This window comes from Dermacentor albipictus, unplaced genomic scaffold (genome assembly GCF_038994185.2).
Source record: "Dermacentor albipictus isolate Rhodes 1998 colony unplaced genomic scaffold, USDA_Dalb.pri_finalv2 scaffold_17, whole genome shotgun sequence".
Taxonomy (NCBI): Eukaryota; Metazoa; Arthropoda; class Arachnida; order Ixodida; family Ixodidae; genus Dermacentor; species Dermacentor albipictus.
This window is the reverse complement of record NW_027225571.1, coordinates 9,049,928-9,122,016: the sequence shown is the minus strand read 5'-3', so window position 1 is coordinate 9,122,016 and position 72,089 is coordinate 9,049,928. Positions and strand designations below refer to the sequence as shown.

At 47.7% G+C, this 72,089-nt stretch overlaps 1 protein-coding gene across 1 annotated transcript in view; it reads left to right on the top strand.

Annotated features, from left to right (window-relative positions):
* Positions 1-71,837: 71,837 nt before the first annotated feature.
* The window catches only part of LOC139052015 (Y+L amino acid transporter 2-like), a 2,584-nt gene continuing 2,332 nt past the window's right edge, over positions 71,838-72,089 (top strand). The window contains exon 1 of the mRNA XM_070529085.1: positions 71,838-72,072. Coding sequence (XP_070385186.1) covers positions 72,035-72,072 — 38 coding nt within the window. The 5' untranslated portion in view covers positions 71,838-72,034. The remainder of the gene's footprint in view (positions 72,073-72,089) is intronic.

Sequence of the window (72,089 nt, the reverse complement as noted above, 5' to 3'; positions counted from 1 at the left end):
AAAGTCCCTCCACCTTTTTCGGTCCAGTTTGGTGAGGTAACGTCGTATATGTATGTCTTTGTGCCCTTCGACAAGTTCTGAGGCCTTCGATATTCTTAGTACGTAGAGCCTTCCTTTCGGCACGCCTTCAAATGGCAGATAATCTTTCAAATTCCTCGTCGTTTGTTGGTACATTACAATGCTTAGTGACAGAGTGGGTACTTTGTTTGAGCCAATGAGCTATTGTCGGTATTATTTCTGTATTCGTAGTCGAGGCTGTGATTCCTTTGTCTACGGCTGCTGTGTAAGCTTCCCAGTAAGCTATGCTGTGTGTAAGCTATGTTGTGGTGGCCTACAACAAAGGACGCACAAGAATCACGCAGCACCCCTTTACATTTGGACTCGGCGCAGTGACAATCCCTGAGGCTTCTGAGGTCCGCATACTGGGTCTCGATATTCACCAATCCGGCAGTGGTGCACACTGGCTCCATACAAACAGACAGAGTTCGACAAAACACTTCACCTTATTCGTCGCATTTCAGCAAAAGCAGTTGGAGCTCGTACTGACGTAGCTCGACGGTTGTTGCGTGCAGTCTTGCAGCCACAAATTTTATATCAAGCACAATTTCAATGGCTGACTTTGGCACAGCTGGCACAGTTGGAGACGATTAATCGTGATGCTATGCGCACAATCACAGCACTGCCCCGCATCACTCCGATACCAACCTTACAGGAACATGCCCAGCTCAACACAATTGCAGAGCTAATTTTGCAACGTGAAAAAGCACATGAAATAAAAAAGCAACTTATTCCGGCTGTCGCTGCGTTGCATGCTCATTTTCACCGCGGCTCTCGGATTGACAATCAGCCCTATCCTATGCCTCCCTGGGAATTAACCAACATCACAACTAATAAGCCAACGAAGTTACGACGCAGCGATACAATAGGTATTATTGACGAACACAACATCGTCGATGCATCATGCGTTAACACCTGCAAAGTCTATACGGATGCTGCCATTCTCCCAGACGGCGGAAGGACATCATTCCTGAGTACCACGCATAATTTCATCAGCGGCCACCAGCGCTATTTATCTACGGAAGCCAGCGCTCTAGTAATGTAACTTCAAGCCATCCACAACGCTGTGCAAGATGCGACATCTAAGCTGCCTACCATCAAGCAACTAGATATCTTCACTGATTCTTTAGCGGCTATTCAGAAACTCAAGAAGGTTGATAAGGCGATGGAAATCTGCGAGAGAATACACACTATGAATAGTAAGACAGCTACTTGTGTCAAGGTACACTGGATTCAAGGCCATTCAGCGAACCCTCACAACATTGCTGCTGACCAGCAGGCACACTGCCCTCCTAATCCTGATCCTCCACCTATTCCCCTCCCACTGCAACCCCGTAACTCGCTGCGAGCCCGTAAAAATGTTCTCCGGCAGGACACACGCGCTCTTATCCCGCCGTGTGTCTGCTCCCTCCCCCTTCACCTTACTAGGGCGGAGGAAGTTGTGCTTAGGAGGCTTCGGGCCGGGGAGGCCCTTACACCGGCTGTTGTCTCAAGGTGGAACTCGTCGCATTTACCACTGGGTGCTAAGTGTCCATACTGCTCCGTTCCTGTGGTGGAATCAGATGCATATGGACATGTACGGGTTTACAATCGGAACGCTCGCGTCTCCTACTGCAAGCCGGCCTCTGCTACAGTGTGACAACCATCTATGACCTGGATACATGACAACAGATTCCACAAAACACTGCTTCAACTCATACACAACACAGGCCTCACAGCACACATATAATACACATACACGCTCCAAGAATTATGCCTTAAGGGCAAGCCTTTATCGCAATAAAAAAAAAGGACTTCAGTTTCACTTTTCTGGGCGACGTCCGAAAATGAACGGCAGAGATTAGGATCGGCTAGTGACCACTACCTCGAGTCTCGAAATCTGTACACCATCCGGACATAGGGGCCACTTGACTTGATCCGAATGTGACGCCATTGCAGCTAACAGTCGTCGGATTTTTCATGTATGTCATGCTGCCATCGTTCAAGGGCTCTATATTGTATTTTGCAAAAAGCTTCGCCAGCTTGGCACCCCGAGCACATGTATGTGAACTGCCCCAGATCTCGTTATGTGCGTTGAAATCGCCACAAATAATATGTGGAGACTGAGTGTTTGTCAACACGTTTTCCAATCTGGTCACGTCGAGAGGTGACCCTGGTTCCAAGTAGACGCCGATCAGGGTAAGCACTTTGGATGCAATCACTGTGGTTGCGCAAATATATTCGTTCTTGTCATGTGGTGTTACGTCAATCGCAGAGGCAGGTATGTCGTTGCGAAACCCAACGAGCAGTCAGCTAATTCCATTTTGTCGCCTTGAATGATGATAAATAATACCCCTTTATCCTAAAGTGCTCGTCGACGCGAGTCTCGGAAATGACTAAAAAAGGGAATCGGTACACTCGCGTAAGATGCTTAAAGTCTGCTAACTTCGAGCGCAATCCGCGAGCATTCCACTGGAATATAGTACATGTGCGGAAGTGTTTGTTGGTGGACACCACTTGTGAGACGATTGTTGGCGAAGCCATCGTTGCTACTGCGAAGAATCACGGCTTTGCGGCGTGAAAGAAGACGACACTAGCGGTTCCAAAGCCAGGACCGCCTCTACTTCAGGGATGCTCTTAAACGATGGGCTGGCACGGAGAATAGCCTTGATTGCGGCGAACATCATGGGAAACAGCATATCTCATTTGCAGTGCTACCATCTAACAACCTTTCTTGGTTCTTGCTGTTCTTCTGCTGCGACCTTGAGGACACTTGTTGCTGTCGTGGGGTTGAGGTTATATCACTTGAGGGCTTTGATGGATTCGTTGCAGTTGAAGTTCTTTGCTGGTTTTCTTTCACGACTGAGGCGTAGGAGTTTTTCAAAGCCGTGTCACTGCGCTGCACCGTGTCGTGTTGTTTTTGGTTTGTAGATGTATACATCACATCCGGATTCGGTGGTGGTTGTCATCGTCTCCGTACTTTTCCTTGGATTTGCTCCATCGTCCGTGCAAGAGTGGCTGATTTCTTTTTAGGACACCCTCCGTATGACGCAGCATGCTCAGCTCCACAGTTTGCACACCGAGGCTGGGAACGGGACGTACACTCCTTATGCGTGTGTGGACCAGCGCATATCTTGCAGCGGATGGGCACTTTACAATATTTCGCTATATGTCCATGTCTTTGACATCTGAAACATTGAGTAGCAGACCCCATGTATTCCGTCACGGGATAACTGCAGAATCCAAGCGACACTCGGTTTGGTAAAGGGGCGTCCTTGGAGAATTCCAGGATGACAGAGCGTCTTCGGGTTTCCGTTACTACGCCATCTTCGTTAGGGACGTAGAAAACTTGCCTTTTAGCAGATATGACTCCTTGTTCGCTCAAATACTCCTTCAGGTCGTCATCTGAGTACTCAACAGGAACGTCCTGTATCCTCCCGTACGTGGCAGAGTAGGAGTATGGAACTCGAGCATCTACGGGAATACCCGATAGATCTGTCACTGTGAGGAGACGATTGGCTGCTGAAAGTGTAGACACTGTCACCATGAGGCTTCCATCCTTGTTGATACGGTGGCTGGGTATCTTTTCTTGGGCTGTTGTCACGACCGCAGAAGCCAGAAGATTTGGGTTTACGTTCCATAAGCTGCTGTCAGGCTGAGTTGGCCTGAATAAAACAGGAACACCTGCGGCTCTTTTATTTTTGTAAGAGACAACAGTGAAGGCTGTCTGATCCATCTCTTCGTTGTCTCCTGCAGATTCTCTTGTGTCGATGTCATCTTCACCTAGCCTTTTCCTTGCTTGCTCATCTTCTCCGTGGTCTACACAAGCAATGTGCTGACCTGATTGCTGATTGCTTGCGACGGATGCCATCAGAGCATCACGAAGGGCGGCCGACGGCGGAGGCTCGCCTCGCTGCTTCGGTCCAGTGCGCTTCGGGAGCCGCTTGCTGTGCTTCTCTCGCAGGACGGTGACCCCCAGACCGGCGTTCGGTGAAAGAGAGGCACAAAGAGTAAAAATGAGCTCTACACTTGCTAAAAAAGACTTAAAATTACAGACGGGCGTTCCCTAGTCAACTGCGCTAATAGCGTGTTCTATATCTCGCCCTAGCTACACGTGAACCCATTTCCTTCTTCGCTTGTTTTGGAGGTAATAGTCGTGCCACTACATATTAATTAGCATATTTGCAGTAATCAACTTCTTAATTATTACTTTTTGGTACATATTGCAATTTACGAATTGTAATCGGTCAGTTCCGAGTCGACACACCTTGCAAACTCACTAACTACAATTATAAATGGCAATGGGCTGTAAAATAATAAGTAAAAATTTTATTAGTGAAATTTTTAATTCGTCGAGCACATATTTGATTCCCGTGGAAATAATATCCACCTCACTGAGTAATTCAATTCATGGGTTAGAATTGTGCTATGTGCCACAGGTGATGTTTAGAAATGTCGCTGAGCAAAAAAAAAAGAAAACACATTACCTATACATGCATAGAAGTTTAGCTTATCGTAGCCTGCAACAAATGCGTTCGATCGGCCGTTATATTTCTCCTTTCTCGAGAGACGACGACGAAGAAGAAGCGCTCGTCCCTAGTCAGAGATCGGCTCCGTGATTGCTAGCCAATTACGCAGTGCTAATTACCTCGCACGGGTTTCGAATAAACGGGGAGGCCTCCGGAGCAGGGATGCTCTGCGCCTCTCCAACGCTTTCGTGACCAGCCGGATCCTGTCCGGACCAGCCGGACCAGCTGGACCCCTACTTGCGTCTGCGTAAATGCGACGAGAATGCGCTCCAGGTGTACTCCGCAATATCTACAAACGTGCCCCTGACCTCCCCATCTCGCCATCTTACCAACGTCTCGCAGACCTAGGCATGACAAACACATACGGGAAACTTAAAGATGCTCACCTCAACAACCAGTACCTGTGACTTCGTACGTCACAGGCTGGGAGAGATCCCTTACACCGTTTTCAAATCTCCTACACCAACACGGTAGAAGAGCGGAAGACGTTCCCTGATGACTGGCGTGGTGCCCTGATCATTCCGCCTCTGCCCCAAAACATGACTAAGGGGACCCACGATGGTAGGCGCATAGCGCGGGCTAACGCCCTACAGCAACGGTATAGCTCACGCACGGGGGTCTTCTACAGGGACGCATCCGACCCGCATCACGGCGGGTGGTATACGGCCGCTGTTGTTCATCAAAACGTTCCTATTCAAGGGCTCACTTTTCGAGCACCCGACATCACACACGTGGAGGAAGTCACCATAGCACTCGACGCAGCACACCCCACATCACGGATCATCATTACGGATTCGCGGGCTGCGTGCCAAAATCTCATCCGGGATTGCATCACTGAATGCGCAGCGCAAATTCTTAAACGACGCCACTATCTAGATCGCCCAAACCCGCGTACAATCATCTAGACCCCTAGCCATATAGGGCTTGGCGGAAACGAGGCTGCCGATGCCTCAGCCCACGCTGTAAATTACCAGGATCCACCTTGCCCTCCATCGCCTGATGTTCCAGCACCCCATCCGGCTACATCCTTCAAAGAAATCATGGCCCTCTACAAATCGCACAGGCTCAGATGCCGACCCCCGGCATCGGGCCTGAACAAGAGGGACGAGCGGTGGCTCCTCCGTCTCTACCCAAACGCGTTATTGTGCCCAGCAATACTCAAACACTTTAACCCGGCATTCTCCGGGGCCTGCCCACACTGTGACCATCCGTTCGCGGACCCTTCTACATGGTGTGGGCCTGCCCCTCAAACACGGCGGTCCCGCCACACCCGTTCCCATCCCCCCTTACCCGATAAAGCTGGGAGGCTGCCCTGCTCGGCTGCTCCACCCTGGAGGATCAACGTGCCCTAGTGGCCCGATCGCGTGCTGCAGCAAAAGCCACAGGGGACCCCTCCTAGATTTTGTTAGTGGCGGGCCCTTAAGGCCGTCCCCAACACTCTCTTGCCATTACTGAATAAAGTTTTTCACCCCCACCACTACCATCCCTCCCCAACCCCACTTAGTTTTTTTCTTGTTGGTGTTGTTGAGACGCAAAAAAAAATATTCAGATCCTTTCCACTGTGGTAAGAAGGATGCCCAGCAAAGCTGTGTGTGTGGGCCCCTTATAATGACGAATGACACCTCCGCCGCGGGTAGGCCCGGTATTGCACTATCTTCGGGATGGGCCCACGCACGGGGAGTGCCTAATGCCTGCTTCACCACCGCCATCGCTCGGCCCGGCGTCGCACTACCTTCGGTATCAACCCGCGTATGGGGAGTGCTTAACGCCTGCTTCACCTCCGCCATGTCGGCCCAGTTTTGCACAATCTCCGGGATCGGCCCACCTATGGGGAGTGCTTAGCGCCCGCTTCACCTCCGCCGTGGGACGGACCGGCATTGCATTATCTTCAGGATCGGCCCATGTATGGAGAGGGCTTAACGCCTGCTTTACCGTCGCGGTCCGTCCCGGTATTGCTCTACCTTCGGGATCGCCCCATGTATAAGGAGTGCTGAATGCCTGCTTCATGTCCGCCGCGGCTCGGCCCAGTTTTGCACAACCTTCGGGGTCAGCCCACGTATGAGGAGTGATTAACGCTTGCTTCACCTCCGCCACGGGTCGGCCCGACATTGCACTACCTTCGGGATCAGCCCACGTATGGGGAGAGCTTATAGCTTGCTCCACCTCCACCACGGGTCGGCCCAGATTTGCACTACCTTCGGTATCAGCCCACGTAGGGGAGGGCTTCACGCCTGCTTCACCTCCGCCGCGGGAGGGCCCAGTTTTGCACTACCTTCTGGATCGGCGCACGCATAGGGAGTGCTTAACGCCAACGTCACCTCGTCCGCAGGTCGGCCCGGCATTCAACTACCTTTGGGATCAGCCCCCGTATGGGGAGAGCTTAACGCCTCCTTTACCTCCGCCGGGGGAGCGCCCAGTTTTGCACTTGCTTCGGGATCGGCTCACGTATAGGGAGTGTTTAACGCCTGCTCCACTTCCGCCGCGGGTCGACCCAGTTTTGCACTACCTTGGGGATCATCCCACGAATGGGGAGTGCTCAGCGCCTGCTTCACCGCCTCCGCGGGTGGGCCCGGCATTGCGCTACCGTCGGGATCATCCCACGTATGGGGAGAGCTTAACGCCTCCTTCACCTCCGCCGTGGGAGGGACAAGTTTTGCACTTGCTTCAGGATCGGCCCACGTATAGGGAATGCTTAACGCCTGCTTCACCTCCTCCGTGGGCCGGCCCGGCATTGCACAAGCTTCGGGATCGGCCCACGTATAGGGAGTGCTTAACGCCTGCTTCACCTCCTCCGCCGTTCGGCCTGGCAGAGCACTAGCTTCGCGATCAGCCAATATATGGGGAGTGCTTAACGCCGCCTCCACCTCGGCCGCGGGTTGGCCCAATTTTGCACTACCTTCGGGATCAGCCCACGTATGGGGAGGACTTCACGCCTGCTTCACTTCCGCCGTGGGAGGGCCCAGTTTGGACTACCTTCGGGATAGGTCCACGTATAAGGAGTGCTTAGCGCCTGCTTCATCTCCGCCGTGGGGCGAACCGGCATCGCATTATCTTCGTTATCGGCCCAGGTATGGAAAGGGCCTAACGCCTGCTTTACCGTCGCGGTTCGGCCCGGTATTACACAACCTTCGGAATCGGCCAACGTATGGGGAGTGCTTAACGCCTGCTTCACAGCCGCCGCGGGCCGGCCTAGTTTTGCACTACCTTGGGGATCGGGCCACGTATGAGGAATGCTTAACGCCTGCTTCACCTCCTCCGCGGATCAGCCCGGCATTGCAATAGCTTCGGTATGAGCCCACGTATGTGGAGTGCTTAACGCCGGCTTCACCTCCGCCTTGGGTCTGCCCAGTTTTGCACTAGCTTCGGGATCGGCCCACATATGGAGAGGGCTTAACGCCTGCTTGACTTCCGCCGCGGGTCGGCCCAGTTTTTCACTACCTTCGGCATCTACCCACGTATGGGCAGTGCTTAGCGCCTGCTTCACCTCCACGGTGGGTTTGCCCGGCATTAAGGCGAAAACCTTTTATGGCTCATGCCTTCGTCCACGGTGGCGTCCGTTCGCAGAACATGTCACACTCTGCTTGGGGGCGCTCGTGACGTCATCGGAGTGGCGTACGTACTGCGCATGCGCCCAGTAGATGGCGCCACGCTCGCACTCCAAAACGGCGCCAGCAGACGCTTCTCCATAGCCGAGTGAGTCGGATGTCTCGAAAGCGCGCTCCAGTTTCTCCAGCAGCCAAGCGCGCTCGTGCTGCCGAAGGAAAGAGCAAGTCGCGGCAGGCTCAGCGACCACATTCGAGTGGAAAGGAACAGCGTCTTCCAGAGTCTCCCAACACAAGAAAGTTGAAAGCCAATGAGCGGATGCGACTGAAGCGACTCAACCGGTCCCCTGGGACGAATGCTAAAGAGGCAGAACGCAAGCGACTACAACGCCTTCGGAACAAGCTCCAGCAACAGCAGCAATAAAACAACAAGGCACTGCAAGGGGGGAATGCTAGCTCCCAGATTCTCCCAACACCAGAAGATTGAAGCTCAACGAAAGAAAGCGTCTAAAGCTAATCAACAAGTCTCCCGGAACGAGTGCTAAAGAGGCAGAACGAAAGCGTGAACAATGGTCGGCATCAGAACTACAACCAAATACATCATCGGAAAGAGAGGCACCCGTTCCAATGCGCCCCTGTGAGTCAGCTGAGGTGTCTCCGAGAGTGCAGTTTGCTGCAGCAACCAACTACTTCAACAAGTATTTCGTTCAGAACGCGTTTGGCGCTACATGCTCTGTATGAACCAACGACTTTGCAAAGACCCCACAACAGAGCTACTAACTTCTGAGGGAACCTTTTTTTGACAGAGACGTTACTGCATTTAATGTATGCCGTAGGTGTCTCCAATCGTTACGGGAACCCAAGATTCCAAATTTCTCAACGAGCGACGGCTACGTCTACGCCACCAAACCACCTCATCTGCCTCAACTGAATGCAGTCAGCAAGAAACTGGTGGCACCCAGAATCCCCTTTATGCAGGTTCGGCGATTGCTTTACATACTTCGGGTCAACTATCAATCACAGGGCCGATCCTCAACGTTCCCATAAGTGTCCCAGAAACTCCATGCTACCAAACAAGCGCGCTAATGATGTCGCCCTGCACGGCAACATCAAGCACCGTATGTTTACAAGACATCGTACGTTCAGGGGATGGTCAAGAAGCAAGAATTAGTGCTGTGGCTGAACTTCCTCATGAAGACCGAGTTGTATCGTTTCTGTGGAATCAAAGTGGATATGAAGCAAATCGGTGAAATCGGCTCAACGGCCGCCTCAGTTTCCGAGGACATGGTTGAGAAGCTGACAACCGACCTAGAGGATCGTCATGACCATATGACAGTGGCTACAGCCATGACGCTTGGTCAAGAGACTGTGATATAATCGACGAGTGATGTAATCAACATCAAATCAACAATGATTTATTTAACATCACAGTGCAGTTCAATCAAACAGAGCAGTTCAGACAAGAGCAACAGAGGCAGTCATAGAAAGGCGTTCGCCTACCGCAGTTTATTTCAGCAAAGTGCCCATACATTTTTTTTCTGCACTATCTTCGGGAGCGGTCCACGTATGAAAAATTGTTGGTGTTCGCGCGGACGCCATCCGTCAGATCCTAGCGATCGACATTTTCACTGTAACGAAAAACAACCTATGAGGAATGAGAGTGCACGGAAGGACAACTTCCTTTAATTGGATCCGAATCCACATCTGCATTGCGCGTGTGATGCTTTACCGCAGAGCTAGCTACCACAGCAACCGTCATTCCGTCTGCTTTCTGGGGTATTCGTGCACATGTTTACTAGATCTAGCCGTGGGAGTGTTAGTCAGCGATGGAGCCTTTCACATCTTTTTATTACCATTCTCCCCCAACGTAGGATAGCCAACCAGATACTTTTTTCTGGTTAACATCACCACCTTCTTCCTTCTTATATGTTCCGCCTCAGCTACTTCCCTCTTCGCTCATTGCCTAGCGAGGGCCTCGAGTTGGGCAGTCTGGATGCCTTTAGGCAGCATACGAAGGTGCGTTGACCACTCACCTGCGTCTCAGTTTACGTACGCATGCGGTTGAAAGTCCACCGCCATGACCTTCAGTGGCGCCGGCTAACACTTCCAGGGCTAGATCTATACAGGGTGTTTCGACTAAGTCGCGGCGAGCTTTAAAAACTGCACGTGTTAATTACGAGAATGCAACCAACTTATTATTGTTCCCTGTCCTCTTGAGCAACACAAAGTGATCTTTTAGTATGAGCTTATGAGCTTAGGTAAATATTTGACAATTAATTTACCGACATTTAAAGCATTGATTTAAACGCAAAATCTTCAATGTAGAAGTTGCGCAGTCGATTGAAAATATCCAAACCATTTCTTTCCGTTATGATGGCTGCTGTGGTTTTAATCTTTCCCGGCTGCGAAGAAAGCAGACGAGATTTAAAAAGATATCTCGTGACTACGTGCTTACGCGCAGTGACGCTAGTACCCTCAAAACATGTCAGCAATGAAGGATTGAAGCTGCTCGCATACCGAAGGCATGAAAAAGCTGCAAGAAAAAACGAAAGGCGATGACCACACTCGTCATGTCCGATACATCGCCATCCGCCGCCAAAACTTCCTCGCTTTTTCCGACGCATCAATAATTGCCATTGTTTATTTATTGCATATCCGATTGCTTCAAACGACTAGATATCTCGGCAAAAGTGGAAGCGAAGACCATGCTATTCGATACATCTTTGTCGCTCAAGGTCCATCTATCTTTGGTCTGCGTGCAGCATCGATCATTTGTTCGCGGCATGTTCGAGGTCACTAATTTCCCTGTGCGTGAGCGCTTAGTCACGTGGTACTTTTATTACGATAGCAATTATATGGAAACTCCGAGTGCATTTTTGCCGTCGTCGTGATGTTCCGTATAAAGTCCAAGGGTGATAACACCATCGTCACGCGTCGTTGCTGTATGTGCGAGTGAAAGCACGAGAGAGAAGCCGGCGATCGGGGTTCAATATTGACACGTGTACTTGTCTTTATCGGGCGACCACGTTTAGCCGCCTAACAAATGTTATCGCACAGCGCGGGACGCGCTTGCACATATCCGAACTTTCTGGAAAGTTATCGATGCTTCTATCCGCTGTCTTCCTTATCTTCCTTGTCTATTATCTTCCGCTTATCTTCCGCTGTCTATTATCTTCCTTCACGCTTCAAGACAGTCTACTCGTGAAGAAGAACTTCTCGCCAGTCCGCGCCAATTACCTTCTTGTTGTCCCGTCAGGACTTCGTCCAGAAGTATTGCATGCCCTACATGACGATCCGACCGCTGGACACCTCGGATTTTCCCGGACACTATCGAGGATACAAGAAAAGTATTATTGGCCGCGCCTGACCGCCGACGTCGCCCGTTATGTCAGAACATGCCGAGACTGTCAGCGACGCAAGACACCGCCGACAAGGCCAGCCGGATTACTACAGCCAATCGAGCCTCCTTGCCGACCATTCCAGCAGATCGGGATGGACTTGCTGGGACCCTTTCCGACGTCAATAACCGGAAATAAGTGGATCGTCGTGGCGACGGACTACCTCACCCGCTTCGCTGAAACAAAAGCACTGCCGAAAGGTAGCGCAGCCGAAGTGGCGAAATTCTTTGTCGAAAACATTCTGCTGCGACATGGCGCCCCAGAAGTCCTCATCACCGACCGAGGAACGGCCTTTACAGCGGAGCTCACCCAAGCCATTCTGAAATACAGTCAGACACGGCACAGGAGGACAACGGCTTACCACCCGCAGACGAATGGTCTTACGGAGCGGCTGAATAAGACCCTCGCCGACATGCTAGCGATGTACGTCGACGTCGAACACAAGACCTGGGATGCCGTCCTGCCGTACGTAACCTTCGCTTATAACACGGCGGTGCAAGAAACAACACAGATCACGCCGTTCAAGTTGGTTTACGGCAGGAACCCGACGACGACGCTTGACGCCATGCTGCCGCACGTAACTGACGAAGAGAATGTTGACGTCGCTAGCTATCTCCAGCGCGCCGAAGAAGCCCGGCAACTCGCCCGCCTACGGATCAAAAACCAGCAGCGTACGGACAGCAGACACTACAACCTCCGACGACGCTTCGTCGAGTACCAGCCCGGCGACCGTGTTTGGGTATGGACCCCGATACGCCGACGAGGACTGAGTGAGAAACTATTGCGCCGCTATTTCGGACCTTACAAGGTCATTCGACGTGTTGGCACACTGGACTATGAGGTCGTGCCAGACGGTATCTCGCATTCACAGCGGCGCCGCACACGACCTGAAGTGGTCCACGTGGTGCGTCTTAAACCGTTTTACGGACGCTAACGAACTTCCCTTATTTTGTTCTTTTCATTGCTACGAGTGCTTATTTGTTACTTTCGTTTGTTTGCAGCATCGGGTCGATGCTTTTTAAGAGGGGGGTAATGACACGTGTACTTGTCTTTATCGGGCGACCACGTTTAGCCGCCTAACAAATGTTATCGCACAGCGCGGGACGCGCTTGCACGTATCCGAACTTTCTGGAAAGTTATCGATGCTTCTATCCGCTGTCTGTTGTCGCCGAACCTTGTGTTATCTGATTTCATCGCTTGACGCGAATGGTGTAGAACTTTGTAGAAGGCATGCGGGTCCCAACGTTTAGTCTGGAACATTCGATGACTGCTGTATAAAAGCCGACGCGCTTGACCCGCTGATCAGATTTTCGACGATCGCCGATTGTGTTCGCCGCTTTCGTTGTGCTATAAGTGTAGCCTGTTTTGTGGGCACAGGTTCGCCCAATAAAAGCTAGTTTTGTATTCCACCGTACTGCTTCTTTCTTCGCCGTCACTACCACGTGACAATATGGAGCGCACGAAGGAGAAAGCGGAGAACTACGGAGAACGAACGCGCCGTTTTCCGTCGCGCGAAAGGCCGTGCGGGGATGGGAGGGATGAAGGAGGGGCGGCGTAGTGCTCCGGCAGCAACGGCGCGTCTTGCTACCGGGTGCAAGAGGACTGACTATCGCAGCTCAATTTCGCGCGCCATTATGGAGGAACGTGGAGTGGCAGCGCGGGATGGAGGGGGCAGCTTCGACTCCGCCAACAAGTGTGTACTTTGCACGGCCACGCGCACCTTACCTTGAAAGGGTTCTACAGACGGTTCACACCTTTGTGTTCGCTGTGTTCTCGTCGCTCTTGCGTTGAAGTGATAGAGGATACGAAGGCCCTTTCGCTCGCTGCTGCTGCAGCGCTTCCTCACACCAGCGTTTTGACAGCGAGTGTTCGTGCTCATCGAGTGCGATGTGCTCATTTTTGCTTGTGTGCGCTTACATCATGGTTGTTAATTCAGTTAGTAAGAGAATATTTCCAAGTTTATGGGGCCAATAAAACTACTATCCTTACTTCGTATAGCTGTGTATTAATCTGCTATCGGAATCGCTGCTTCGCCTTTTTGCGCGAAACTGCGACTTTTTTCAAATCTTGCGTGCTTTCTTTACAGCCGGGAAAAATTGAAACCACGGCAGCTATATCACGGAAATAAATAATTTGGAAATTTCTGCATGAGCTCTACAACTTCCACATTGAAGATTTTGCATTTAAATGAATGCTTTAGGAATTGGTTAATTATTTGTTGTTAATTAATTACCTAAGCGTGTAGTAAAGATACCTCGAACTGCTGAAGAGGACAGTGAACACTGTAGACAAGAACGGCACCGAGAGCGGCGCTGCTGCACCGGCGTTGAGAGCGCCGCATGCGAAGCAAAATTCTATTAGCGGGTGGTACCCCTCTCCCCCCTCTCGTTCGCGCCGCCTTGATTTCCTCCTGCACTGCGCGTGTTTGGGCACGTTTCGTGCCACGCGCGGTGTGTGCCTACGTGTGTGCGCGTGGACATTTCCTTCGAAAGGCGGTGTATAGTCTGTTTCACATTTAGGGGAAAACTCGAAGCGCATTGCATCGCGATGCGGCGAGCGCTTGAGTCAGGCGGCGGCAGCAGCTCGCGCAGGTGCTCGAGGGGCGGGATCTTGAACGGCGTCGTCTGCTACGGCGGCGCGCGCTGGCCGCATTGTCGGGAAACGTTCTACTGTCGGGTGAAGGGCGCCGTTCACATCGTGACTGCGTGAAATGAGCCGGTATTCTTTGCTAAGCGTTGCGCGACGCCCACTGATACGCCTCGAATGTAAGTTCATCGCTGCAGGGCAGTCATAGACGACGTACTGATTCCACATATTCTTGACGGCCCGTTCCTGGAAGGCGACTATATATTCTAACGCGATAGGACGCCGATCCACACAGCTCGTGCTGTGCAAGAACTGCTAGAAGAGCGCGCAGTCACTCTCTTGGAGCGGCCGACTCAATCCCCGGGCGCCAACATCATTTAAAATGTTTGGGGCTCATTGAAAGTATCGCTGGCGCAACATCCCCTCTATCAGTCGCGCGAGGATAGGCTTCGATCCACCATCGTCAGCGACTGAGACGTGCTGCGAATGAACACATCCCTGATCAAGTCATTCTACACTTCACTGCCTTCCAGGATGAGCGCTGTCATCGCTGCCGCTGGGGACATGACGAGATACTAACTGAAGTTCCGAGCGTGACGTGTCCAATTCCCCACCGGCGGGCAGGGTCTGTCTGGTGTAGCGAATGATTGTCGAGAAAAATCACTTCCAGCTCATTGTCTGAACCTAAAACTTCCATTTAATCGTATCCGTTTGTTTCATCGTGTTCGACTCCCATTGTTGAGTGCCGTTTTCCTTTCGAGCCAAACAAAGACTGAGCACGTTGCGCGCACATCTTGGTGCGTTTTGTCGCTACTCATTACGGTAGCGCACACACAGTGAAGAAATATACGTGCACACGCTCAGTGCTCCGGCCTTTCGAAAGAACAAATGAACCATGCTGTCAAAAGAAGTTTGTGGAACTCCATTATCGCCAATGAAGGATCAGAGTTTGGCGACGCACAACGTTTAGTAAAGAATATCAGCTCAGTTCCCGCAGTACCGATAAAATCGGTGCACTGTCCTTGACAGTACCACGCTTCCCGAAAATGCGGCCAGCGCGCGCCGCCGTAGCAGACGACGCAGATCACGACACCGCCCCTCAAGCGTGTGCGCCTGCTCGAGCTGCTGCCGCCGCACGACTCCATTGCTTGCCGCATCGCGATGCAATACGTTCTGAGTTTTCCCCTTAGTGTGAAACAAACTGCACACGCTATATTTGCCTTTAAGAATTAAGGTCGGTACGCTTGACGATTATTTTTATGGCTGCAATGCGGCGAAAGGGCAGGGTCTGCTTAACCATGTAAGTGACGCTGAGCAGGTAATTGGAAACGACATCGTATGTGCCGCCGTAAAAATCGTCAGCACATATGATGCGGCACATACATACGGCACCTACGAGCTAAAGTCATTTTTGCAGTTTCTCACATTATGTTTGCAACAAATCCGTGTTGTCTCTGATGGCGACAACGGACTTCTATCGACACTGTGCGGAAATAAACAAGATATATCGCTGCATAGCACAAGTACGACATGCGCACACAACTTTAACTAGTACGTCTCCTACAACGTATCCAGCTTTTCTGGACACAAGGGTTTAGTTCACGTGAATGCCACCACGTGGCGTACTCACCTTAAACTTTTCGAACTTCCCGCGGTGACGCGTGATGACGTCAACCAAACAAAAATAAAAAAAGTAAAAGCTATCCCTGCGCATTGAACTTCGCCACAATGCTTGTCCCGCCGGCGTTATCAGTGTTCTTGATCAAGCGTATTCGCTCGTCGCCTGGAAATTGCTTGTCATCCAGCGTTTACTCGCGACGAGCAATTGTTGATTCTGGGCTTTTCATTCGGTTATTTTTTTTTCTTCTCTTTTCCTTTTCTTTTTCATTTTTTTTTTCATTCTACGGAGTAAAGAAGCTAGCCTAACCGTCAGAAGCACTTCGGGGCAGCCTTTCTTCAATCGGCATACATTGTTAACGTCCGAACATCGCACCGCGCCTACTAGAGACGCCGTCTTGGATGGATTTTGATTTTCCCTTATCGAATTCGTTAAGGTGCACACAATTATTTCACTAGCGACTTTGCAATGCGCACTCATGGGCTATCGCTGCAGCTGCAAATCTAGATGTGCTTAAGTATTAAGACATATACATGGATATGTCGGTTTTTCACCTTGACACAAAAGTCACGAAACAAGAGTTGAGTAAACGGTCCCTGTGTCGTCGCAGGGTGTGAGAGGGGGCTAGTTGGTATTCCATGCTAAAGTGACTAGCGCAAGACTGGACACGGGACGCTAAAGAGGCGACAAGGATAAGCGCAAACTTCCAACTGGGCGCTTGTCCTTGTAGCGTCTCTCTATTGTCCACTCTTGCGCTAGTCACTTCAGTCTGTCTCGTCATCCGTTAGCATGCTATGGCCGAAGCTGCTCGCAATATTACGTCACATTTACTGGCCACCAGGACAGGTACACCCTTGGGTACGACATATACAGTACTTGCAGTTAGTTTCCAAAGTAGTCTCCTATGGCGGCTATCCACTTGCGTGAAGCAAGAACGCCATTTAAAATTATTGTGCAGTAATATATGCGGGATTTGTATGTTCTCCACATTGTCTACCATGTTGCCGTTCCGCCTTTATTATATAGCCGCAATGTAGACTAGCAGCTATCGAACGCCATAAAGGCTATCCACATATTCAACCATTAATGACCATCGGTTACCTTCCCTCCTCATTACATGTCCTGCCCATGCCAACTTCTTTTTCTTGATTTCAACTAAGATGTCATTAACTCGCGTTTGTTCCCTCACCCAATCTGCTCTTTGCTTATCCCTTAACGTTACACCCATCATTCTTCTGTAATAAAGAAGAGCACAGGAACAAGGCCAGCCAGATCGTCTCTTCCATGCCTGCTGTGCAACCAGTGGGTACCCGGCGGCGGTGGGAATCGAACCCACAGCCTCCCGCAGCCGAGGCGGGCGCTCTGCAACTAGGCCATGGCTGCGGTAATGAAGAATTGTAATGAAGAAGAAGAGCACAGGAACAAGGCCAGCCAAATCGTCTCTTCCATGCCTGCTGTGCAACTTCCTCCCGCACGAAAGCTTGGATTTATGTGAGCAAGGAGGAACGATCAGAGAAGGCCGTCATGGAAGAGAGGGCCTCGTCAGCCACTGAGGGGCGCCTAGTCAACTCGCGCTGCCTCCTCAACTCGTCGTAGCTTTGGCACAAGTTTATGAGCTCTGCTACGGTGCGCGGGCTCTTGGCTATCAACATTTGGAAAATGTCATCGGCGATGCCCTTCAAAATGTGCTTCAATTTGTCATTTTCCGGCATAGACGCATCCACACGTTTGCATAGGCCAAGAACCTCTTCAATATAACAGGTGAACATTTCACCGGGTTGTTGCGCTCGCTCGTAACCGCTGCTCGGTGCGCAACTTGTGGTCGGCAGGGCGACCGAAAACTGCAGCGAAACTGGTCTTGAACGCGGACCAGGACTGAAAGTGGGCTTCGTGATTCTTAAACCACAGGTGAGCCACTCCCGCTAGGTAGAATATGACGGCATTTAACTTGGCGGTATCATCCCATCGATTGTGCAAGCTCACCCGTTCGTACGTAGCCAACCAGTCATTGACGTCCTGTTCGTCCGTACCGTTGAAAACCACTGGATGGCGTTGCGGGACAGCGCCAGAGCAGGCAACGGGGGGTGTCGGCGGCGTCGGCTGGGGAGAGTCAGGCATGACGGGAGGCAGAGTCCGAGACCGGAGTTCCAGGGTGTAGATGTTCTTGAGTACCCCGCACCTCCACCAATTGTAATGGGTGCATTGAACAGGCAGGTGACGCAGAGCAGGAACAGCTGGTAGCTCGAACGGCTCACACTCGTGCCAAGCACTGGTGATCCGGCTGGCCCACTGGTTGCACAGCAGGCATGGAAGAGACGATCTGGCTGGCCTTGTTCCTGTGCTCTTCTTCTTCATTACACTTCTTTCAATAGCTCGTTGCCTTGTCCATAATTTAAGTAGAATCCTTTTCGTAAGCCTCCAACTTTCTGCCCCGTAGGTGAGTACTGGTAAGACACAGCTATTATGCACAGACTGGATTCCAAGGGAAGGGAAGTGTAGCAGGGGGCGGCAGAAAGTTAGGTGGGCGGATGAGATTAAGAAGTTTGCAGGGACGACATGGCCACAATTAGTAGGTGACCGGGGTTGTTGGAGAAGTATGGGAGAGGTCTTTGCCCTGCAGTGGGCGTAACCAGGCTGATGATGATGATGATGATGATGATGATGATGACATATTCAAGGACCTCACGCGCAACTCCTGACACTTAATTGTATTCAAGAGTTGTGCGACTGCCCAGGACAACCTTAACGAATGTTACATAACGCATTATGAGGTTTTACTTGCCAAAACGACGATTTCATTATGAGGCACGCCGTAGTGGAGGATTCGGGAATAATTCAGACCACTTGGGATTTTTAACGCGCGCCTAACCCTAAGTACGCGGGTTTTCGCATTTCACACCCATTGAAATACGGCTGCCGTGGTTGGGATTCGATCCCGAGACCTCGTGATTAGCAGCCGAACCGAATACAAGCTAAGCAACTACGGAGGGAAAGGAATGTTGGCAGTAGGAGGAAGGTGACAGCCGGCCCGTGAGACAATTTGTTCCCATCCTCATTGCTGGAGAATGGGTACCATCTGTCCAAGAATGACACCGTAGAATGCACTGTATTCAATGTGCTGGAGTCCGCGTCCAATATTTCAGACCCGAATCATACTGATGATGAAAAACTTTATTTAATTACTGACGACCAGGCATCTCGCTAATACGTGCAGTCGTTTGACAGCTGCTGAGCGCTGGCGTCGGCCACAGGACCTACTTGACCTTTGTTCAACACTTGCCGACATTCTCGCCTTATTTCGCACCATTGCGTTTCAGCTGAACTGCTTCAACAGCCGATTTATTTGTGCCAGAATTTGGCCACCCTGTCAACGTTATGGTTTCCTATTTTTAAGTCATCTTTTATATTTAGGCTAAGGCTGTCGTGAAATTTCCAGCGGCTTCACCTTTCCGAAAATGCCCACATTTTTGTCGGCTTCTGTTAATATTTTGGAGGATTTTTAATAGACGTGGAAACCATTGCATGGCCCCCTGACCAAGCTGCTCAAAAAGTCATTTTATATCCCTGAGGTCATGCGCAAGCTTCCGCCTTCTTGCCGTTCATCAACCTCCTGATTTCCCTGTCACCTGTATTCCATTTTGACGACTCCATTCCCACGGAAGTTGGCGACGATATGTCCATGGGATTAAAGCCATTTAAATCAATTCTACTGTGGATACGACAGCCACTTATGCTCACTGTGGATGGAAATGTTGCGCTAATGAGCGCCATTCTGAAGCATCTAAATTGATAATCACAAAATTATGCGGATCCCACGTATGTGCGAATCGATGTAAGCAAAGCTTTCTGTGTTTGTTGTCATTGTTAAACGTAATCTCCACAGAGTAGTCAGGCACCCTCTAATGAAATGCTGTCAATGTTTGCCTGATTACGCCCACCATTGTGATGCAGATAAACGTAACTCCAACTCATTTTCTCAGAAATAAACGCTGAATGAAACGCTGACGTCATCCTGAACAAGATCAACAAGCGCCCTAGTGTTCGATCTTATGATGCCCCTATTCGTAAGCTTATATTCGTGATTTAGTTATTTGGAGGGGGGGGGGCGTGAGCGATGTATTCTTATACCGTAGAAACATCCCTCGGACGTCTCTGATGTGCTCGTTTTTATTCTCAAGTATCCAATGAAAACTGCAATCGCTGCAACTTCATGATGTCCTGGTGGCAGGCCACCATGGCATGTCGCGAAAGTATGACCGCGCTGATTCATTTGGGTTGGCATATACTATTTGGTGCGTCATACTTCGCCACATGCATTTTTCAAGCAGAGCTTGAAAAGGGCGGCCAACTCACTACGTCTCTTTCCCCTGTTTACTTCCGCAAAGTGTGTGTCTATCGCTGTTGTTACCAAATACGCCCAGCGGTATGCTACCACTCAAGCCTTTCTGTCGGCTGAGCAACTGAAGTCGTAGGCTTTCTTCAACACGGCGTCGGCGTTCAATATGGCTATCCTCAATTACTTTTCGCGGACTTCGCTCACCGCCTTCTCTCCAGTGTCATCTCTTACACTACTCGCTCCTTCTAGACACAACACAAACACGCAACGACCTTAATGAAGTATCTATAACACGCAAGTTGACATGCTGTCGCTGTATATTTCCGCTGAGCACCGGGATTGGAGCGTGGTCATGTCTATGGTGACATTATCGGTCTACAACTTCGCTCAACAACACCGCTCGTTACTCATCACTTTTTTTTTTGCCGACAAGAGTATAGCGTATCTCCTCTGAATGTACTTTCGGCTTTAAGTGGGACCTTGCACGCCCGCTTATTCTGCTACGTTGACGGCGACCGTTGTCGTCAGGCTGCCGGCTACTTCTGAGCGTCGCAGTCACCAGAGTGCACAGAAAACTGTCTTCCCAAACAAACCACCGGGATTCGAGCCCATCTCCCAAATGCAGCATCTTGCATTTGGGAGATGGGCACTCTAACCATTACGCTACCACCTGCCTCCACCAATTTCCGTTTATCTGCCTTCCCACTTCTCGTTTTTGCCGCAGACGCAGGAAGTACGGATGCAGAAACGAAAAAAAAGTAAAGATTGCTTGAGCCGCCAGTGACGCATGACTTAAACTTTGGCAGGTTACCCTCATTGGAGCGCATGTAGGCTTGCGGCTTCGTGCAGATGGTGGGTCGCCTTAGTTTTATTGTAAATTTGCTTTCACCAACTCTTTTCAGCTAGAACTGAAACGCCAGACAAAAATGAGACCTACCGTTGAATATTTTTCTTGTTTTCTAGGTTTAAAGCAAAAATTCTCATTAGCACAAATAGTGATTTTTTTAAGAAATGGCATAAGGATACAATATTTCAAGGTCATGTTTTGTCAATACGGGCCGGCACCACGTATCGACGAAAGGGCATCACAGTGCCGATGCACGCGGCAGGTTACTGAATGAAGAAAACAGGAAACGACTGTTTTTCAGTTCTCGCAACATATTGTACACAGAACACAAGGCACCCACCACCATGAGATTCTTTTTTTTTTACAACAGCGACACACAATGCCGAACTGATATACTTCCTAAAGGGGTCTCATTTGATTTTTCATCGCAGAACCGCAAGCACAGTTGCGTCGCGCGTGCTTGCAGCTACGTACTGTAGCCGTGCTCCTTTTTCCTCTAACAATATGGCCGCCGGCGGCTTCAAGCGCTCCCGTAGGTGGCGGATTGGCCTGTCACTCGAGAAGTTTAAATACATAACCTCTTTGCATCGAAACGACGGCATGATTGTTAAAATCATTGCTCTCCAGACTGATCCTGATGAGCTGACTCATTGGTGCGGTAGGGCAGATGGTAATTAACGCAGACACAACTATACATCTGAAGTTTACTTCCGCTGCTAAGACGATTCCTAATGCCCACACAGTTAATAATACTATCATGGAAACTTCAGCGTCGGTAAAATACCTCGGTGTAAATTTTAGCTCTTATTTATCCTGGAGTACTCATATTGAACTGATTACTACCAAAGACTTAAAAAAACTTGGTCTTCTTAAACGCCGACTACGCCAAGCCAACCTGGATACAAAACTACACGCATTCAACGCGCTAATCAAGCCTGTGATAGAATACGCACCCGTGATCTGAAACCCTCATTATACCTATCTTGTTAACATGTTGGAATGTATATAAAACAAGACTGCTCGATTCATCCTTTCCGTTACTCTCGGTATCAAAGTGTAACAGTACTGAAAATATCGCTCCGTCTCCCGCCTCTGGTCATGCGCAGAAAAATCAGCCGTTTATCTTTTTTCCATACTCTCTACCACAGCAACACACCATTCGCAAGTTCACATCTTCTCCCGGTGCCGCACACACCGGCTCGTGTAGATCACATGAAGAAGACGAAACCCATTTTCGCTCGGACAGAACGATAGAAATACTCACCTCTGGTCCTGGCTATTGAAGAGTGGGATTCGCTTCCTTCAAGCATTGCGGCTATCGCTGGAACATCATCATTTCAAACAGCTCTTTGGTTCCCCCCCCCCCATACTTAGAAAATTCCACTGTAGAATGATGTGCGTTTTTTCTTCCATTTTTTTTTTCAGAGTGTGCGTGTGGGCCGTAACGTTCCGTGGAATGTTAGATGACATGTTTTGTAACTTCTGAAGGTGCGATTTTTGTTTTGTTTTGTGGGATTTGCTACATGTGCATTTTTTCAGTACCTGTTCCTAGCCATTTCTTCCCCTGTCAACTTGTACCTGGCTTATTAACTTGTTTATTCCTGTCTTCAGCCGTTTATATTCTGTGTTGTATATTGTTAAGTTTTCTTTGATGAATCCCCCCGTACGTAACGCCCACATTGGGCCTTTAGGGTATTGAAATAAAATAAATATTGTTGGCTTGGATATGTTTGGCACGAGGCCCAAGTCGGTGCCCTGTATTCTAACGCGTTCTTTTGTTTTAGTCTCTGTCTTGAAGGGACGCGCACCGTAACATGCTGCAATGGTGATTGCGTTGCGCGTATGTAAGGTGAGAAACGCGGTTTTAAAATGTCTGATCACTAACTTGTACAGTAAACCCATGTTTATAGTATTCGCGCAATAGTAAGAGTCACGAGTATGGCAACCGTAACCGCAAGCGCCACCTTATAGTCGTAACTTGTCGTGACAGCATAGTTAAAATCCACTGACCCTGCCACTAAGAAATACGTGGCGAGGTATGGCTGATGAATAATTAATTGCGAAGATTGGTTTTCAGTAAACGTTTGTTACCAAGAACGGCGGGTGCTTATACTACCGCAAATGACGCATGCTTGGCAGTGACTCCAATCATTTACTCGCCACATCACAGATCTACACTAGAATTAAACTGGTTTCACCAACTCTTGCTTATATTCTCTCGCCCCTAAACTGCGACTTCGCCTGCCACCCGGCCTCCAGCTTTTCCTCTTTGTCCCCCGCTTCTTTCCCAATCTGCTGAGACGTGCTTCCACTGATGCTTGGTCTTCTTTTTTCTCAATAAATGAAGGCATTCATTCATGCTTTCCTATGTTACTGCAGAAAATAGCGTGTCTTTATCTACATAACCACCCTGTTTCTCACCTGGACTCTCCAATCGGAAAACAAAGTTGCGGTGCTGCAAATGACTAGGCGTAACATATACAATTTTCTAGGAATGGCCAGTAGCACGGCGGGCAATTTTCGGTGGGTGACGAGACAGTATATAGAACACCTTCTCTGCAATATCCACACTCAGTGCTCTGCTTCGTGAGCTACTATTAGCCGCTACTACGAAGTACGAAATGAAAGAAACCTAGCTGGGCTGGTCAGGGACAGCTCTTTTTGGATTCGTGATGCGTCGATATAAAATATATATATTTCGTATATAAGCCTAAGTGACAGCGATATAAGCGAGATGAGTTACGCTAGCTCGTTGGTTTTGACTAACGACGCTGTTCACGCAGCACTTTCGTCTTATGCGTGTTTGCGAACGGGAATGAAAGACAGGAGGGTAACACGCCTTCCTGGAATTAAACATTCGGAATAACTCTTTGTTTGACGGTTAGAAATATGTTGAGGGCCGCCGATACGAACCACCTGCAAGTCTGTATCAGCTTGCAAAGAGGAACTCAGATTAAACGTTGTCAAGAGGATAGGCTTTGAATTATCATAAAGATATCTTTATTGAAATTCCTTACCATGAGGTGAAAGCTGACTAATAAGCATGTATATTTTCTGTGTTATTAAAACGTCCTGTTATTAAAAGGTTGCTGTGCTTTACAGCCTCCTAAATTAGGTTATAAAAAATAAATTCATGCGGTAAGTGTGTAAACACAGACGCAAGAAAAGGCCTAGTCCGTTTCCAAGTATTCACTCAATGAAGATGGAGCGCCTCTATACTCTCACATTGTAGGGATGTCAAGAACAAAACACTTCCAAAGAGTGAGTCATGAATATAACTCACTATAAGGTGAGCTTGCGCTGGAAAAGAAAACGCTCAAAGCGCAACGATGGCTGCGCGCAAAGTGCTTCCTCTGATTACGATCTACGGATCAAGGCGTCAGTTCGTCAGACTGAAATGGTTGTACTACATTGCAGCGCAATCTCGGGTCCTCAAATGTGACGGCGAATGTAGGCCAGTATTCGCTTCACGCGCGCAATCTGATAAGATAACGCTCTTTCGCTATTGAATCCGTGATAACATACTGGATATTAGAAACACATGCAGGCGCATCTTGAGCTAACTGATAACTCTGGAACTGTGGTTAGACGCTAAAAAAATGCCCCCCCCCCCCTAAAAAAGGAATACAGTTGCTTTCAATATTAGCTGAAAAATAGTGCTTGTCGTTTAAAAAGGGCCTCCAACACTGCACAGCGGCGCCGACATACAGGAAATTCAAGCGCGAACTATCAAACCAGCGTATCGTGGTTCAATGTATCCCAATAGTCCAGGGGCCAGTTCCACCACGGCTACTGTGTCGGAGCTCATATTTCATGTCAGCATTATTTGTCACAAAATCACAGTATTTTTTCTTTAGATCTTATCATTAGACCGCTAAAATACATCCAGCGAAAGCCTCATCTTAATATTTCAGTACTTTTCGTTATAACGTAGACATCCGTGCTGATTCATATGTTACAAATTATTGAAAATGTACCCTATGCTTTCCTCCAGACAGCAGTTTTTATTCCATATGATGCCAGGAAACCGAGCCTGATGCCAACAACGCTCAGGAACTTAATCGGGAGCGCGCACAATGTTCTCGCACACCTTGTGGGATGTACCGTAGCGCTGAGGTGCTGCTTGTATAATATATGAGAATCGGTTGTAAAGGCAGTCGTGCAAGGTTTGGCACATGTGCTTAAGCTCGTGAAGTTGATTTGTGTCAAGATAACCTGTTCAAGCTTTCACACTTACTTTATAAGAAGTCTACAACACCATCAATATGCCGGCTGCTTTTAACTGCACGAAACAAAACTATTGAAATGACACAAACAATGTTAACATCATTTTATCATTCGAGTGTTCAGATTGGTAATCTCTAGATGCGGAGTAAGTTGAGAAGTTGTTTGCGTAATTAACAAAAGCTACGTTAATTAAATTTTCAGTAATGGTTCTTACGTGGCTAAAGAAAATGAGAAGTTTGGAGCCCGTCCTCGAGATTATGCAGCCAATCGAAAAACTTTCGACTAAACGTGCTTGTGTAAGAGCCATGCAAACAAACATTTTCCAAGTAAACACTCTTGGAAGGCGTAACTGACGCAGAAAAGAAACATCTGTAAAGCCACAGAAAGAACAGCAGTTCACGACGGGACACAAAGGAGGAACCACACACAAACTGCGCTAACAACTTCAAGCGCTGTTTATGTGATAATGAAGCAGCTAGACCTTCAGTCATTCCTTCCAAACATGTAAAGTCAACCTGACCACATCTAGCCTTTTGGGATGCTGTCATCAATAGTATGGCCCCGCGAACATATTCCCCGTGGCCTTCCAAGTCGCCTTCCATTTTTATTCATGCTGTTTTCTCGAAAGCAAGCAGTTTAAAGTTTTGGTGTCAACGCGGCAGTGTACGTGTGCCGCCGAAAGCTTGCTTGGTCGCAGAAGCGATGCATGACGGAATGATGGTGCAGATTTAGCGCGCCGCTGGCATCAAGACAATGCGCGGCCGCCGAGGGAAGGAAGATAACGAAAGTGAACAGCTTGGTAGCTGCTGATGGGGGCGAAATGCGAAAACACCCGTGTACTTAGATTTAGGTGCACGTTAAAGTACCCCAGGTGGTCAAAATTTCCGGAGTCCTCCACTACGGCGTGCCTCATAATCAGAAAGTGGTTTTGGCACGTAAAACCCCAAATATTATTATTATTATTGGTAGCTGCTCACGGAGCCGTGCCGATGGAGACGTGCCATCATGACGAAATCTGAGCCGGCGATATTGATGGATGCAGCATTTTTGTTTTCTTTTATTCTTTTTTTACAGCGAAGTCGTTAAGAGGAAGCTTTAACACGGGCCCTACTCCGACTCGGCCTATTCAAATAGATGTAAAACGCCGAAACACTTTTCTTAGATAACCCCTGGACCGATTTTAATGAAATTTGATGGATTCGGGAGAGAAAGGTAAATTCTAGTGACTATTGGAAGCGGAATTTCTATTTAGGGCCTTAATTTTGGTAAAAGATATTCAACAATTCGAAAGTGCGAAAAGTACACAAGCACGAAGTTTACAAATTAATAACTCCAGATCAAGAACTGATATCGCGGTTCTGTACACAGCATCCATTAGACAATTCCAATATGCCGATTTATATCTTACGTGAAGTCGTTACGTTGTGAACAAGGGTTGTAGAAAAGCTGTATTTCCATATTACTAAATTTTTTAAGATTCATGCGTAATATATCAATTTTATCTGCTTTAGATGTGCTGTTAGATGCAATGTACATAATTTTGATATCAGTTTTCTTTGCCGAAAGAGAGTTGTAAACTTGATGGTTTCGTTTTCTTAAAATTTGCAATTTTGGACAATTTTGAATAAACAAATGATGACCTAATTCAAGAATTCGAAACCAACAGACACTAGATTTTAAGTTCTTGTTTTAAATGCAACAAACCTTGTCAAATTAGATGCAGTGGCTGTCGAGAAAACGAATTCTCCTTTTACATTTATTTAGATAGGACCACCAGAGCTAAAGCTTCCTCTTAAGGGCTACTTTCTCCACTATCGCATCCGCATGTAGAGCCAAATCCTGAAGGTAGCGTAATACCGGCCCGACCCGCAGCGGTGGTGAAGCATGCGTTCAGCGCTCCCCATATGTGGGCTGATCCCGAATGTAACGCCATGCCGGGGAGACCCGCGGCGGAGATGAAGCAGGCGTTAAGCACTCCCCATACGTGGGCCGATCCCGAAGACAGTGCAATGCGGGGCCGACATACGGTGGAGGTGCAGTTCACCATTAAGGGACCCACATACACAGCTTTGCAAGTAATGTTTCTTCACAGAGTGGAAGGGCACTGAGATTTTTAGTTATCCGCGTTTATCCTGCATGCGTCTGCGATGAAAACAAGAAGCAGGTATGCCTGGAAAATCTAAGGTGGTGGAAGCAGGTGGTAACGGAGAGGTTAGCATACTCAGCCCCTGCACGTACTTATATCTGCATTGACATGGGTTTGTGGTAGTGATAGCGACCAAAGGTCTACTTTTTCTGCGTACTCTAGTCATTATGAAACTAAGGATGTGCTTAGCATGCCCAGTCACTGAATGCAAATTGCAGCAGTTACGAATGGTGGAATCCCGCTGGGGCTGATTGTGAAAAAAGCTTCCTTTCTCTGTCCACTCTCGCGATGGTGAAGCTAAAAATGAGGAGGAGGCCTGACGGACACAACGTTGATCGTCACCATAACAGAATGGATGGACGACCTGCGGAAGGACAAGGCACACCAAGTTTTTAGCACTTAATTTGTCCTACAGTAAAGCGCTACAATGGCTAGTATGCCCTCATGGGAATGGTAGACCGAACTGCTTCTCACTGCTAACACTGGACTGATACTAAGAAAATACACCGTCCGCAGGCACCCCGCTACACTGAAATTAGCAAAACAATGCCAGTTTATAAACTGATATTGCCAATTATCTGGTGTCCTTCTTGTGTGTGTGGAGGACATAAAGGTCCTGGCAATGAAATGGTAGTATTTTCGTTTTTGCTGCAGTTCCACACAAACAAGATTCTTTGAAGTTATGCGACAGCGATCTACCGGCGGAGAAGACCAATCCACAATATAAAAATAATTGTTGGTTTCAGATCTTCCAATTTACTTTGTGCTTAGCTACCATCTGTTATACTTTTCTTTTTGTGCTCTTATAAAGAAGACAACTCAACATTACTACAATATCAACAACCGTACACAAAATAGACTGACTTTCAAGCTGTGACCACGCACCGCACTTTTCTACATTTAGCGCATGTAGTATTGGGCAACACGTTTGAGCAAAATGATTAGGTTTTCGGTCAAAGCACTGTGACAGGCGGGAAAAACTCGTTGTCATGCCCGGTCGAAACAATACCATCTGAAATCTTATTTACTTAAATTCATTTTTGAAAAATCACTATAACCGTTTATACATTTGCTTCGTATGAGTTATATACTAGCTTGCCTCGTCAATCTCAAAAATCTATTCTCTTTTCGGGAGACGGCCTTCGTGAAAAACGACGCAACATGACAGTAAAACATCCAGCAAGGCTCTATCCAATGATTGGCGAAATAGTGCGCTGAGAGCGTGTCGACTAGCGTGCGAGTGAAAGTTGAATTATGATAGTTGTCAGCGTGTGTTGCCTCTAGCACGAGCGAGTAGTGTTAGCAATGACATTGGTGCGAAAATGGTCAGCTCAGTCTGCGATTTGTTCATGTGATCTCCGCATTGAACGTCGCAGTTGTCACGATAAGAGTACTTCTGTGACAATATATTCCGAGTGTGCTGGGAAGGCTCGAGTGGTAGCTCACCTTGAGGAGTATTAGGTAACAATTATTAATATACATACTTTGCGATGATGAAAATGATGCAGAAACACCACTGGTGTTGTCTAACTATTCGTAAACAGGCCCCCCAAATTTCAATTGTCCCACCCCCAAACATTAGATAGGCCCACCCCAAAATTTCAAGTTGGCACACCCTCAAATTAAAATTAGCCCACCCCCCAATTTTAAGTCGGCCACGCCCGATTTTTTTTCGCCCAGCCTTAAACTTGGAGTTGGCCCATCCCCAATTTCAATTGGGCCACCCCTAATTTTCAAGTTGGTCCACCCACGAATTTCCATAAATCGTCCCCCAAAATTCCAGTCGACGCACCCCAAAATTTAGGTTGGCCCACCCCCATATCGCCCCCAAGTTCAGATTGACCGACCCCGAGATTGCCCCCACATTTAGGTAGGACCAACCCCATATCACCCCCAAATACAGATCGGCCCGCCTCCACAACACCGCCAAATTTATATTGGCCCACTCCAATACCACCTGCAAATCGAGGTTGACCCACCCCCATATCAGCCCCAAACTAATGCTGGCCCACCCCTCGATCACCTCAAATTTAGGATGGCCCACCGCAAATCATACCCCAATATAGGTTAGTCCACCCATCACCTGCCCCCCCCCCCCAAATTCAGCTTGGCCCAGCCAAACATCACCCCCATGGTTAGGTTAGCGCGTCCCCATGTTACCTTCAAATTTAGGTTGGCCCACCCCCATATCATCCTCAAATCCAGTTTGGCCCACCCCCATATCAGCCCCAAACTTAGCCTGGCCCCCCCCGTCTGTCACCTCAAATTTGGGATGGCCCACCGTAAATCACTCCCAAATTTAGGTTGGCCCCCCTACCCCCCTTCCCCTTGATTCAGCTTGGCCCAGCCCCATATCACGCCCATGGTGAGGGTGGCCCACCCCCCATATCACCCCCAAATTTAGGTTCTCCCACCCCCATATCATCCCCAAATCCAGGCTGGCCCACCCCCATATTCCCCCAAACTTAGGCTTACCCCCCCCCCCCCCTTATATCACCTCAAGTTTAGGTAGGGCCACCCCCATGTCAGCCTCAAATTCAGCTTGGCTCACTACCATTTCACCCCAAATTTAGGTAGGGCCACTCCCATATCACTGCTAAATTCACCTTGGCCCAAATTTATGCTGATGCCACTTTCAATTTCAAGTTGGTCACCCCAACCCTTTTTATGAAGACCTATATATTTATATGGGAATTGCAACCAAATTGCAGGGGTACTCGACATAGAATGCTGCGCATTAAAAGCAAATGCACCGAACGAAGGACATTTATTCAAATGTTTTTTTACGGCCACACCTACGGATTGATACCACTTGGCTGTAGAGAACACATTAACAGTAGCTACTAATCCAGACGCTGCAAATCTCCTAGTTGGTGCATTTCTTATTGGGATGAATATTTAGAAATAATTAACGTTCGGGCAGCGACTCAGCCTAGTAGACCCTCTCTTCCACACGAATGTTGCATAGGAATGGCACTGGCCACCGGGTAACATTGTGGCACAGCTGGACGTCATTCGCTCGGTGTGTGTGCCATTAAGGACAGCCGAAAGTCGAAGAAAACGGACCTTCCAGAAGAACTCAATAAGAATAGCCATCTTAATTGTTCTTGCAGGTTCCACGCTACAAAGCACGAAAGTGTTTTTTATTTTCATAACACAAAGCCATGCGCAAGCTTCTAGTTATGTTGTCCAATGAATAAAAGCTTCATAAAAGTGATGACTTAACAAATGAACACGATGCTGCTACGTTTTATGAAGGCAAAACAGAAAGCATAATATTTCAAGAGCACCACTAGAAAACCAGAACCGAAAGCAATTCTTGAGTTTTGTGTTTATGCCATTTGGTAGGAGACTATAAGCCCTATGCGGCTTTCAAAAAATGCGCTGCTGAAAAACCAAAACCGAAAGCAAATCTTGGGTTTTGTGATTCTGCCATCTAGTGAAAGACTACAAAACTAGGTCCTATGCTGCTTAAAAAAAAAAAAGCTGTGAAGGGGGAATCGAACCACGGCCGCCGTCATGCGGGACGAAAGGTGCTCGGTATTCTACCACTCGGCCACGGCTACCGAGGCTTCGCCGAGGGGTACGCTCATGTTTTTATAGATACCACAGCAATTTTCACGACAGTGTTACAAAAATCGCTTTCGGGAGCAGTCTTACGCCATATGTGGAGAGTCGAGAGAGGCATCATTCGAAAGCTGAGTCTCCGGACTACATACGCTCCACTGCGTATTACGATAGACGGGATAGTTTTATTACAGTCATCGTTCTTGCCTCAAAAATCGAGCACAAATTTTCGTCGTTTCCATAGGCTTCCATTGCTAAAACTGTAACTGCTGTGGGAACAAAATTTTTACGTGCCATAGAGTGATCACTGCATTTGGCTCGTGTGGACTGTCTTCCAGAACACGTTTGTCACCTGCGTTTTTCAATAATCGGCCTGCAGCTTTTGTTATTCGCAAAAAACCCGCTCGTTCCATTGAAAACGCGCTAGCTTCGTGCCGGGCCCGCTTGGGGCGCTAGTTGGTACGTGTCCAGAAAAGCTGGATATGAAACAACACGAAGGATAAAAATTAAGCATGATTTAGATACTTAGAACGCAGGTTATGTATCTGTAAAATAAAAATGTGAGAAGCAGGGACAAAACAATGCTCATGTTGGTAGTCGCAAACTACCGAAACTGGCTGAAAGTTTTGTGTTTTTGGCCCGCAACATTGATATTCGCAGCGGCGGAAAACGTGCGGCGGCAATGCACGTGAAACGAAACCTAGCGAAAAGCTTCGCTGCGCCGCGCCGCTGTTCGTTTCATTCGCTCAATAAATTGCATGTGAAACAGACTTTACTGACGACGGGCGATAGCCTTGCCGTGGAATGTGCAGACGCGTGCGCCGTACAGACTGGGGACGGTATCTTTGTTGCCACCGTATACGGTCATTCCGCAACGTCAAAGAGGGACGTTGAAAATTTTATGATCAACACATTTGGGTGGATAATCCCGGTGGACCCCAATCATCGTCATTGAGGTTGACTTTAACGTCGATGTGTCTCGTCCCAACGGATAGTGGTTCTCGGCGTTTCTCTCGAAAAGGTGCGGCCTTCAGTGTTACATCAAGACCAATGACTCCACAAAGCACCATCGGCAGTGCATATACCGTAAGATTCGCTAAGAAAAATTTCCAGTGTCGTCACAGAGCACATGGCCGTCTGTCATAGCGTCCATAAAGCCGTAATTACTGTGGTCTACGAGATGAACGTAAATACAAATAAACATAGCAACGTTCATATTTGTGTTACCTTGTTTTTTAAATTTTCTTTATAGTTATATACAGCTCCGCTAGTCATCCACCTTCACAAAGTGGAATGGCTCTGAATTTTCTTTTGCTTTCTTCTAAATTCTTGGACGTTGCAATAGCATTATTGCTCGCACTGTATGTTTATCTACCTTCTCAGCGAGCAATTTCCCACTGCTTCTTTTTCTTGATCCAGTACATTCATTGTTTGATGATAACACAAACATAAGCTTCCTCGCGGAAGTGCTTGCTGCACACCCGAGTTGTAGCCGATGGCTGCTTGCCAGTTCTAAGTTTCGCGATCGAAGCTTCACGCAGCTTCTTGTCCCGCGGGTAAGTGCGAAGGCTGACACCGGGCTCCGTGGCGTATGTCCGGCGCTGCGGCACCGAGCACTAGCCTACCATGTCGGAATCCTTCAAAGGCAGCCACTACCTATTATAGTGCTTTCAAGTATTGTCAAGCAGACACACGAAGCCGGAAAACCTCCCTACTTAATCAGAACCGCAGCGCAGTTGGGACTTTTAAACTTCCGCTTTCAGCTTGCAGCGGCGCTTCCGAGAGCAGCCGATGCGGCCGCTGGGTCCAAGTGATCCCTCATTCCGCATCACACCGACGGCGGCTCCAGCTTTTCCAGTGGTGAAGCTCGCCCCCAATACCGGAGATGGAGGATCACGTGACGCATACGTCATCGGCCCCGTCTTATTTTTTTACGTGCAAGCGTGACTGGCCAGATAGTGAAATCGGCGGTGTCTGTTTGAAGCCGCGACGCAAGCTAACGAGGATGGCGCCTGGAGGTGAAGAGAATCGTGCGTCGGGGAAAGTACGAAGGAGCGCGCTGAACGCGCTAAAGCCCCTTAAACTTCGTTTAGAGCGCGCTAGGGTGCCTCGATGCGCGCACCCTCTCGGAGGGTTCAGTCATTCTGTGAAGGGGTCAGTGTCGACCGCCGGCCGCCATTGCGCTCCCCACATTTCGTTACGGTCGGTCGAGAGAGAGACGTGCACGGCGTTTTCTGGTCCGAAATGCCCGGGTGCTGCGTGCCCCAGTGCACAAACCACTCACGGAATGACTGGAAGATGTTCCGATTTCCTAAATAATCGAAAAGACGACTCCTCTGGTTGGTTAAGGTCAAGCGCGACAAGTGGCAACCCACGGACCCGTCGTGTGTGTGCAGCGTAAGTTATGCCATTTCTGCATTCGTAGTTATTCGTTCATTTATGTGCTTTTTCCCGTAGCGTGTTCGTCTTGTATTCTTGATATCTGGCACATATGCATGCGTGTGTAACTTGTTTATTTCTGGATAACACAAAATGCTTTGTTTTTAATCGCTTGTTGCACACCGGCTGCAAGAGCGTCAAGATGTACAGTACGCGTACTTGCGCGCTATTTGCGACCGGCGCCTCGTACAATGTGATTTTGTACTTAGCTGGAAGAGCACGCACATGGCGCAGTAGAAGGTAAGGTGAGCTTTAAGCTTGCCTTTCATGCAATGACATACGGATCGTGTGGACGTGTTTTCCCGGCGTTATTCTTGTGCCGCTGTCCAACTCGGGCAGTACTTGGTGTCCGTGCGTGTGTGTGTGTTCATGCGTGTGTTTGTGTTCACCCTGTTCACCCTGAAGTCTCCTCTAAAGGCTGTGACAGAATATTTAATCAAGAGGGCTCAGTGCAGTCTGGAGGCATGCCAGCGACACAAGGATTCTCTGGAACACATGCTAATATCAAGTCATGCAAGGGTAAGGTTACGCATTCACCTGCGCCAGCTCAAAGCTGCGAGAATAAGTGGGCATGGAAGCAAGACATGTGCTGCAGTTAATTTGCAGTGAGTTGTAGAGCTTGTTGTTTTTGAAATCCTTAAAGTTCCCGACCAAATAAAAAAGCTATCACATCGGAAATTGCTATCTATTGAATGCACTTTTTCTCAGTGTTAAGAAGCCGTATGGCCACTTTATTTTAGCGGCATCGATGACCGGTTTATAGCAATTACCAGTTGTCAATATATTCATGCAGAAAATATGCTAAAAAGGCCTTTATAGTCAATTACTACGTGAGAGTCGTGATTTAGTGCTATATAAGCCGCATGTAAGGCACCAAATAATCTGGTATGCATTCAATATTTTGTTTACCCTCTTCTGCATATTTACAGTAAGGTAAACGAATTCAAAACAAGACTAAGAATAACTATGCAAGCACTGCTAAAGCGCATGCTATATACTGAAGCTAAACATAAAAGTGCGCCAGAAATGGTTCATTTCGTAGTATTAGTGTGTAATATCCCACAGAACAAATATAAATTACGTTTCGAACTACAATGAAGCAATGAAAGCGGCCCGGATGTATAGGCTCCGTAGTTATCGCGCTGGACCGCTGATCCTGAGGACGTGGGAGCCACCCAGCCGCGGCGGCTTTCTATAGAGGTTAAACACATGGTGCTGTGTATCCGTGTGTGTTCAGTATCCGTGCATGTTAATAAAACCTCATGTGGTCGAAATTTCCGACGCCCTCTACCACGGATCCATCACACCCGATGCTAGCATATTGGTTGAAATATGCGACGTTAAAAAATTCGCAAATGTCAGCGCAAGTAACACAGACACAAACAGTAAGTCAGACAGGTAACACAGACACAAATGAAAAGCTGACACATTCACAGCAGTTTCCGTGACCCCGAAACAACCATTCAACATTGGTAGAACATCACTTACACACAGCCTCGTTTCAACCGCAGAGTGGTTATTTGACTGTTACGATCATTGCTCTCTACTCAGCGTTGCAACATTCAGCCCGTAAATGGGTTAACTTATGACTGATTCGAAAACAAGGTTTGAAAGTAGGGTGTGCGATGATAATTATTCTTTTGTCCCGTGGCGGCACCCGGTTTGTTAAACAAATTCGGATTTCAGCTGGCAGCCAAACGGTCTTTAGGCTTTGGTTAAAGGCACGAAACTCACACACAGACACAGCGAAAGAGGGCGGGACTCGTGCCTGCGTATGTTTCGTGCCTTTAACCAAGGTGAACAGTCACCAGCTAGCCCAACAAGACGTTTTTTTTAAGGTCTGCGAGGCTGTCGTGGACGGCAGTTTTCTGCTGCCAGCAAGTCCAGTTGGAAATTCCGCTTTAAAAATAAAAATGACAGAATATTATATTCATACCTTCACGCTGCTGATGCTAAAATTTCGTGTTCTGGACATATCATTAAAGCAGCACGCGCTATCAAAGCGAACTGCACATGCAGCTGCACGATGCCCGTTGACTGTCTACTGTAAGAGTTGTCGGACGATCTCGCCGCTGCCACTATTTGTAAGGGTTGAAGGTCGTAAAGAGGAACTTCGGAGGAACTAGGCGTACAGAGTTTATTACAGTATTTACATTTTAAACAAGAGATACATTCGACAGTATAGCGTGGCTCCGAAATGGAGCACGCAAGACGAGCATGCAGCACACAGCTTACGAGCACGCTCACGAGCACGATGACGAGTACATTCTAGCAGCGACAAACGGCTGCTCATCAACACTCCGTGTTCCCTAGATCTCTAGGTGAGGGAAACGGCAGTTCATCTCCGATTCGCAGCGTCCAACGTCAATGCAGTAAACCCGCCGGTTCTCCATTATCTTAAGTCTTGAAAGGCGCGTTGGTTCCCCGAGCTGACCCCCGTAGCGTGGCCGCCCCTTGTCCATTGTCTTGCGTCCTGTAATCGCCACGAGTGTCAGCAGACTGTGACGAATCCTGGGGCCCATGTACCGCAAAGCACCCTTTTGTTAGGGAAGCTCTTCTTGCTGCAGAGAGACCATGTCGGCGGTGGTGGGTTCAGTAACAATAGTTGGTTCGCCGATCGCGTTTAGTCAGAACGGCGCCGAGGAGGTGTTGAAGCGGCACCTCGAGGTCCCTACGAAATGAGTCACCGCAGCAACTTTGATAGGCTTCCATGGTTCTCTTCGGGGAAGCTCGCAACGCTCGCAGCTGCAGCTGGCTGAGAAAACTTGCATGTTGCCACCTCGGCAGGCCATTCCTAACACTACGGAGTGGGCATCATAATGGCGGACGCCGTAGCAGACGACGCGGTTGTCTTCACCCTGCACGGCGGCGGAGGGGAGCACACGTATCGAGGCAGCGTGCGTCTAAATGTCGTACAAAAATCCCTCACGTGACCTGATCCTAGGTGCCTAGGGACAGGATCGTTTAGATATTTTTCAGAAGGCGCGATTATGGCGCCAAGTGATGCCGTGGCGCCATGTTGCGCGTTGAATCTCCGGGTCTCCGGCCCACGTCGACCGCTGGTCGTATGATGTCTCCGCAGTGGGTTCAGTATTTGTTGGCGAAAAGTCGTGCAGTAGCAGTGCTGTGGCATGTCAGCGTTTGGTTTCGGTGAACTCTAGTGGTGTGAGACCCGCATTTCTGAAGAATTCATTGGTGCTGATGATCGAAATATTCAAGTGCCGTAGCGCCTCGGCAATGCAATATGCGCTCAGGAGGAATTATAACAGATCGCGAACCTGCCGCTTTCCCTCCAAAAACTACACTGGTTAGCTTTACGTGCGCTGAACAGGGAGCTGAGAAACTGGGCGTAGCGGAGAAACGGAGCGTCAGAATAGGGATGGGGAGCGGTGTGTCGAGGTACGCGAACTGTCGAGTACGCGTCCTGTTGGAAAAGCCGGCCGAACATAGATATTGGTGACATGACGGATTATGAAAGTATCGGTTATATGGTCTAGAAGGTAAAGTCGCATCGCGCTCAAAGGGCGGCCGCGTCGTTCGTCTTGTTGGAGGCGTGTGCAAACCCGGGAGGTGTGTCCCAGTATGCCACCGCAGTAGCATGTCGGGCGCGATTGGCGACAGGCACAGAAGTCAGGCGGGTTGGGCGCTCGGGTAAGTAAAGGTGCTAGCTGACCTTGAACCAGCACAGGCGACGTGTCGCAAGGCGATAGGGATGGAATTGCAACAATGTGGGCGCACGAAGGCGGTGGTAGGCAAGGAAAAGTGGCTGGAGGATTGGCGCTGTTCAGGGAGCCCAACTCATATTTAATGATGCCGCGTAGGCCGGTAGCTGCAGGATGAACGTGAGCGCTGGACGAAGGTGACAGATGGTGCGCTCGCAATTCACGAATTAGAGTCCAAATGAGAGCTCGGAGTTCATCACTGCTTCGCAGGCGGTTGTGGGACGAGTCCGGCTGCAAACGGATCGATTGTTAGGCATCGAGGCGCTGACACACATATGTGGAGTCATGTACACTAGTTGGATTTTGCGCCGCAAGGGTGCTCAAAGCGATAGATCCGAGGTCTTTGAGAAGGTGGCGCACACGGTCAGTTTGTGGCATGGCAATGTCAAGTTTGTCCATGCGACGGCAAAGCGGGAGAACATCCTCAATATACGACGTGTAGGACTCACCGTAACGCTGCAGTCTCTGATACCTACCTCTGCACTACGTCAGAGCGGACGGTAGGCGTGCGGAAAGTCTGCCGTATATGTTCTTTAATCGAAGAGCAATTACGGAAGTCCCGCTTGTGATCCTTGAACGATGTTTTGGCAACCTCAGTGAGGCAGAAGGCAATGTTACGTAATTTGGAAGCATCGTCCCAGGGGTTGAAGGAGCTTACTCAATTGCAGTTTTCCTGCCTGTCTTCGACGTCATCTCCAGGCAAGCCAGCGAACACCTCAGGAGTATGCTGACAGCTGCTTACAGTCCGGGAAGGTGGGGTGGCTGGTGCTTGAACGTGGACGCTGCTGGCTCGTCTTGTTACATGTCGGTGGGTACTTGGCGTAAGCGGTGTCCAGAACGCAGCCTGAGGAGAGCAATCTGGAAAGACAGAAGACAAAGGGAGCTTAAAGCAAGTTCCCCCACTTAAGAAGCAACGGTTGAACTGACGCTTTATACCCAAAGCCCGAGTTAGCGCGCCGATAATGAAGACGCGAAGCGATGCCTGATGCACAGATGAGAAAGATGAAGCCTAGAATATAAATGCTCACTTTATATATATATATATATATATATATATATATATATATATATATATATATATATATATATATATATATATATATATATATATATATATATATACAGTAAAAGCTCGTTAATTCAAACCGCAAGGGGAAGCCGCTTCAGTTCGAATTAACGAAAGTTCGAACTAACGAAAGTGAAGGAGAGCAACAGTACACTGCGATTTGGAAGCAGTAGGGCATGTCAGAAATTTGGCGGGTCAAAAAGTGGTGGCGTGTGCCGCGGGCACACGCCATCTTCGAGTCGAAGCTCTGGGTTCGACTGTGCCACACCACCGATGTCCAATGAAACGAACGTTAGCCAAGGCTTAGCACCATCACAATGAATCGCGACGGCCGATGCCTCCTAAGCTGAAATCAAAGGTGCACAACCGATGAAGACTGCCGAGACAAAGACGCTGAACATGTGAAGGTGGCCAAGGCCCTGATTCGTTGGTTCTTGATTGCAAGCGCAGCTGCGACGTACTTGATTCGCTGTGTTTTGGCGCTTGCCGTGCCATCTCCACACAGCATTAGCAGCTGTACAAGATTTGCGAAGCCTCCGAGATTCGCAGCGGGCAAGAAGTCTCGGAGGTTACGTAGAACGGAGAGGCGGCAGCCGCCGCTGCCTTCTGGCTGACCCCGCGTCGGTTAGATATTTTTCCGATTTTGCCTTCTCTCGCCGTTCTCTCCGTTTCGGAGGCAATACAGCCTTGTGTGTGCAGTAGGCGCGTTTCTCTGGCCGTGTGCCAGGCGAGCGTAGTTCGAATTATCCGTGAGAGAACCTTCTCGTGTTCGAATTAACGGACTTCTTTATACATAGACTTCTGTGGAGCTTGGCCGGACCAAATCGTACAGTTCGAATTATCCATAAATTCGAATTATTGAAGTTCGAATTACCGAGCTTTCACTGTATATATATATATATATATATATATATATATATATATATATATATATTGTAGCGAGGTATAAGCTATTCTTTGTCATCTGTACATGATCATCATCATGTGGGGCTCATATGGGGTTCTTCTTCATCATCGCTTGTGGGGCTGGCTCTCGAGTGTGATCCGGGCTGTGGGCGTGATCGCTTCGCCGTATCTTCGAGTCGGAATAAACGTAGTGACAAATGCTACGTCACAAGTGGTGGAGTGTGCGTTTCGGTCCTCCGTCCTCTGACTCCCCGCTCAACCTCCTGGAGCTTCGATCGGGTCGCCGATTGTGCCAGCTGTCCGCCACCATGTCGCAGGACGAGCCAACAGGCACTTCTACTTCCACCATCTCGGCCTCGGCTACCCCAGCCTCCCCGTATTGGGTTGTCAGAGGACACCAGCGTGATCCCCATCTGTTTGCTGGACTTCGCGGCGAAGACGTCGAGGATTGGCTGGACAACTACGACCGAGTGAGCTCGGCTAACCGCTGGGACGATGCGTCCAAGCTACGTCACGTCGCCTTTTATCTGACCGGAGTAGCGAAGACTTGGTTTTTCAACCATGAGGTTGATTTCACGAACTGGGGCGCTTTTAAACAGCAGCTCCGCCAAATCTTCGGCACACCGGCTGTTCGTTCCGCCCTCGCAAAAAAGACGCTCGACACTCGCAAGCAACAAACCGGTGAATCTTATACGTCGTACATCGAGGATGTGCTTGCTCTTTGTCGACGTGTGAACCCGGCTATGACCGAATCAGACAGAGTTCGCCACACCCTCAAAGGCATCGGAGCTATTGCTTTCAATGCTTTAGCCATCCAGAACCCCGCTACCGTTGCTGATATCGTCGCTACTTGCCAGCTCCTTGACGAACTCGAATCAGTACGGTTGCAGCCAGACACCACTGCGAACACTACTGCCGACGACCCTACTTTACGAGCAATGATACGCGCAATAATACGAGAAGAGCTCCAGTATCTTGGCTTAGCCGCAGGGCCTACGCCTTGTCATGCCTCCGATACCAATCTGCGAGACGTTATCAAGGAGGAATTGGCGTCCATGGCTGGTGCAGCGTACACGGACCCTCTAACCCCTAGGGCCCCATCCACGTACGCACAAGTAGCCGCAGCTACTCCAGTCATCGTTCCACCGATGCCTCCAAAACCAACACCGGCCCCCATCGCGTCCATGACTACCAGCGCACCTACTCAAACCAGCTATCCGCAGTGGCGTCCTCTTCGTCCCATCTGCTACTACTGCGGCTATCGTGGCCACATAGCACGTTTTTGCCGCAAGCGCCAGCAAGACGAGCGTCGCGGATATGACGTATACGAACGGGATGACTTTTCGCCCGGAGCTACTTTTCAACGTGTAGGGAGCTTCCATGACCAACGCCGTCCTTATGGTCCACCGCGTGGACGCTCTCCATCGCCTACTGTAGCATCCGAGACGGCTTACCGTCCTGCGAGACGCCGCTCGCCGTCCCCCCTTCGCCGCTCTACGTCCCCACTGAGACCTGCTTCTCAATTCGCCGATCGTCGTCCGGAAAACTAAAGTATGCAGCTTTTGGAGGAAAAGCTGCATCGAACGACAGGACAGAAATTCCTCCATCGCGTCCGTGCAATTTATTTATTTATTTATTTAGTACATACTGCAGACCCTTTTCAGGGTCCAAGCAGGACAGGCATATGTTCTTAAAACTCAAAAGATACAGAACACAATGAAAAGAAATATACATAAAAATAAGGAGACAAATATTGCAAACTATTAAGATGTCATAACATGGTTCCAATCGGATATTGTCCGCGGAAAAAAGGAATATTTAAAACAGTCAGTTTTCGCAAAATACGGTGTCAATGAGTGAATGTGATGATGTCGGGTATAACGTGTGGTTAGAGGGGATATGTACTGTGAAGGATCCAAAGCAAACTTATGGTTAAGTAAAGAATAAAGAAATTCAAGGCGATATTTTCCTCTTCGCGTTTCAAGTGTTTCAATATTGTTAGCCGCCATGAGGTCAGTGGGGGAGTCGGTGATTTTAAATTTGGAATAGATAAACCTAACAGCTTTTCTTTGAACCCTTTCTAATTTATCTATGTTAAGTTTAGTGAATGGGTCCCAAACAACCGAAGCATACTCGAGCTTTGGCCTGATGTAAGTGTTATACGTTAGAAGTTTTATGTGAGAAGGTGAATTTCTTAGTTTATGCCTCAGAAAACACAGCTTTTTAAATGCAGAGGAGCATATGTTATCTATATGTGAGTTCCAGGAAAGACGGCTTGTGATTGTTACACCTAGATATTTGTAGCTATTAACCTGCTTTAGTGTTGATGATCCGAGTGTATACACGTGGTTAATTGGGTTCTTTTTATGTGTTATTTGCATCGAAACTGTTTTTTCAGTGTTAAGAACCATGGAAAACTCGCTGCACCAATCAAGAACATTTCGAAGACACTGGTCAAGTTCGTTTTGATCGTTAGTACACGTAATTTGACGGAAAACGACACAATCATCAGCAAACAAGCGAATATGAGTACCTGGAGTAACCACATTAACAATATCATTTATGTAAATCTGAAAAAGCAAAGGCCCCAAGACGCTTCCTTGGGGCACCCCAGAGGTGACTGGGAGACAACTGGAGCTGCACCCATCGACTGAAACAAATTGCACTCTATTCGTGAGGTAATCTTGAATCCACGATATTAAAATGTCTGGAAGATTAATGTTTTTTAGTTTTTGAATCAGTTTTTCGTGGTGAACTTTATCAAATGCTTTGCTGAAATCCATAAATATGGTGTCTATTTGACCATTCATATCCAGTGTTTTAGCAAAGGTGTGTACTATTGTAACTAATTGTGTTATTGTAGAATAGCCCTTTCTAAACCCATGCTGAAAGTCGCTTAATATGGAGTGTTCTTCAAGAAATTTGTTAATTTGTTTAGCAATAATATGTTCGAGCATTTTACAGCATGCGGAAGTTAAAGAAATAGGACGGTAATTTTGTAGTAATGTGCAGTCACCTTTTTTAAAGATGGGAACAACTCGAGCAGTCTTCCATTCAACCGGAAGTTTTGATGCCAGCAGAGATTTTTTAAACAACACAAAAAGAAACTTCGCAATTATTTCGGCATAGCGTCGCAAAAATACATTGGGTAAATTATCAGGACCAGAAGAAGTTTTAGGTTTCAGTTCTAAAAGCAAAGCAAATACACCAGGGAGGCTAACAAAGTCAACCTCCGATACAGGATAATTTGATGCGCTTTGTACAGTTTGTACACCTTCTTCAGAGAATACGCTGTGAAAAAAATAATTAAAATGGCGTGCAATGTCAATCGGATCAGTTAAAGTATCTCCCTCCGCTGTTATTTTTGAGATATGTTTCTTGCTGTCACTCAGGAAGTTCCAAAATTTACTTGGGTCATTTTTAACAAAACTGGGTAATGTTGTGTTAAAGTAGAAGTCTTTTGACTCACGAACCGCACGTTCAAGATTATTTTTAAGCGTTGCAATCTGACTTAACTGGTGGTTTTTTTTCTTAGATCTTTTTAGTTTTCGCTTCAGTTGAATAATCTTCCGCGTCATCCAAGGTGTGCGTTTGTGAACTTTTTTGCGTTTATTCGGAACAAAGGCATTTAGACAATATTGACACATTTCGACGAATCGCTCCCACAGCTTGCAGACATCGTCATTATCATCGAAGCTCGATAAACAAGTTTCCATATGATCAATCACTGCGGCATCATCAGCCCTAGAATAATCCTTGAAACAACGTACGTGACTGGCTTTTTTGTTGTGGTAAGGGGACTTAACTAAATCTATCGATACGCTTACGAGGTGATGGTCTGAAATGCCTGTTTCGACCGATACAGTATGCATAGAATATTGACGGCTAGCAAAAACTAAGTCTAGTATAGAGGAAGATGAACCTTGTACACGAGTAGGTTGATTTACAATTTGAGCTAAATCATGAGTAAGCATGACATCAAACAGAACGTCTGCATTGCTCCCAGACTTAGCACCGCCTTGTAAGCGGTACCAGCACACATCTGGCAGATTGAAGTCACCTATTAACAGTATTTTCTTATTTTGGAAATGAGACAGGTGATGTTGTAGCTTAATAAGATAGTCGGGTGCGGCATCTGGTGGCCTGTAGCAACCATACAGGATGAAAGAATGACCCCAGCAAGAAATTTTTATGCAAAGGCATTCAAGGTCAGGAACATCATATATAAGGTCGCATTCTACAGAGTCTTTTAAGAGAATGGCTACGCCACCACCCCTTGAGGTCCTGTCCTTGCGAACAACTTTATAATGAGGAGGAAATACCAGGTCATCTGCTAAGTCCTCATGTAACCAAGTTTCCGTCAGGACTGATATGTGTGGGTCGAACTCCAGCAGTTTAAGTTCAAGCGAGTCTTTCTTGTTTGCAACGCTGCGTGCGTTAATGTTAACTATTCTCAAGCTTTTTATACTAGATTGGCCCGTGTTACTATGGCAAGACAAGCTATCTGTCTTAGTGAAGAAAGAAGCTGAGGTAAATGAACCACTCACTTTATCGGTGAGCGGTTTCGCAACTGCGTACAACTTCGCGTCACGGGCCGACTTGCGCCGATCCCGTCGTTTTTTTGAACCCTCACTTTATCATTTTTTTCGCAGTCCCAAACGTAAGGAATATTATTGATATATAACTTATCAAACACCAAGGAAACCCTTTCTTTTTTATCTCGGTTCGGCTTCGCGCTATCCCATAGTTTCTTTCTTAGTTCACGAACGTTCTTTGAAAAGTCTTCGCCAATTGAATAATCTTTTCCCTTTAGTTTCTTTCCGTTCTTGAGTATCACAGTTTTATGCCTACTGTCTAAAAGCTTTAGGATTACAAGACGTGTTTTGTTAATTGCCGGTTTACCTAACCTATGTATCCGCTCAATAGGGATAGGGTCGAGTCCTAAAATATCATGAAAAATATCTTTGTTTACGGTTTCTTCAAGCGATTCATTTGTTTCCTCTTCAGTTTCTGGGATGCCATATATGATCAGATTTGACCTCCTACTATAATTTTCAAGATGCTCAAGCCTTGCTTCAAGCCTTTCAATCGTTGTACTCATACAACTAACCTGTTCTTGGCAGGACGTTACTCGGCTCTCAAGCCTGGACAGGGCATCTAATTTGTTCTCTATGTTCAGTAATCTGTTCTCTTTCATATCTTTTATGTCGACTGCAATATCATTAAGTTGTTGTAAAATTCGGGTCATGTCAGGGCCTGGGTTCGATTCAATGTCTCCGGCTAACAATAATAATTTCCTCAGACACAATGTGAAAACCTGTAGCAAGCAACAAAGCCGAGGGCACGGCAGCACCAACAGGAATAGGTCATTAGAACGAAAACATTTTCCATACTTTTTGCTCACCTGCACAAGGAAGACAAACGGATTAGTGCTCCGCATTCTGTCGATGCTGCCATGCCCAGTGGTTGCAAAACGAGCATGAATCCCATTTATAGCTTGAGTGCACTGTGATGCCCCCTGCAGTCCAGGTTCCTGGCAATCAGAACGTGTTGCCGAAGAATGATGATACGGATGCCAAGATTCCAATGCTGGTGGGCGTATTTCTTGATCGATGTCTTGATGCGTTGAAAGATGGACATGCGCAGAGAGGTTCAGCACGCTGATGTCCGGACAGCCAACGTTGAAACACCCAAGAAGGCCACACAGCTGCACAAGGAAGACAAACGGATTAGTGCTCCGCATTCTGTCGATGCTGCCATGCCCAGTGGTTGCAAAACGAGCATGAATCCCATTTATAGCTTGAGTGCACTGTGATGCCCCCTGCAGTCCAGGTTCCTGGCAATCAGAACGTGTTGCCGAAGAATGATGATACGGATGCCAAGATTCCAATGCTGGTGGGCGTATTTCTTGATCGATGTCTTGATGCGTTGAAAGATGGACATGCGCAGAGAGGTTCAGCACGCTGATGTCCGGACAGCCAACGTTGAAACACCCAAGAAGGCCACACAGCTGCACAAGGAAGACAAACGGATTAGTGCTCCGCATTCTGTCGATGCTGCCATGCCCAGTGATATTGCAATGCAATGTGATATTGGTTGTAATAGAAGGTGTACAAGTAGAAGCTTTAATAGACACTGGTGCTAGTGTTTCAGTCATTCACTGGGAATTGTGTTCGCGACTTCGGAAAGTTACAACCCCCTATGATGGACCTACGCTACTCGCTGCTCAAGGGGCTGCCATTCGACCTATCGCCATGTGCACAGCTCGTATTTCTATCGATGGACTTCTGCATTACGTACAATTTGCAGTGCTAAGTTCGTGTGCCCGGCAGCTCATACTGGGATGGGATTTTCTTTCTACGGCCTCCGCATCCATCTGCTGTGGGCAACGCGTTCTCCACATGACCGACACGACATATTCACTTCATGCAGATGACGCACGACTTCACTTTCTTGCTGCAGAAGATACCGCGCTACCTCCTCGCCATCAAAGCATTGTGACTATCACGTCTGATGTGATTGCCTGCGGCGACGTGCTCGTATTGTCATCTGCACGCTGTCTCGCAAGAGGGATTACCTTTGCATCAGGGCTGGTTAGGTTTGATCATGGCTCTGCACTTCTCTACGCTACAAACCCGACATCCGAAAAAATTCTCATCGCTAAAGGCACTACATTGGCTTCCGCCACCGAATCGGAATCTATATCTCTTGTTTCATTTAAACCAGCTTCCCCTGAAGTTCCTTGTACCGGATGGACCGCATCTCCTTCAGCTCTTGCAGCTGCCATCAGTTCCAACCTCACACCTTCGCAGTCACGACAATTGCTTGCTTTGCTCCAGAAACATGAAGCTTCGTTTGACGTGCATTCAGCTTCGCTGGGAAAGACTTCGATTACGACGCATCGGATTGAGACAGATGGTACATCCATCGTGCGCCGTAGACCATATCGCGTATCGCTAGCCGAGAGGCAAGTCATTGACGAGAACGTCACCGACATGCTCCAACGGAATATAATACGTCCTTCTGCTAGCCCTTGGTCTTCCCCCGTTGTTTTGGTTCGGAAGAAAGACGGCTCTGTTCGATTTTGTGTCGACTACCGAGCACTTAACAAGATCACACGCAAGGATGTATACCCTATGCCGCGAATAGACGATGCCTTGGATTCCCTGCAAGGCGCCGAGTACTTCTCCAGCATCGATCTACGTTCCGGCTGCTGGCAGATACCTATGCATGAGGACGATAAAGAGAAAACAGCGTTTTCAACACCAGATGGGCTCTACGAGTTCAATGTCATGCCATTCGGCCTCTGCAATGCACCCGCAACGTTCGAGCGCATGATTGACACCGTTCTTCGTGGCCTGAAGTGGAAGACTTGCCTGTGCTATCTGGATGATATTATTGTTTTCTCGTCAACTTTCTCTCAGCACCTGCAACGTCTGGATGAAGTTCTCACATGCCTTGCCAACGCTGGACTTCAGCTAAACACCAAGAAATGCCATTTTGCGAACAAGACGATTAAGGTACTCGGTCACATTGTGAGCAAAGATGGCATTCGTCCTGATCCTGACAAGGTTTCGGCAGTTCGGCACTTCCCTCGTCCCGAAAAGACCAAAGATTTGCGCAGTTTCCTAGGCCTCGCCTCCTATTTTCGCCGATTCATACGAGGCTTCGCCTCAATAGCGTCACCTCTGCACAAATTACTGGGTTCTAATGTTCCCTTTGTGTGGTCTCCCGAATGTGAATCTGCGTTCGCCCATCTGAAGCGCGCTCTCACATCGGAACCAGTACTACGCCATTTTGATGAAGCTGCTCCTACCCTCCTGCATACGGATGCTAGTGGTCATGGCATTGGTGGCATTCTCCTACAGCGAGACGACACTTTAGGGGAGAGGGTCGTCGCATACGCAAGTCGCGTTCTGACAAACGCCGAAAGGAATTACACCATCACGGAGCAGGAATGCCTAGCTATCGTTTGGTCTGTACAGAAGTTTCGACCTTATCTTCACGGCCGCCATTTCACCATCGTTACAGACCATCATGCATTGTGCTGGCTTTCGACGCTGAAAAACTTGTCTGGACGGCTTGGTCGGTGGATCCTTCGTCTACAAGAATACGACTTTACTATTACCTACAAGTGCGGAAAAAAACACCAGGATGCAGACGCGCTTTCTCGCTGTCCGCTTCCTACGACACCATGCGATGGACCTCCAACTACCATCCGTGACAACCTTTCGCATGACCCCTCTTCACATGCTTTCTTGTTGGCCACTGTAGACGAGATGCCTAAACACGACAACGGATTCTTCCAATCTCATCAATTGGCGGACTCTTATTGTCGGCGCATCATAGACCACCTTCAAGGAGCTTCGCGCCCACCTAACGCCCGCCTTCGTCGACAGCTGACGCAATTTAAGATTGACAACCGCGTCCTGTACCGTCATGTCTATCACCCTGACGGTCAGCGCTGGGTTCCTGTCCTGCCACGCTCTCTACGTGCTCATGTCCTGCAGGCTTCTCACGACGACATGACTGCTGGTCACCTTGGTTTCCAGAAAACCTATGACCGCATCAAAGGTCGCGTCTACTGGCCTGGATTGTCCGCCAGTGTAGCGAAGTATGTCGCTTCCTGCGCCCTATGTCAGCGTCGAAAGCTCCCTACATCAGCTCCCAGCGGACAACTGCAACCGGTTCCTTGTCCGTCGCAACCATTTGAAATCGTTGGCATTGACCTGTATGGTCCTCTTCCTGTGACTCCCACCGGTAAACGATGGATTGTGACAGCCGTTGATCACTTGACACGCTACGCCGAAACAACTTGTGTGAGCTCTGCCTCAGCCTCCGAAGTTGCTGCATTCATACTTCAATCCTTAATACTACGCCACGGTGCTCCTCGCGTCCTCCTGAGCGACCGTGGAAAAGCATTCCTCTCGCAACTAGTAGACGAAGTTCTCAGAGCCTCCGGAACCACCCACAAGGCTACCTCCAGTTACCATCCGCAAACTAACGGCCTCACAGAGCGATTTCATCGCACGCTGTCAGACATGCTAGCCATGTACATCGAACCGGATCACAGAAACTGCGACGGAATTTTGCCATTCGTGACTTTTGCGTATAATACCGCCGTTCAACGCACGACCGGTTACTCGCCATTCTACCTTGTCTATGGTCGTTCGCCCAGTTCCTGTCTTGACGTCTCTTTCTTCGCGCCAACTGTCAATCAATGTCCATCCTCCTGTGAAGAATATGTGTCCCGCATTCTGCGTTGTCGCCAGCTCGCCCGCATCAACACCGAAGCACAGCAACAGGACCGCAAGCAGCATTACGACGCCTCTCATCGCGTCGTGTGCTTCCGCCCTGGCGACGAAGTGCTACTCCGGACACCAGTTCGTACTCCTGGCTTGTGTGACAAGTTTCAACTTCGGTTCATCGGCCCCTACAAAGTCTTGGAGCAGACTTCCCCGGTTAACTATCGCGTGGTACCAGTTATTGTTTCAAGTGACCGCCGCTGCCACGCTGCTGAGGTTGTCCACGTGTCCCGTATGAAGCCTTTCACGAGGCGTTCGCCGCCCCTTTGAATTGCGGCCAGGATGGCCGCTCTCGCGCGAGGGGACATTAGTGTAGCGAGGTATAAGCTATTCTTTGTCATCTGTACATGATCATCATCATGTGGGGCTCATATGGGGTTCTTTTTCATCATCGCTTGTGGGGCTGGCTCTCGAGTGTGATCCGGGCTGTGGGCATGATCGCTTCGCCGTATCTTCGAGTCGGAATAAACGTAGTGACAACTGCTACGTCACAATATATATATATATATATATATATGACTCCTTCAGTGGTCAGAGAAAGGTGGCTGCCATGTGCACGCTTGACAATCCGTTCTGCTTTCTTGCTGTACAGGTTGGTAACTGCCCTTCCTTACACGCTGAACCTACCAGCTACATTTGTACGCTGCTCTTCCCTTGCCCACTTGTGCTGGTTTCACGAATATGTGATTGCGTACATGTCAAACTTCTGATGTTAGCAAGCGACACTGAGTCAAACCCTGGCCCGGCACCAACCAAGACTGATCCAAATGCTCATGAGCTTGATGATATTGCTGCACTGTCTAAAAGATAGAATGGCCGTCACACTGAGTTGATGGATACTTTAAACAAGCTCAAGGCAAATCAACCTAAACTAGATGAGAAAGTATGCGAACTTACTAACAGGCTTGCTGCTGTAGAATTCCAGGTACAGAAGTCGGACAGTGAGCATGTTCTTGAACTCAATGATGCCATATTCGAAGCTGTCCATGCTGAGTCAGTTGCGACAAATTCCCTGCTTGAGGATCACTCCCGTCGAGATAACCTGATTTTTTACGGTATCCCGGATACTAGCTAAGAAACTTGGGCAGAGTCTGAAAAACACGTTCGCAAAGTTCTTTCAGAGAAACTGGTTCTAGCTTTCCCGGACGAAGGTATTCATCTTGCTCACAGACTGGGCTCATACGTATCAGAGAAATGAGGGACGATTATAGTTAAATTCGGCTCCTCCAAATTAAGAGACGAGATAATATTGCAGCGCACAAAGCTCAAGAATTCCAAAGTACCATTTAATGAACACCTTTCTCGCTCCACGCGCTAGTCCCGTAAAACGTTGGCTGAATTCGGTAAGGTTTCTGGAGAGAAGTATCTCTTGCGGTCGAACCGAATGTATATCAAGAAAAAGTGCGACGTCTATTGTTGCACCACCGATCATGTTTGTGAAGTAGATTTTGCCGACAGTCGTCCGAGAGTAGAGGCACGTCTACTGTTTCGGCTTCAACAAATAATATCACGAATGCTTCGTTCACCGCTAGCAGTTCTTCAGTTTAACTACCTGCTCGCCCGGTCGCTAAGCCAATTTCCTTGATTTTTTTCCAATGTGCGCAGTGTACGCAACAAACGCGATGATCTGTCTTCAGCTATTGACTCGTGTTCAGCTGAAATTATTATCTAGAATGAACTTGGCTCTCGAGGGATATTGCAGATTATGAAATCTTTGAATGTGAAAGTGTTTTCAACTTTTTTTTTCACTGTGGCCGGTGCTGATCGCCGTACATGATGGCTTGAGTTGTGTTTTAGATATTGCTACACATTTGGAAATCGTGTGTACCCATGTCACTTTCGGATATCGTGATGTTATTTTTTGTGCGTGAGCTATCGGCCGCCTAATTCACCCATGTCATTTAGTTCCGATTTACATGATTTGTTAAATGAGTTTTACGGCCGGTTCCCTTCAAGTCCACTCTTCCTTCTTGGCGATTTTAATTTTCCAGCAAATAAATCGGATAACTCTCTTCCCTTGTCTGACGGGTCATCTGAGTGCTCTCTCTTCATTAACTCCTGCCTGGATTTTAATTTTAGGCTAGTTGTCCTTCAGCCCACATGATCTACACAGTATTCTGCGAGTATTCCTTGACCTTCGTCTCACTACAACACCCCAGCTTGTTTCCTGTTTAAGATATTTACCTAGTTTAAGTGATCGTAGTCTAATTTATTTTGAACTGCACACTTCTGTTCCCGCTACCGTAATGCAAAAAGTTGTTCGCGACTATAAAAACGCCAACTTTGAGTCTAAAACCGCGGACAAATGAATTTTATCGCTCACTTCATTCCAAGTTTGCACTCGCAGTGTTGATCAAAATTGGACCTTATTCAAAGAAAAAGTCATTTAAAAATTATCAATTCATCCTTAGGGAACGCATTATATCCAACTCTCGTGCTACGTGGCTTAATGCGCACCTGCGGCGCATGCTGAACGAAAAGAAAAGTCTATTCCGGCGGGCCAAGGCAACACAAACAGCCGAACGCTAGAGCGCTTACGCCACCGACAACACGGAGTATAAACAAATTTCGTCTAAAGCAAAAAGAGATTTCTACTACCACATGCTCCCGTCCCTTCTTAGAGATAACGCAAGGAAATTTTGATCTGTGGTCAGTGAGAATGAGCCAAACAGAGTCGGTCTCTGTAATGATAAGAACACTCCAATACACCAGTGACTGCTGCGAAGTGTTGAATGAATTTTTTGCCTCGTGTTTTTCCTCTACCTTGCCGATTTCATTCCCTCATCCTTTTACATGTGACTTTCTACCCACGGATCCAATAATCATTGATTCCATTGGTGTGACGTGTTTAATCGAAAGACAGAAGATTTTATCTAGTTGAGGTATCGACGGCATAACAATGAAGTTCTCGAAAAGTATACGCCTACCTGCTCATCATTGATGCTTCGTGAAATCTTTGAACACTCATTACATAGTTGTTCCATCCCTCATGACTGGAAGGAGGGGAAGGTGGTTCCATTACATAAATCAGGTAGCACCGGTTTAATACTTCACTATCATCCCATTTCACTCAGCAACGTTCCCTGTAAACTTCTTGAGCACATAATTTATTCTGATGTTGTTACCTTCCTCGAATTCAACAACTTTGTCAAGTCATGTCAACATGGCTTCAGAAAATTTTTTGCGTGTGCAACACAACTCCCATCTTTCCCTAATGGTTTATTTCGAGCTATGGAAGCTAACGTTATGGTGGACTGCATTTTCTTAGACTTTGCTAAGGCGGTTGGCACTGCTTCGCATGATCTACTACTAATTAAACTCGGTGCTCTTAATATTGACAATTAATATTATTGGCATATTATAATATATTGCTCTTAATATTTGGCTGGATTAATTGTTTTTTCCAACCGTAGCCAATATGTCTCATTTAATCATTATGACTCACCTTTTATTTCTGTAACTTCTGGAGTACCTCAAGGTTCTGTGTTAGGTCCTCTCTTGTTTTTAATTTACATTAATGACTTCCTAACAACGTTATCTCCCACATTACACCTTTCGCAGATTACTGTGTGCTATATCGTTTAATCACTAATCCCCGTGATGAAGCCTTTTTTCAATCAGACTTGAACGCAATTTCTTCATGGCGCAGTGACTGGCTGATGACTTATCACTAAGTGCAAAGACCTGCGTATATCTAGCCGCCCTCATGATAACACCCCTCGCTATCTTCTTAATGACACTGCGTTATCACCTGTTTCATCATACAAATATCTGGGTCTTCACATAACACAGAATCTGTCCTAGAAAATATAAGGGAGCTACGTATCTAACCAGGCTAACCGCACGCCCAGATTCTTACGACGTCATTTCATAGCTGTTAGCAGCACCGTTAAGCTTCATCTGTATAAACATTAATAAGACCTAAACTTGAATACGTATGCTCCATTTGGATTCCTTATCAGATAACTTTAATTACCACTTTAGAGTCTGTCGAAAACCGCGCCGCCCGTTTTATTGCTTCAAATTACTCCTGAACAGCAAGGGTATCTGCAATGAAATCTGCCCTTGGTTTTCCTGTTCTTTCTCTGCGCCATAAGTACTTTCGTTTGTGTTTTCCATAGAATTTATTATACCAATCTTATTCTCAAAGATAAGTTACTCCTTTCTTCACCTTATATATCTTCATGAACTGACCACAATTTCAAGGTAGCCATACCGTACTGTCGAACTAGCCTTGGAATGAATTCATTTATTCCTCGAACTGGAAATGACTGGAACCACTCCCTGCCTTCGTCGCTGCCATCACCGACATCAACAAATTTAAGGAAACTGCCGCCGATTTTGTTTTCCCCTCCTCTCTGAGATGCCTATCTATGGCCCTGAGAGCATTGAAAATAAATAAATAAATAAATAAATAAATAAATAAATAAATAAATAAATAAATAAATAAATAAATAAATAAATAAATTCTCTGGGGTATTACAGGTCAAGACCTCTATGTGATTTTTAGGCGCGCCTCATGGAGATCATGTTACAATGAGTTAGTGGAAACGTTTGTTCATTTCATTGGTCTAGGGATGGCAACTGGTGGATGTCTTGTGACGGGTTTCAGAGGCACGAAGCACCTTTTCAAGAGTTTGTGACAGAAAAGTATTTCCACAGTCGCTCAAAAGTACGCGAGGGGCTCCATGACGTACAAAACGGCCTGGGTGAGGAAAGCAGCCAGCTCTGAAGCTCACCCGGAACTTAAGGGGAGATTTTGTGCGTAGCGTTAGAGGTGGTAAACGGCAGTTACAATCCACTGATTACCGCTATGAGCAGTAGAAAGGGGTCGGTAGAGGTCTAAGGCGACTACAGCGACAAGCGCTGATAGGCAGGGAACAGGTTGCAGCCGACCAGCAAGGAGCAGGAGTTGGTATTTTGGGCTGTTGGCAATGCTTGCCTGATGCGACGTATGTGCCTACACTATAGTGGGAATGCCAGGCCAGGAGAAACGGTCTCAGATGCGGTCGTAGGCTTTCTTGAAGCCTAAATGGCCACACCTCAGAATATCATGACAGGCCTCGAAAACTCGGGTGCGGAGTGAGCGTGAGATAAGAGGAAGCCAACTGCCGTGGGGATGGTAGACATAGCGGTAGAGCACGACAGCTTCGAGCTTGAATCATTTAAGTTGTCGATGAAGGCGGGCGTTCGGAGGATCAGAAACACTCCACAGGCGTTCGATAATGCAAATACAATACGGGTCCAGTACAGGCAAGACGAGAACGTACGATATATGCCACGAGGTAACCAACTGACAGACGCCACTGGCGAAATCCAGACCGAGAGAGATCAGGAAGGTCGCCTAGAGAGGTTTTAGAGGTACTATTCGGTGGTGGTGTGAGACAGCTGGAAAGAGCGCAGGCGTGAAGATGCTTCTTGCAATACTTGCGGACAACATCAGTCATAAGCTTGCAAACGAAGGAACCACCGGTGGAAGCATCCAAAATAATTTCACCAGCGTGGACAACTATGCACAAGTCGTGAGCGTCAGTGACAACAATATAAATGGTGGCCATGCCGGTAGGGGCAAAATTTCTGGACCAACCATAAGACACTAATGTATTCTTGTTGATTGCTGGTGTAATTTTGTTCTGTTTTGGTCAGGGGGCGGTTAGTATAGGTGAGAACTTTCTTTCAAGAGGAACCGCCTCGTTTCAAGAGGATAGCGCCGATTCCGTGGCCATTAGCATAGGAAGGCAGAAGTGTGGGACTGGACTCGTGAAAGTGACAGAGGACGGGGTCTAATGTGTTAGCCCATTGAAAGTTCTAATATGCATTTTCACACTCGCCTAACTACACGAAGAGAGTGCTAGAAATCAGCAGCTTGGTACCGAAGTTCTAGATAAAACGACGAAATGAAGAAGCGAGAACCAGGAGGACGCAGAGCTCCTCTCTATGCTGCGGGCGAGGGAGGGGAGTACCGCTGAAACTTTATCAGTGTCTGGCCACCTTTGCTGACAAGGTGGCCTTTGCTGACAAGGTGGCTGTGTGAGGAGCTTGGACTCCGCGTAGAATTTGTGGCCATGAGATGGCTGCTGGGTGGTCAGCAAGGCCTGATTTATCATGTGGACATGGCGGAGGAGCTGAGACAGCGCCTAGGTCGCAGGCTTCCTGCTTTCTTTAGGCCTTCGAGGGGCTTCCAAGCAGCACAGGTTTCTGGGGCAGCTTGTTAGGAACGGCCTGCAGAGGTGCCGACATGCAGTTTTCGCAGCTAGTTGCAGCAGCGGGGTTGGCGTTTTCTAGGAACCGACCGTTAGTCTCCAGCCGAACGGCGCCACTAGGTCCACTGTGGATACTTGCTTTGAAAGGACGACAAGGCGTCATTCCGCAGCCTCTTGGCGTCACGATGTGTTCTGCGGCGACTGTGTGAGGAGGACAATATGCCGAGTCAGCAACTCTTCGTCGCTGGAATGCCGAGACGAGGTCGGCGAACCAGGTTTTGTTAGTGAACTCGCCATCACCGACCTGGTTTGTCGAGAGCGGAGGAGTTCCTGAGGGAATGTATTTGGCGGCACCGTCCGACGCGCCTTTCAAGACGCAAGACAATGGAGAACCACGGCGGCCACTCTGTGGGGGTCAGCTCGGGTATTAAGAGGCACCTCGATCCTAAGGGCAAGACCCAGTTCTGCGAAGACCGTCTCGCCTCGGTGGCGGCAGTGAAACTTGTGCGGAAGTGTGTGTGCAAGCCCTCCCCCTCAAAGGCGGCTCGGCTACGATGACTCTGGGCGAACGTTTTCCCTCACCGAGGGATCTAGGCAGGACAGAGTGTACTTAAGGAGCTGTTGCGCGGCTCCTCAGTGTGCTTTCTCTCGCAGTCATGCTAAATTGATGAACTGCAGAAAGTCGCGGTAATGCTGGCTCGAGAAACAGACAGGACTCGTAACGAATCGTCGTCGGCTGGAGGAGTTGCCAGTGTACAGTCAACGACCGACTTTCCGGATTCCCGATAACTCGGACGGCTTCGCGGCACCACCACGTACCCCAAAGAGTCAATGTATCATAACGTCTGAAATTTCAGACGCAAGAACTCTTCGCCGTCCGATTTTCTAAACGTTTTGCATGATCGCAGGTCCAAGACGGCATTAATGAAAAGCACCACCGCTGCTATTTTGATTGCCTCGCCGCCTTGAACCGGTGCTCTCGCACGCAGATCCGCTGGCAGCCGTAGCCACCACTGCGGCAACGCTAGGCCTAGCTGCTTCGACGTTCGCTGTTAAGCTTCTTGTCGTTCGGTGCCGTGTTTCTTCGTTTCTCCGCTGACAGCAATAATTTTGTCTTCGAAGCTCGGAAAGCACGACGCATTACATAATGCTCTTTCCCGAAAGTCTGCTTCACCTCATTATAGTCATGTAACGCGGTGAAGCGTAACAAGCGTAGGAAGGGGCAATTGCCGTGGGACACTGTATGTATTCCTTAATTTTACACGTGTGCACCTGCCCTCACCTGTCACAGTAGGAGCACCGATATGCCTAATAAATGCACTGACAGGCATTCAGAGCTTTTTCAGACGTACATGTGTCGATTTTAGCCCTTAAGGGCAGTAAAAGACATGAATTTATTTTTTCGGACTGCCTGATTTTTCGGAAGTTTTCGCGGCCCCTAGGGGGTCCGAAAAATTTGACGTTGACTGTAAATTGACCAAGAGTATTCTTCAAATGGTCCATGGGGCGAACGCGCGGCGAAAGGAGGACGAGAACAGAAAGGATCGACGCACTGAGGAATGAACGGGGAATTAAGTATGCGACCGCTTCTTTGAAGGAGCCTGCGCTCAAAAAACAAATTGTTGGCTGATGCTGAGGTGCAGGTGTCCCTCATCCAAACCAAAATAAACTCTTTAAAGCAGTGAAACACAACACTGAGGCGTCTTGCGCGAGCTGAGAGTATGTCAGGACAGTTGCATGAAACTGAGCATGCTATCAGTTGATAGAAATAGCTCATATTCGAAAATATTTGCTTCTGTATGCATCTCCTTTTTATTTGTACTAGAGAATGTGCAACTCGATTTGAAAATATTTTCGAAGACATTTTATTTGCTGTGCATTTTAATAACCCCTCCCTTATATTCTTTTTTTTTTGAATAACATAAACACTACTCCTTAGTATTCAAATTGGATTAAGTCGGTTTTCTTTGAAATTTTTTTAATATGCTTACTAGAGAGTGACAGCATAGGGTGATATGATTTCAGCACGACTTGACATAAAACATAGTTCTGCATCACTCGGGGAATTTCGCAAAAGCACTCAGGGAAAACCTGGAAAACTCAGGGAATTTGGAAATGTCAACATGGTAGACACCCTGTTTACGAATGCAAAAAGAAAACTAAGAAATCATATCACGTACGATCTGCAATCACATTGACACGTCGTCGCAGTCTCAGTGAGGTACACCCCACCACAGAGTTAATTTGTGCTACAAATAATTGGTGCGTGTATCTTACGCAGTGAAATCGGCGGAAGTGCGGCATCAAATCTAACGATTGTTGCAAGTGAGCGCCACTCATAAAAAGAATGTGCAGAAACCATCGAAGATTATTGCGAAAGTAAGCAAAGCTGCCAAATGAAGATAAGGCAAACTGCTACTCTCACTTAATAAGTGAATGGTTGATATGCGAAGCAACGCACGCGCTATGCCTTCTGAATTCGCTACACTCACGTACAACCTTCTGTGGCAACAAAGAGAATAACACAGTGGTAGACCTTCTACCCAAATGTTACTGCGCCCATTATTCCGGAAACGTTTTCCGCGTCTTTCGGTTTTTGAAATAGATACTGAATCAGTGTAGCATTCACGTGTGATGGTTTCGCACTTACGCAAATGGAGACTGAAAAAAAATGTAAAAAGAAGTAAAACCTAAAAAAGAAGCACTGAGTGATGGAATTTACACATTCTTTTAATAGTAAGCAACATTTGCATGTTATTTGTAGCCCATCTTCAACTAACGTGAATGAAAATGTGGGACTACCTTCAGGAGACCTCTTCCTTGCGCGCTCATTGCGCCGGTGGCTTTTACTTCGTGTTCACATATATTTGTTCGCGAGTGTAGCCTCAAAGAGGGAAGGTCTAGGGTTGTTATTCCCTCGTCTCATCCATGCGTCCGTGGTCCAATGGGTAGAGCGCATCGAACTGGTCCGCTGGATATGAGCCTGGTTTAAATCCGACTATCAGAGACGTAACACCTTTATTGGGCGACAGCAGTTCGGAAACGTGTTCTGTCGTCTTCATGATGCATCTATCCGACGTGGCAATACGCAGACATTATGCTCTCTCGCATCGCTGAGTCAACCAGGAGAGAAGCCAAGGGAGCCGCGCTTGGAAGAATAGGCATGTAACTCCGAAGTTACGTGCCTTTTTTTGCGGGTTTGGAATCTGTATCTCACCGAGATGTAGTGCAAAACATCCCTCACAGTTCTGGCGGGGGTGAACAGCGACATAAAATTCAAATGTAAACATTATGCGTCTCTCCGTGTAGCATTTAACTGAAACTGTTTAATAAAGCTTCACTTAACATGTATTCCAACAACTCTGTTGGATCTGTTATAGTTACTATTATAAATGTTTCTGCGGCGTCATGTTTTACTCGTGCCAACAAATTTCAGCGGGTTCACGTGACCAGAAAAAATATTTACCCGTAAACTATATTTGGAGAAAGCTGCTCAAACTACTAAGAAAAGGCATTACTGATTTTAAGGTGTCAGATGGCCGGTAGACGCGTGCAGGACGCTCGACGTGATGTTACCCTAAAGTGAAATATGAGACGTATAGTCTGAAATTTATATAGCCCCTTTTAATTCGAGCGCAAAGTATACAAATTTTAGCAGCTGAGAAACCCTCCGTAGGTGTGTATTTTAAGTAGGAAGGGCGACTGTGCTGTTGGATTTGGTGCGCGTTTTCTTTTATCTAGATCAGATGGCAGTCTGCACTCATCACTGGCTGTCTACTTTCGTTTTCTTCCCTCATTACTGCGCAGAATGCGAAAATGCCAACTTGCCTATCCTTCCAGGTCTCTATTTTGGTAACCGTTCGCTTTCGTAATAGGTGAAGGAAACATGTTGGTGTGGTATTGCCAAATACGCCAGTTTATTTGTGACAGCTACTAGTGCTGGCCATTTAGTAAATTCGAACATTTTCTGCTTTGAACTTTTATTTCAGAGCCAGCATTGCTTAACAAGTTTACGTTCAATGGTCCCACGACACCTGTAAAGGTAGTCGAATCATTCACTGTGGCCATGTTCACCGGGTCTGGAAGGTAAGGGCATGTCGATCATGGCCTTCATCTACTTACGACGAAAGTGTAGAGTGGCTGGTGTTGCTTTTGCGAGCTCACAGCAAAGTGTGTACAAAGGTTTACCAGAGCAAGCGATACAAGCCCAGTGCTGCTGTGGCACCCTTATCAACAGAACGTGATCGATTCGCTGGAGCGCGCATAAAACCTAGCAGCCAGGTACATCGTCGGTGAGCATCGCCGCAAAAGTATCGTCGCCGCTATGATTGCAACTGCCGACGCTGAGCGATTGTAGGCGTTTTCTTAGGCTCAAGCTCTGCCATGTTGCCTAGTGTCTATGGTGTTGGGATGCTAAACACGAGGTCGCAGGATCGAATCCCGGCCACGGCGGCCACATTTAGATGGGATCGAAATGCGAAAACACCCGTGTGCTTAATTTAGGTGCACGTTCAAGAAACTATATGTGGTCCACATGATGAGAAAACCTGTTTGAGGTGCGATACCATGAGAACACCTGTTTGAGGTGTGATACATGCTGTTTCCAGCTGTACGAACAAATTGCTACATCATCAAGATATGGCAATGTGAACTCCTGAAAGTCTTTTAGGACAATATCCATTAACTTAGAGAAGCTGAACGGCGCCTTCTTCAGCCCGAAGCTGAGGGCGAGAGGGCGAGAAGTGCCCACAGGTGAGATAATAGCGGCTGGCAATTTCTGAAAGGGTAACTTGCCAGTATCCCCGCATGAGATCTATAGTTGACATGTATTTAGGAGCGCTAACTCTTTCGATTCCTTCCTCAATGTTGGGTATCGGGTAGAGCTGGTCCCTAGTGATGGCATTTAACTTCCTGTAGTCAACACAGGGACGAGGGTCCTTAATAGGGGTTTCTACAAGTATTAGCGGTGACGTGTAGTCATTCTCAGTGGGCTCAATAACTCCCAACTCTAGCATGCGCTGTATTTCCGCCTCCATAATTTCTCTCTGTCGTGGAGACACCCTGTAAGGCTTTGATCTTACGGCTTTGGTTGATGTCAGCTCTGTTTGATGCATTATTAGTTCGGTTCTACCTGGCCGATCGCTGAATCTATCGAGATATTCCCCTAAGAACCCTCTTGGCTCATCTAGCTGCTCAGGTCTAAGAGCGTGCGAGCTTACTGAATGTTTTACCACTTCTTCCAGACTGATTTAAGAGTTCGAGATCGCCTTATACTCATTAAACTCAGTACTAGTGCCATCCTGCTCTTTGATGGTACAGTTAACGACTCCGCTCCGCTCTACGTATGGCTTCATAAAATCGCAGTGGTATATCCTCACCTCCTTCCTGCGACCGGGCACTTTCAGAGCATTGTTAGTACCGGAAAGTTTGTGCAGCACTTTGACAGGTCCATCCCAGTGAACTTCAAGCTTGTTCTTTCTTGAAGGTTTGAGGATCATTACCTGTTCTCCGGCGTTGAACGTACGAAGCCTAGCATTCTTGTCGCAATAGAATTTGGCGTTCTTTTGAGCTACTCGCATGTTCTTTTCGACTAGTTCTTGGGTTGCACTTAGCCGTTCCGACAGATTTAGCATGTATTCTACCACTGTTGGACTCTAGCCTCTTTCCTCCCACTTCTCTCTTAACATTCTCAGTGGAGAACGGAGTGTCCTTCCATACACTATTTCTGCTGGCGAGAACCCTTTAGCCTAATGAGGAACCGTTCGCAAAGCAAACAAAGTGGCCGGAAGACAATTCTCCCAGTCCTCCTTGTGCTCGTAACAGAGCGCCCGTAAAACTCGCTTTAGCACTGAATGCCACCTCTCTACAGTATTTGACTGATGGTGATAGACGGAACTGTGTATCAACTTTACCCCGCACTTTTTAAGGATGTGGAAATCAGTGAGCTGGTGAATACTGACCCTTGATCCGCCTGAATTTCGGCTGGAAACCCAACTCGTGCGAATACTGACAAAAGCGTGTCTGCTACTTCGGTGGAGCGGATCTCTTTCAAATGGATAGCTTCCGGAAACTTTGCAGCCGGACACAGCATGGTAAACAAGTACCTGTAACCCGGTTTTGTTTTTGGTAGAGGCCCTACCGTGTATATCAAAAGTCGTCTGAAAGGTTCTGAAATTAAGGGCACTACCTTTATTGCAGCTTTCCAGGTTTCTCCTGGTTTACCCGAGTGCTGGCAGGTGTCGCATGATCTTACAAAGCTTTATACGTCTTTAAAGCAGCCAGGCCAGTATATTCCATAAGCAATATCCTTCGGTTTGTGTAGGCCTAGGTGGCCCGATCACCCCTTTAAATTACAGAGACTCAAAAGGTCCTCCCTGTACTTAGTAGGTACGACTAACTGATCTAGAATCCTGCCCTTTCGGTCTCTGTAGTGCCGATACAACAATCCTCCTGTCTCTTGTATCGTCACCTTGCGCCTAGCAATGCCTTGTTTAGCTGTGTGATGCAATTTAGATAAGCTGTCATCATTCTTTTGCTCGGCTGCATTTGACCCTCTGTCCACACGCAAGAGCTGATCAAAGTTCTTTGAGGCCGGTGACAGTAACGAGCCTGTCTCGCTTGCGAGTGCGTCCACTGGCTCTTCCTGCAGGCGTGAACTTTGACACTCTAGTGATACGTTCTCATTGAGCTGGTCAGCTGGCAGGCTTTTCTCAACCGTTTTTTCGTCCCTGGATCCTAGCTCGGATTCGGTTACTGAAGTTACCTCTTTTACTGCTTCCGCTGGCGCAGCCTTTGCATTTTCAGCTGGAAGCGACGCGATTTTCCGAGCTTCGCCTCGCGTCGACGCCTGTACTACGCCCTCTCCCAGTTTAAGCCCCTTGTCCCGCAGTAACTGATCTGGCCTATTCGAATAAATGTAAGGGTACTGCAGCGACAAGAATTTGGAAACTGCAGCCTCGGTCACGAGCTCCCCGAACGGTCCAATGATTTTGACTTTGGCCATGGCAGACACACGCTGCGTTCTTCTACAACCTGTTTGATCTATGCTACTTCTCCCCTGAAGTCATCTACTGTCACGTAAGAGGGATGAACAAAGTCCATATTGGCGGCACTGTCTCGGGGCACCCGGCATGGTTTGCTATTAACTTGCAGGTCGGGAAGAAATGGGCTTAGAAGTTCCATATTTTCGTCTTTTTCATCCACGTAGGAGAAAACTACGCTAGGCTTTCCGCAGTTTACAGCGATATGTCCGAGTTTGTGGCACTTATAGAAGCGGATCGGTCTGAAAGATTGGAATTTGCTTTTCTACTTTTTTGTACGGTTTGCCCGTTTGATTTCTCCTCGCTCTTTTCAGAGATCTTTTCCTCCACGTCTACAGGCTCCGGTCATCTAGTCTGCGAACCGTTTTTGAACAGAAATGATTTCTGCGGTCCATTTCGACCATGCCAATTTCCGTCCACGGCGTTCAGCTTTCTACGCGTTGCATACTCTTCAGCTAATTCAGCCGCCCTTTCCACAGTGTTTACGCTTCCTCTGTCTTGTACCCACAAGTTCACAGATTGTGGGATGCTTTTGTAACACTGCTCTAGACACGTGCATTCAATAATCATGTCTCGGCTCTCGTACGCTTCCGCGCTTTTCAACCACTCGACTAGGTTGGCCTTTGAGCCATATGCCAACTCCGGATACCCCTTGCTATCCTTCTTCCCTGTGCTTTGATACCTTTGACGAAACGCTTCGGCTTAAAGGCGGTACTTTTTCAAAAGACTAGCCTTAACCTTCGCATAATCATACGTATCTTGTGCACTGAGTCTGGCGATTACTTCCGCAGCCTCACATGGCAACATGGACAGGAACCGCTGTGGCCATGTACTCGGACTGAAGTTCATCTTCTCGCAAGTCCTTTCAAAATTTCCTAGGAACAACCCTATGTCGTTCCCGACTTCAAATGTCTTTTACACCTTGTCTATGCGGTATGATACTGCCTCACTTGATCCTTCCAAAGGCCCCGTCACTCGCTCGAGACAACTCCAAACGTTTACATCGAAGGTCAAGTTGCATTTTTCTTAACTCGCGTTCCTCTCCGCCCCGTTCTTCTCTCTCTCTGCCCCATTTCTATCTTTTCCTAAAAAGTTCTAATTCAATTTCAATGTCTTCCTCACTGGCCTGTTCGGAAATCAGGTTCAATAATTCCTATTTTAGCATTTCCTTGTGAACCTCTAGGCCCAATTCTTCACCAACAATCAACAATTCATCTCTCAGCAGTGTCCCCAACTCCATGATTACCACTTTACGGCATTGGTCCTGCTCGCTGAACATACCTAGGTAAACACAACCTAGATAACAATCAACAATCCAGCTTCCGTACTGTTCTAAACAGTACAGCCACAAAATGAAGCCTAGAGAGTCAGAGCAAGAACCAAGCACTCACCGCCGACACAGCACCACGTCGCAAAGTCCGTCATACCGCTGCCAGCCAGTTGTAAGAGTTGGGGTCGGGCATGAAATAAGTCGTAGCTGGCCCATGCCGTCGTCCGACTCATCCATGCTGAGGACGTTGTTGAAGGGAGGGACTTGTTCTCATTGAGAATAAGGAATATGGGATTTATTTGCAATATCTACATGAAGGGTGGAGAACGTTACATTTCATCAGTCTAGTATGACTGAAAAATAAAGCACGCCAAGCAGCCATAAACGGTGGCTTAAAAACCGTCTGTCCTCCCTTAATACCAAGGTGAGGGAAAACTGCTGTTCAACTTTCGTCCAATGGGAGCGCACAAAGCCATCGTAGTCGACCCGCCTTTGAGGATGAGGGTTCACACACTCACTTCCGTACTTTGGTTTCAGGTGAGAGGTGAGAGGGTTCTCGTAGACAGGGGTTGATACGCTTGACCCAAGCAGGCGCCTCTTGATCCCAGGGCTGACCCGCAGCTAGAGCCCTCGTCTGTCCGTTGACTGCGATAATTTCTGGCGCCCTTCAGAAAGCACCGCAAAGCACCCTTTTCCATGAGTTCCCCTGTTCCAAGTAGACCGTGTAGGCGACAGAAAATCAACTAACAGTACTCGGTGCGCCGTACATGGCTAGACTCGCTGGTGCCGCTGGCTGTTTGCAGGAGGCGCATTGTCTGCTTTACAAAGCGAGTTGTCGCAGTGGGCCGGCAAAGGTTCGAATGGCGCTTCTCCGAAGATCGCTGCTCCCGCAGGTCGATCTAAACAACTGCAGCGGGCTGTGAAGGTTTTGTATTTCAGTACCCCTGCAGGCCGATCGTAACACCCTCTAGACATGGCGGTATTGCGGAGTGCGGTCGAGTTTGCTTACGCTCCGCCGCTGGCTGCCCGAGCGGTGAGGCTGTGGGTACGGACGCCTCATTTGATGAACGCTGTGTTTGAAGGGGCAAGGTTCTGACTGGTGTTGTATTAGTCGGCGGTCGCTTTTTGCGTCGCGACGATAGATCGGATTTTTTACAAGGACTGCTCCAGGAGGGCCCATGTAAACATTGGGGATTTAGGGACATTACTTTAAAGCCCCTAAATGATCTAAAAGTAACGACATCTCCTTTCTCCTCCTCCTGTGCCGGCGTTCCTTCTTTCAGCTCTTTCAAGGCGCCGACATAGGCGGCATCTAGGCCGGGTACAGCTAGCAGACGTTCCCAACGTTCGCCCCTTTGGCGCGCAGTGCACTGCGCGCCTGAAGGATTCGATTGTTGCGTTTATGACAGGAGTCGTTCAAAAACGAGTTAGTCCAATAACGGCCGGGATCCACGATGCACTGCTTTATCAAAGCTCCTTCCACTGCGATCACTTCGATTGCACTGTCGACGGTGGAGGTGGTGTCCGCAAGCAAGCTAACAGATTTTTTTTTTCATTAAGGGCGCGTAGTGATCAGCCTCATTTGAACTTCAACGCCGCCAAAAGAAATTGGAACATAAGCTCAGGCGCTTGGAGAAGAAGCGTTGCCTAGGCTACAGTGCCGAAGGTGAGGGAGTTGCGAGGGAGTAATGAGGGAGGGCAAGGGGAGAGGAGTTTAGAGAATGGGCGAAAGGGCACGGCTTCCTGGATCGGCGCGTGCGCGCTGCGATCTCGGAGGCCGTGCAAGGGAAGCGGATTTACGTTCCCGACCTCCTGATGGATGGAGCCAGTTACCTGTGCCTCCTAGCATAGAGTTACTATACTGACTCTAGAGGACATGCTACCCATAGGGTTCATGTATTAAAATTGGGAACCGCAAGAGCTCCGCCATGTTGCTACGCGCTGTGGTTTCCAGCTCCTGAGACACTTGCTAGACTTGGTGACAGTAGCCAGTTTTAATCTGGCAACAGTAGCAGCATGGTGTCTTGCTTGTAGTGTGGTGATGTGGTGTGCGTGCAGCCGTGTGTTTGGGCTTTATAAGTTGGTTCTTTATTCTATGTTGCGGGATGGTGTGGGTGTGGTCGATGTTGGCCGTGCCGGTGGCAGTTGTGCAACTGAAGGATGATCCTGTTGAAGTTTCTGGCGGTATGCGGTTTTCAGCGGTCACGCCTGTTGCAGGAGCAGTACTCGACGATGTTACGAGTTAGGAGCTCGAAGCTGTGGTCAGATTCCTCGTTGGCGTTCCTTAATTCTCTTCGCACGGGCGCAGTATAGCCCCGTTTACATGAATGCGACAGTGGCGCATCGCATTTCCAAGCGCATTTGGGAAAGGCGATGTGACGCCGTTTAAATGTAGCGCCTGAACTCTCGCGAGAACGTAGCGCCACATTGTGTCGTATAAGGGAAGTGCAACCGACTTCCGGTGCAACTAGTTTCCAGTAGTAGGCCGAGTGCACGTTGGTGGTTGAGTGCCGAGAAATAGACAGTTTTAGTTTAGCGTACGCAACTTATAGCGTACGCTATACGCTATAGTGTAGCGGATGCAGAGCCACGCACGTGTATTGCAGCTTTAGTTGGCCAGCGAGATCTTCGGATCTCAGAGGCCACATGCCGTCGTTGCGGCTATTTTCCGACTCTAGCGATAGGTAGCGCTGACATCTCAAATGTTTCTTTCGTTAGGCTTCGACTCGTTCGAAACCAGAAGCGATCTCGAAAACACCACAAGGGTATCCCTAATACTCTGTCGTCGAAGCGGCCTGAGACTAAGCGAAAGCCGTTTACACAATCATTTGCTGCGAACGAAGTGCATTTTACAAAAGCAACGCCAAATTCAATTCGAAGCGGGCAGCCGGGACCGCCGCCATGTTGATGGCTAATTCCTTCCCATCATTCCTAATGCGACGATCCTGCGTTTACATGCCCCGCGAGAGTCGACTCGCGCCCGTAAATCTACCCTCGCCTGGCGCATTAATGCGATGCGCCTTCCTAGCGCATTACTGCTGTTACTGCTGCTGTTACTGCATCAATGTGATGCGCTAGAAATGCGATGCGATGCGACGATAGATCGGGTTTTTTTTTACAAGCACTGATCCAGCTGTAGGACGCATGTAACCGACAAACGGAAGTCTCAGGAGAGCACCTGAGATTATAATAAATTAGGTGGCGCAGGAACTGCAAGGCACCCAAGGGACAGTGGGGGGATCAAAGCTCGAAGCAGAACGGTACGTAGGTTGGGGCCACCGAGGCAGGTGTGTGCCAGAGAGTGTTCGCACTGGGACGCACGGCGGTGCCTCGCAAGGTCGAGATACCTTAAAGGCACCTGCGCCTATGATCTTTCTTTTGCCTCGGTGCAGTGAGCACGATTAACCAGAACAATATGGAGGTCATCCGGTGCAGTCGCAAATGCGAGTCGTGGGACATGTAGCTCGCGTCACCGGGCGTATATAGTAATATCAGAGTTAGTTGTATGAACTTCATGCATAATGCGCTTTGATCATCATCATAATTATCATCATCAGCATCAGCATCATCAGCCTGGTTACGCCCACTGCAGGGCAAAGACCTCTCCCATACTTCTCCAACTACCCCGGTCGTGTACTAATTGTGGTCATGTTGTCCCTACAAACTTCTTAATCTCATCCGCCCACCTAATTTTCTGCCGCCCCCTGCTACGCTTCCCTTCCCTTGCCGTAACCCTTAATGACCATCGGTTATCTTCCCTCCGCATTACATGTCCTGCCCATTTCTTTTTCTTGATTTCAACTAAGATGTCATTAACTCGCATTTGTTCTCTCGCCCAATCGGCTCTTTTCTTATCCCTTAACGTTACACCTATCATTCTTCTTTCCATAGCTCGTTGCGTAGTCCTCAATTTAAGTAGAACCCTTTTCGTAAGCCTCCAGGTTTTTGCCCCGTACGTGAGTACTGGTAAGACACAGGTATTATACACTTTTATCTTGGGGGATAATGGCGACCTGCTGTTCATGATCTGAGAATGCCTGCCAAACGCACCCAGCCCATTCTTGTTCTTCTGATTATTTCAGTCTCATGATCCGGATCCGCAGTCACTACCTGCCCTAAGTAGATGTATTCCCTTACCACTTCTAGTGCTTCGCTACCTATCGTAAACTGCTGTTCTCTTCCGAGACTGGTAAACATTACTTTAGTTTTCGGCAGGTTAATTTTTAGACCCATCCTTCTGCTTTGCCTTTCGAGATCAGTGAGCATGCATTGAAATAGGTCCCCTGAGTTACTAAGCAAGGCAATATCATCGGCGAATCGTAAGTTACTAAGGTATTCTCCATTAACTCTTATCCCCAATTCTTCCCAATCCACGTCTCAAAATACCTCCTGTAAACACGCTGTGAATAGCGCTGGAGAGATAGTATCTCCCTCCCTGACGCCTTTCTTTATTGGGATTTTGTTGCATTTTTATGGAGGACTATGGTGGCTGTGGATACGCTATAGATATATTTAAGCATTTTTACATACGGCTCGCCTACACCTTGATTCCGTAATGCCTCCATGGCTGCTGAGGTTTCGACTGAATCAAACGCTTTCTCGTTTTCAATGAAAGCTATATACAAGGGTTGGTTATATTCTGCACATTTCTCTATCCCCTGATTGATGGTGTGAATATGGTCTATTGTTTAGTAGCCTTTACGGAATCCTGCCTGGTCCTTTGGTTGACGGAAATCTAAGGTGTTCCTGATTATATTTGCAATTACCTTAGTAAATACTTTGTAGGCGACGGACAGCAAGCTGATTGGTCTGTAATTTTTCAAGTCTTTGGCGTCCCCTTTTTTTGGATTGGGATCATGTTAGCGTTCTTCCAAGATTCCGGTACGCTTGAAGTCATGAGGCATTGCGTTGCGTATACAGGGTGGCCAGTTTTTCTAGAACAATCTGCCCACCATCCTTCAACAAATCTGCTGTTACCTGATGCCTTCCCGATTTGCATAGCTCCCAAGGCTTTCGTTACTTCTTCCGGCGTTACTTGTAGGATTTCAAATTCCTCTAGACTATTCTCTCTTCCATTATCGTCGTGGGTGCTTTTTTACGCTTTGTTACGGTACCTTAAAGGAATGGGTCTAGAGGACGGTGTTGGTACGTTTTTTAGTACCGCCCTAATCCTATACCCCCCCCCTAGAAACGCACACACATACTCCTTTTTATTATATATGTATACATACAATTCCTTCCCATGACGGATTGACCAGTTGAAGTTGTCAACTCGTCAGTAACTGTCATAGAAATTACTGTAATAAATACAATTCCACGATGGGACTGTTTACTTTTAATTTTTATTGTAACACTAAAACCTACATAGAACCTCATTTTGTATATGTGAGAGAACTATAGGCCTTTTGCACATGTGGATATCAGGAGCTTAATCCAGTGTGCAATACACAGACAAAGCAGCTGCTACAACATGAACTGCATTGAGGGCCACACAACACATACGTAAGTAAAGGTGAGAAATATAGAGGTAAGTTTCAAAATACGCTCTGTAGCACTGCAAAGTATAACATATATTGTATGTGTACAATAAATGTTCAAAAATACAATGCATCAATGTCCCATTTGCCTTCAAGTTTATTATGAAGTTCAAGTTTACTGAAGTTTATTATGAGCATATGTACAACAGGAATATGCTCACACCTGGAGTCAAGGTTGCTGTTCGAGGTGTGCTGGCTGCCTCAGCGTAAGAAAAAGAAAGAAATTGGGTGAATGTCAACACCAGTGCCACTGCTTCTTGCCTCTGACCTGCGTGTGCCTCCACGGCATGTTTGTTGGTGGAGTCTGCACAGGCGAGCTGGCGTGACGAGGCGTAGGAGTCATCTCAGAGAAAGAGTATTGTTTACAAGGAGAAGTGGCTGTTCATATTGCAATTGCCTGTCACCTTCCCTAAAATGCATCCTTGGCAACTAGGGTGACGCACGTGCAGTCAAGGTGGCTGTTGGGGGTGTGCTGGCTGCCTAAATGTAAGAAAAAGAAAGAAATTGGATGAATGTCAATACCAGTTCTATTGCTTCTTGCCTTTTACCTGCATTTGCCTCCACGGCCTGTTGGCTTGCGGAGTCTGCGCGAGGGATCTGCTGTGGCTAGGCGTAAGCGTTGTCTAAGCAAAAAGAAAAGCCCATTCAAATGAGAAATTATCGAAATAAATGCAGTTATTATGTCTGCTTCTTGCACTGTTCTTGCCTAAAAGTTTTCAAAGGTAGTGTCCAGAATGCACCAGCACTTTGAATGCTCTCGCTTTTTACCTGCAGGTCTTGCTGTGAGATCCTTAATATGGCTGCGTGCAGCATTGTATCATTTGGTGGATGCCTTTGAAGTGGTAGCCAAAAATGTAAAGAATCATCCTTGTCTGCATGAATGCTTTGAATGTGTAAATGCAGTGGTAACTATCACTGTTAGTGCAAGCCCCCCCCCCCCCCCCCAATTATGCGCAAGCGCCATAGCTCGAAACTGAATTTTTCATTTAGTGTTTCACAAAGTGTCTGATATGACGACATTTGATGTGATCCGTTTTTATGCGAAGCATATTACGAGGGCTCAACCCAGCTCCTCAGGCGCGGCGGTGTCGCCATGAAACCACGTGACACCGTGACGTCACGACAGAGGAGAAGTGGCTTTGGCTCAACTCTTGCAAGACGGGCTGGGTGGGAATCGAACCAGGGTCTCCGGAGTGTGGGACGGAGACGCTACCACTGAGCCACGAGTACGATGCTTCAAAGCGGTACAAAAGCGCCTCTAGTGAATGCGGTGTTGCCTTAGAAACGAGCTGTTTCTAAGGCTCAGGCGTGCGACGCTTGCTCAAGCGCACATTTCGTTGCCGCGCCGAACGCTGCGTTGCTCGACGCTCACCGCGTCCAATGCGGGGCGCGTAGTCGCTGGCGGGTCGACGGGAACGCTGTCGCGTTCCACTCTTGAAGGCGAAGCAGGGTAACGCATGAGTTGTTTCTTCGTCTAGCCGAACCAAATATAGCCAAGGAACAGCAGTTCACCAGGCTAAACAGTGGTTCAACAACTAAAATAAAGGCTAGTATGCTTCGCATCCTGGGCTTAACCTTAGCTAAGCCACAGCCATTTTTTTTATTTATCCCAGAATGGAGAGAGCATGATTAAATTATTTTTTTATTGTTGATTGGCTTGTTTTTTGGTTTGTTTCTGAATTTATCCAGCACCAGTCTCATGATGTTAAAGTGACTCATGTAATGACAGTAATCAGCATTTGTTTTGCAGAAACACAATGCATCTCCTGATCCATTGTTTGCTATCCCATTACTCGTATAATATTGCAGAGGATTATACCTATATTGACTTGCTTGACCTCCACTAAAGAGTCTTGCATTTTCAATTACCATTCTTTCCTTTAAATCATTCGACACTTCTCATAACTTCTGCACCTTGGGCGGCTAATACCATTTTTGTTGGCTTTTTAAGACTAAAAATGTCTTCTTTAATTTAGAGCTTAAATTTTACCTTTGAAACACACAGAAGGGTTTGCCATTGCATATCTGCATAACAGGGAAACATGTTTCATTAAACATTTGCAGAATCCAATGGAAGATTGATGAATGCAGCTTGCAGTGTGATTTGACTGAATAATGAGCCATAAAAGTAATTCATCTCACTTGGTAAATTAAAGCACATTTATGTGTGATGTACAACATCTTACATTAACGTGGCGGGTTCTCTTGCTTATACAGCAAAATAATCGGTGTGTGAGAAAATTTTTTTTTTTTGCATACCACTTGTACACACTGATTTAAGGAAAATGAGCTGGAACTGTTCTGTGAGTATACTCAACAAAAATGTGTCCCAGCTGCTTAGTGGTATTTGAGATTTTATCAATATTGCACATGTGCGTGTTGTCTAAAATAATTGAATCTTGAAAATGCTCGTAGGGATCTGATGTGCATATCTGCAGTTTATGGATGCATGTAAAAGACTCAGCATCAAGTGCAAGTGAATGGTCCCACAGGCCTGGAGTCAATCATGCAAATAGATTCGCTGCACACATTTGTGACCAGAAAAGAAATGCTTCATGAAATGGCATGCAAGGAATTTTGAAGATATTGCACAGTTATTAAAAGGCCTGCGCTAATAATATGTGGGTTCATGCACTCGATTTCGTCCGTATGAGGCACACGCCTCTTGATTGCTTCGTGGCACAGAAATACTCGGTATGAGGCTGTTTTTCTGCTGCGGCCTTTGTAGAAGCATGATTGTCCAAAATGCAACAATTAAACAGATTCTGTGACTTGCTTGTCGATTCACCAGTACAATTCCGGTGCACTGGTCCGCCTATCCATCAATTTCCTACTGAAGGGAAACCTGCAAATAACACCGCTCCGCATGTAAAAACATGCTCTACTGTGACGCTTTCCAAATGATTGTGATGTATCACAAGAGCTGTCTACTCGAGTGATGTTCTGAACAAGAAGATACATTCGTTTACTTAAGTGTGAAAGTAAATGCCAGAGCCCTTGGGGTTTGGGTGCGGCACAAAATGCACGAAGGTGCCGTAGCGGCCGATGTTGTCGCGCGATCGCATGTCAAATCTAAACTGTACGAAACTACTACGCATCCAAAAAACAGGTTCGAAACCGAAATTCGAGTCATCGTTATTGCATGAATGCGTACATCATGATTTACATAAGTCACGCATTCAGCAAGCGCTTTCTGTAAACTTAATATTAACGCATCACCTTCATAAAGCCATCAGGTATGCGTTTTTAAATGACAAAGCATAATGTGCCTGCACTTGTTTTCAGCTCTTTCAATAGTAACTGCGCTGGCAACATTGACCACTAGCAACAGGGCTGCGGTTCCCACTTTTTCGGGCCAGCTTTTCCTCTAGACACGGTTATATTAACTCCATGTCACCTAGGGTGCCTAGATGTACCGCGCCACCGTACAGAGTGGTGGTACCTTTTGACCTGGGCCGCGCCGCCGTTTCACTCCGCGGTCGCCATATTGGGGTGAGTCGCTTGCTGCGCCCGTTCCTTACAGCGTTGGTAAAGTAGCATTGTTGGGGAGTATGCGAAGCTGCTGTGTTGTGCGCCCGTGTTCAGTCGCAAAAACCAGCATGCCAGGGTGTTATGTACCGCTGTGTGCCGGCTTGAGAACGAAAGGCATACGCTGTTTTCGCTTTCCACGGGATAAGGAGCGGAGAAAAATATGGGAGGCGAAAGTGAGGCGTAATGACTGGAATGCGAATGGTAACTCGAAGATGTGCAAGGTGAGCCATAACACCTA